The sequence below is a fragment of the Malaclemys terrapin genome, chromosome 15 (genome assembly GCF_027887155.1).
Source record: "Malaclemys terrapin pileata isolate rMalTer1 chromosome 15, rMalTer1.hap1, whole genome shotgun sequence".
NCBI lineage: Eukaryota > Metazoa > Chordata > Testudines > Emydidae > Malaclemys > Malaclemys terrapin.
The window spans coordinates 1,433,710-1,494,657 of NC_071519.1; the positions used below are offsets into that span (position 1 = coordinate 1,433,710).

Here is a 60,948-nt window from a genome sequence, read left to right on the forward strand (position 1 = left end):
GGCGATACTTCTGGGGTACCACCAGCTGCCTCCTGATCCCCCCTGACTCCATTTCCCCCGGGGGAGCCCATTCTCGGTACAGGAACCCCTTCTCCCACAGGAACCTTTTCCGGCCACCTCGTCCCATGGTCTGTACCGCATTGAGGTCGGCCAGGTCCCTTATCTTCCACAAGGAGGGGTCTCTCTGTAACTCGGCCTGGAACTTAGCAGCTGGGACAGGGATGGCCACCTGCTCTTCCTCGCCCGCTGGGCCTGAAGCTGCAGCCTCCCTGAGCCGTGTCCCTGGGCGTTCCCTCCCCACCAGGTTAGGGTCCTGCGCCTCAGGCAAGGCACCCCCCCCAAGGCCAGGGCGCAGTGCCCCTCGCCGGCTCTGACTGCGGGTCACAACCAGTGCCCTTTGGGGGTTGCTTGGCCAATTCTCCAGGTCCCCCCCCATCAATACCTCAGTGGGCAAATACGGGTGTACCCCCACATCCTTGGGGCCCTCCTTGGCCCCCCACTTCAGGTGTACCCTTGCCACGGGCACTTTGACTGGTGTTCCGCCCCCCCCCCCCCCGTCAGGGTCAGGTAGGTGTTGGGCACCACCTGATCTGGGGCCACCACCTCGGGCCGGGCCAGCGTCACCTCTGCGCCCGTATCCCAGTATCCATTGACCTTCCTCCCATCCACTTCCAGGGGAACAAGGTACTCTCTCCGGAGGGACAGCCCCGCGCCCACCGTATAAACCAAAAACCCTGAGTCTGGGGCATCCAGCCCCCTAGAGGAGCTGGCCTGGGGCCCTTCTCTCTCTTGAGCAGTTGATAAGCTGCCAGCCCCTCTTGCGTGAGAAGCCTGCCCCTCGTCCGTCTGGGCCTCTACCAAGTTAACCCTGTGCGGGTTCGGTCTGCTCAGTCTGTCCCTGAGCCTGGGGCACTGGGCCCGTATGTGGCCCTTTTGGCCACAGTGGTAGCAGCCCATGTCCCATGGGTCCCCCCGGGTGGGTCGGATGGTCCTGACGCCGGATGTTCCCCTCTGATGGGGTTTTTCTGTATTTTCCCACGGGGATGTCCCATGGTGACTCTCTCTCTGCGTTGTGGTGGGACTGTTCCTTTGGGACTCCTCCCTTCTATCTCCTGACCAGCTCTTTACAAACTCATCGGCCAGCCGGCCTGCCTGTCGCGGGTTCTCTGGCTTTCTGTCCACCAACCACAGCCTCAGGTCGGATGGGCACCGCTCATACAGTTGCTCCAGTACCAGCAGTTTGACCAGGTCCTCCTTCGTCTGGGCCCCATCAGCCCACTTGCTGGCGTATCCTTCCATGCGGGCGGCTAGTTGCAGATATGAGATCTCAGGGGTTTTATCCTGACTCCGGAACCTTTCCCGGTACATCTCAGGAGTCAGCCCAAACTCACGTAGCAGGGCCTTTTTGAATAGTTCGTAGTCCCCTTTCTCTGCCTCTTCCAGTTGGCGGTACAATGCCACGGCTTTGGGGTCCAGTAAGGGGGTAAGGACCCGGAGTCTGTCCGCGGGATCAACCCGGTGCAGCTCGCAGGCCGTCTCAAAAGCCTCCAGGAAGTCATCCATGTCCTCCCCCTCCTTGCGTGGGGCCAGGATGCACTTATCAAAGCTCCGTGCAGTCCTGGGTCCCCCCTCACTCACCGCAGCCGGGGGTTCGCTGCCCCTCAGTCTCGCCAGTTCCAGGTCATGCTGACGCTGTCTCTCATTCTCCTGTCTCTGTCTCTCATTCTCCTCCCGTTCACGCTGATGCTGTCTCTCTTTCTCCTCCCGTTCACGCTGATGCTGTCTCTCTTCATGCTGTCTCTGTTGTTCACGATCCTCCAGCTCTCTCAGTTTTAGCTATTTCTCCCATTCCAGCCAATTCCGCTCCACGGATGCCGAACGCCGCCGGGAGGATCCTCTGCTGGCCGGCGAGCTTCGCCGGGAAGATCCCCTGCTGGCCGGGGGGGCCACGGCGCCTTCGGTATTTGCTGGGCTCCTCCCCACCCTTCCCCTAGGCATAGGAAGGTGGGGTCTCGGGAAGCCCTCAGCAGCCGGCTGACCACTCCCAGCTGGGACAGACACTGGTGCCTGCGGTGCATTTGCCAGGCTGCTTCCCTGAGACACAGGGATCAGTTCATTCGCGCGATCTTCCGCCTCCAGCCGGGCAATGAGCTGTTCTTTGGTGAGCCTCCCAATGCACAGCCCCCTCTGCTTGCACAGCTCCACCAGGTCGCTCTTAAGCCGCTTGGCATACATCTTCCTGCTGGCCACTCACCGGCCTGTGTGCTCACAGCTCCCCACAGTTCCCAGGGAGACCCCTAGTGTGCCAGCCCTTCTCGAGGTCACCACCTCTCTGCCAGGGTCGAGCTGCAGACTCCTCCGCCCCTGGGACCACTCGCTGCGATGCCCCCGGGGGACCCTGTTACTGCAAAAGTCCTTCTCGCTGGTCACACACTCCCAGGGGTAATAACCGTCTTCTCTCACTCTCCCGCACGCCTGGTTCCCGTCAATCCCCCTTCGTTTTACTGCTCCCCAGTCACTTACTGCAGGAAGCACCGTCCACGGGGTGCAGTAGATCCCACCGCTGCCACCAGTTGTCACGGAGTATCGGGGGACTCTGGGCCCTGCATCCCCGACTTCCTGCGATTCACCATGACTCTCAGCCAGCCAGTAAAGCAGAAGGTTTATTTGGATGACAGGAATACAGTCCAAGATAGGTCTTGCAGGCACAGACAACAGGGCCCCCCTCAGTTAGGTCCATCTGGGGGTCCCAGGCATCCCAGCCCCCCTTGGGAGATCAGAGGAATCTCTGCCTCCCAGCCATCTCTCCAGCCCGCTTCCAGCACTCTGCCTTCAGCGACCCCTCCCACAGCCTTTGTTCAGTTTCCCGGGCTAAGGAGTCACCTGGCCTTCAACCCCTTCCTGGGTTCTCATGTTACAAGCTCAGGTATGCGCCCTCGGGCCGTCTCCCATCCTCCAATGCAGACTATCCCAGCACACTCCCCTGTCAGCATTCACAGACCACAGTGAGAACAGGCCCAGTGCGTCACAGTTTATAAGTCCCACTTCCCCTTCCCAGGCATAAGTATTGGTATTTTTTAAGGGTTTTAAGAGTTGGCTACTGTTTTTATCATACCGTTTTATGAGGATCACTGGATTACGGGTAGGAATCCATGACTGGCTGACAGGGAGTGAATTATTCCTTAAATATTGGCTGCATCTTCTCCCATGATCGCTCTAATCATCCGGGCACTGAAAGTTCCCAGAAGCAGGTAAAGCCAAACCTTACACTGGAGTAGGGTTACCATATTCAAACATTTAAAAAAGAGGACACTCCATGGGGCCCTGGTCCGGCCCCCGGCCCTGCCCCAACTCCGCCCCTTCCCCGCCCCGGCCCCGCCCCAACCCCAACCCTTCTCCACCCCCATTCCAACCCCTTCCCCAAAGTCCCTGCCCCAACTCTGCCCCCTCCTCTGAGCACCTCGCATTCCCCCCCCCTCCTGCTCTGATCTTGGTTGGGGGTTGCTAAGTGCTTCCCTGCTCCCCACTCGCCCTGCAGCCCCTGCACACCCCCGCCCCTGCAGCCTCTGCACCCCCTGCCTGCCCTGCTCCCCACTCGCCCTGCAGCCTCTGTGCCCCCTGCTCCCCACTCGCCCTGCAGCCTCTGCACCCCCCCGCCCCTGCAGCCTCTGCACCCCCTGCCTGCCCTGCTCCCCACTCGCCCTGCAGCCTCTGTGCCCCCTGCTCCCCACTCGCCCTGCAGCCTCTGCACCCCCCCGCCCCTGCAGCCTCTGCTCCCCACTCGCCCTGCAGCCTCTGCACCCCCCCGCCCCTGCAGCCTCTGTGCCCCCTGCTCCCCCCCACCCCTGCAGCTTCTGCACCCCCTGCCTGCCCTGCTCCCCCCCGCCCCTGCAGCCTCTACACACACACACACACCCCGCCGCCTGCCCTGCTCCCCCCCGCTCACCCGGCAGAGGAGAGCTGCGGGCTCCACGTGGAATCAAACACAGCCGCTGCTCTGTGGGGGGAGGAGGGAGCGGGGGAGGGGGAGGGACTCTGGCTGCTAGAGGCCCCAGTGGCTGCGAGCGGCTTTCAATCAGGCCAGGCGTCCATCAGCCGCGCCGCACTCCGCAGGAGGGGAAGGGGGAAATCCTGGACATTTCTACTTGATTAGAAATCCCCCCCGGAGGGCCATTTAACGCTGAAAAACCCGGACGTGTCCGGGGAAACCCGGACGGATGGTAACCCTACACTGGAGTTTCATTTTCTGTGGATGAAAATGGTGGTGGTGAAGCAGCGGGCTTCGTGCTCGGGTTCCGGGACGTCCTTTTCTGCAAAGAATCCAAACATTGTTATTTATGTAAACAATCTAATTTGTGAAACGTGGACCCATTTCAGTTTTCCATCTTTTTCAGTACGGTGTACCAACGGGCTAAGGCGGTCCGCTATGGAGTAAGGACCTATTCATTTGTGAGGGGCCCCTTTTTTCCATTTTAAGGTACATGACTTGGTCCCTGTTTCCCACCGGGCTGCCTTTGCGGGCCTTTGTTTCTGAATTTTGTTGTTCATGTGTCCGATGGCCGGATTAACACTACACTGGAGGGTGGTTTTATCTTCTTGTAACTGTTTGAGCCATTGAAAATAATCATGCTGGGTTATATGAGAGCTCTCTTCTTGCCCCTGTACCAGGTAACGAGGATCAATCATTAGGCGCATTGGATGTCCAAACAGAATGTGGTTAAATGTTTGTTCTTAGTCTGTTCCTGCTGCACATGGCAGTCGAAATCAGAGGCAGTTTATCTGGCCCCTTTTTCCCTGTGTGATTTCCTGCCTTCCGGATCGTGTCCTTAACCGTGCGGTTCATGCGCTCTCCTTGGCCTGAGGACCGAGGCCGGTGTGGTATTTTGTCTAATTTCCTTCCTTCCTTCCTCCATGGCAATTTATCAATAAAATCCATTCGAACCCCATGCCACAGCCCGAGGCCTCCTTGGCACATCGTGGGTTGCCGGTGCGGAGGACGCGCCTTGTCCCAAGCGCACCACACACAATTTCACACCCGTGTTTTAACATCGTTTTTTAGACACCTCCATTCTGCCGCTTGCTTTAGCCTTCTTGAAGTACCTTCCACGCCTCCCTGCACAAACTGATGGGCTACGTTAAGTCACTCCTGTCTTTCTCTTTTTCCTGGAACTGGTGAGGGCAATCCATAGGGCCAGTTGTCAGCATGGACATCCCTTTTCTGATGTCTGGTTACAACGGCTCTGTCATGCCATTGTATCTACCCAATTATTTCCGGTGCTCTCCATACCCGTCCCTTTACTGCGTGCCCTGACCTGTCGCACCTCTAACTGTTCAGGGTGCTTTGTTCCCCACGAGTACGTTTTTTAGCTGTGTTGGCGCAGACATTCTTTTCCATTGTATGTAAATAGGCAATATTTTTTTATTCGCTGCTTTTGACCCGTTCCGATACCAATCCTGTATTCAAAACTGTCTTTTTTTCTTTTTACACATAAATCACTATCGGCATAAATATACACAGGCCCTGGGAACGTTCACATTGCCTTAAAACCTGATAAATTGCGTGGCGCTCGGCATGCCGAGTCGATCCATGGTCTAAGTGTCCCTAAATGACTTCCTCTTCTAAGTTAACGGCAGCGTATTTTACGCATCTTTTCCCTTGTACTCCCGCCAGTAAACCAGACGTGCTTTTCCTGGCCCAAGGGATCCAATTCTTCCAGTGGGGGTGCATCTGCCAAGGCAATTCTTTGCTCCAGAGCGACCTCTGGACATTCATGTGGGCCCCGTTTTCAATATTTTGTAATCATGCGGCAGCCAAGGCCATGTCATTAGCCGCCAAAGGAATACCAAAAGGTTGTGATTCACCAGGGGAACGCCGGGCTGGGGCTGTGAGGGCAGGGTTAAAGCCGAGTCCTGCTCTCTTCCCCATTCCCAGCCTGTCTTTTTCTTTAGCAGTTTCCACAATGGGTGAGGGATTTCAGCATATTTATAAATGGGTGGGCTAAGAAAACCGAATCCTCCTAGCAGTACCCTTAAAGAGTGGGTGTCGGTAGGGGCCGGCATTTCTACTAGTGCCCTGATCTTCCTCTGATCTACCTGTCTCCCTGTCACGGAGTCCCCGGGCGATGCTCTGGAACTGCTCCCCACAAAGCCAGTCAGGACTCTGGGGAGCCTCCTCTCCCTCGGAGCAGACCGTCTTCAGGGCAAGAAGCTCACACGGCTTCACCTCCAGGGTCTCTCCTGGGAGCATTCAGCATATGCCCCTCCGTGCGCTTCCCACAGCGAGTCCACCCCAGCGGGGTCCTGGGGAAGCCAAAGGGTTCTGCACCCCCCACTTCATTCAGACGTGGCTCTCGGCCAGCCAGTAACACAGAGGTTTATTAGATGACAGGAACACGGTCTAAAACAGAGCTTGTAGGTCCAGCGAACGGGACCCCTCAGCCAGGTCCATTATGGGGCCCAGCGAGACAGACCCCCGTCTGCCCTCCCTTGCCATCGCCAGCTAGCTCCCAACTGAAACCCCCTCCAGCCCCTCCTCCTCCAGGCTATGTCTCTTTCCCGGGCCAGGAGGTCACCTGATCCCTTTGTTCACCTTTAGCTATTTCCTTGCAGGGGGGAAGGGCCCCGGCCATTTGTTGCCAGGAGACAGAGTGTCAGCCATGTATGCACACCGGAGACTTAAGAAATGCATAGGGGAAACTGAGGCACCCGCACAGTATTCAGAGGAAACATTAAGAACAGTCCCTTCTTGTTCCACGACTACGGCCAGGTGTGTAACCTGAGGTAGCACTGACTGACCCTTGTCTCAGGCTACTTTGAACCCCGGTTCCTGAATTAGCGTTAGTGTTTGAGCAGACCAAGTTTGTCATGTTTTCGCATTTCTTGTATCCCTTTTACAATATACACGGCATGTGTTCGGGGGAAAGGCACATTCCTGCCATAGTTTAATGTCGATAAGATTAGCCATATCGATTTTTACATAAGGTGTAACTGGTTCTTTTGTGCTCCGAGTTTGCATGTACCCTTAGCAACATGACAGTCTGATTACACAGAGCCACCTTAAGGGCACTGTCTTTTACTACAGCTCTTAGCTGCTGTTGTGTTACCGAAAAACCAACTCCAGAATCGTTTCCCCTTCTCCTGGTTTCGACTGCCCTGCTGCAGCTCCAACTTTGGTCTTTTTAAAAAGATATTCAACTTATAAAGCATTAACACACCTTATGGGCTAAACGTTAAATCCCAAAGCCAAACAACCCGCGTTACCTGTGTCTGGCAAAACATGTTTTTCAGTTTGGCAACTTTGAACAAAAGAGTCCGATGGTTTTTAGTGGTTATTTAAACACAAAACCAGTTCAGCTTAAACCTACAAAACAAGCGTTTTACAAACCAGGTTGTTGGCTTCGGTTCTAAACACTCCACATAGTTGCACAATCTATTTATACACTCATGTTCGGGGTTGTTGTTTTTAACATTCCTTACGTTGCATTAATTTTTACACGGCTGTGCACAGATTACGTTTGTATACATTTGGGGGCGGTTAAGGTCCAATAGAAACCCTTGATGTTCTTTTAGCAAATTTGACTAAATTTTTCATAGTCAAATGATTTCAATCAGCTTGTCTCTTTGCCTGGCTTATTTACAGACATTCCTTTGGAAAAGGACTCGTTTGCCCTTCAGAACAGCTGCAAAGAAACCAAGAATTCTCTTTCTCTAACACTTTTCCTTTTTAACTTTTTTACAACGTTCAACTGCTTCATTCCCTCCAGCCTCTGCAAAGTTAAACATCTCCCTCTCTTTCCTTAAATCACTTCCTTCTCTCCCCAAATGACACCTTCATCCACTCAGATTTCACCGTTCCCAGGACTGTCCCAGGGATCCGAATTCCCCAGGCCTGCACTTACCTTTTTTTTTCTTACTCTTGACACTCTGCCCTCAGGGCTTCCAACCTGTTTTCCAATTTTTGTATCTGTTGCCTGCCTGCTTGTCTGGGTCCGATCCTGCTTTCCTCATCAACCAGTTCCTTCCCATGGGCACAGGCTTTGTCCCACTACCAATTTAGAAGGGAGGGTGGGCTCCTTAACTAGCCCCCACCCCTCCTGGTCCCTTTCCTTAAACATTTCTTTCCAAATTGTGAATTCACCACCATGTCACTCACAGAAAATACTCCACTGCCCAAACTCCTCTATGCTTTAACTGAGCAAGATCTGTTTAAAAGGAGCAATCTCTTGAACAAAAGATGGTCTTTGCATTGCTTCCTTTTAAACATTTCTTACACTATTTGCCCACACTCCTATATCCTTCAGTGTTGGGTCTCCCATAGAAAATACCGCCTGGACATATTTCTTTATGAATCTCTTTATCTTTAGAACTCCCCCATGCCCAGGCTCGTGCTGGGACTGACAAAACACAAACGTCTCTCCCCACTAAAAACTGCTCTGCCTGACAGAGCAGGAGGGGGAAACGCAAAGCCCCCAACATTTGGGCTCAAACCCGCAGGAATATTCACCTGTGCAATTTCCCCCCGACAGACAGGTCGGAGCGAGAACTCGAACCCTCCCCCGGGGGTGCGTATACCTGGACAGTTTGTATATATTCCATTTTATCTGTATCCACCAATACGTTTCATACATGCTACATTATTATTTTTTATTTTTTTATTTTCAATGATATAAAACACAAACATAAAACTTTACAACTGTACCAGGCCCGGGGAACATGAGAGTTTCCTGTGCTGGAGTCAGACGCTCAATAAACCTCCTGTGTTATGCTGGCTGAGAGTCACTCCGGGCTAGAGAAAGGGGGGGAGTGGAGGCCCCGGGGGGTCCAGAGCGAGTGGACTCCCTGGGGGGGCCCACGGCAGAGACAGACATGCTAAGGCTCCGAGAGGTGCGGCTCCAGGAGGTGGAGGGGCCTGACCCCGAGAGAGAGTGGACCCCCGAGAAGGGCTGTCGCACTGAAAGGGGCACCCCCCACAGACCACATGGTGTGGGCACCTGTGAGTCCGTGTGTGACAAAGTGGGACTGTTCTTAATGTTTTCCTCAGTTTCCCCTATGCAGTTCTCAAGTATCTAGGGGGTGGGATCAGGGTGTACGATTGCTGCAGAGCAAAGGGCCAGGGTACATAAATGCCCGACACTCTGTCTCCTGGCAACTGATGGCCTGGGCCCCTCCTCTGCAAAGGTGCCAACTGAAGGTGTTGGAGACAAAGGGGTCAGGTGACCTCCTGGCCCGGGAAAGAGACAAAGCCCAGAGGAGGTGGGGCTGGATGGAGGTGGGAGTTTGGGGCTAGCTGGGGACGGGGAGTGAGGGCGGACGTGGGTTTGCCTTGCTGCGCCCCATAATGGACCCGGCGGAGGGGTCCCGTTCGCTGGACCTACAAGCTCTGTTTTAAACCATGTTCTTGTCATCTAATAAACCTCTGTGTTACTGGCTGGCTGAGAGTCACGTCTGACTGCGAAGTGGGGGTACAGGGCCCTCTGGCTTCCCCAGGACCCCGCCTGGGCGGACTCGCTGTGGGACGCGCACGGAGGGGCAGATGCTGAATGCTCCCAGGAGAGACCCAGGAGGTGAAGCCGTGTGAGCTTCTTGCCCTGAAGACGGTCTGCTCCGAGGGAGAGGAGGCTCCCCAAAGCATCGCCCAGGGACTCCGTGACACCGTGACACCCCGCGCCTCTGAATTTTTCTTCTATTCTTTATCTCCTGCTAAAAATGTCCCTGGTTTGGTCTAAGCCAGACCTGGAAATCGTGCAAGGCCGAGCGACTGATCCTCACGTTCCCCGTTTGCAGCCCGGAGAGCACCCTGGGTAAAGGATCACGAAGGAGACGCAGCAGATGGCAAATCAGTTGTGAGACGTTGGCGCGTGTTTGGTTCTGTTCGGGGTTGTTGATTAGTTTTTCTCTCTCTCTGTATTTTCTTCAAAAAATTCAGAGAAAGTTTGTGGGAAAGAAATCTCCACCCCGGTCTGGGTCTCTCAGTTTTGGTTCCCGCTGGGGAAGAGGGTGGCTAGTTCCCGGAGAGCTCGTTAGGAGCCACACCTGGGCTGGATCAGTTAATTCCCTAGCGAGGCCAGCGAGGGCGGGAGCTGAGGAGATTTCAGGGAACAAGGTAAGTCCTGACACGGTTGAGGAGCTGGGCCGGGGAGAGACCCTGACCCAGCCAGGGTGAACACGGGGCAAGCCGCTGCTTCGGGACCCCATGAAGCCAGGCCTGGGAAGATGTGGGGGTCGCGGGCAGGTTGGGGCCCAGAGGGAGGAGGAACCTGGGGGCTGGAGGAGTGGGGAGCACGGGGTGCCGGGGGACGAGATGTCATGGGGGGGGTTAAAGGCTGCGTTGGGGTGGGGTGGGGGGTTGTTCTAGATTATTTTGCCCTGTGGCTTGGTAACAAGCCGGCTCCGGGCACACACACACACACACACCCATGCCTGCCCTCTCAAGGAGGGGTCCTGTCAGACAAGGGAGCCATTCTGGGAAACTGAGGCAGGCTGCTCGGTTGAACCCCAGCTGGACACTGGCGGGACACCCTCTCTCTTCCCCGCCCCCCCAGGGAGCTGTGTTTGGGTCCGGGGCGCCAGCAGGAGCAGTAGGGGGTGGGGTGCTACAGTGCCCCCCAAAGGATGGGCTGAGAGACGGCCTGATGTGGGGGTTCCCCCACACTGGGCCGTTGACGGCAGAGGGTCTGGGGGCGCTGAGCGGGTTCCCCTGTCTGGCTCCCCCTCTACCAACCCCAAATCCTCCCCCCACATGACACAGGAACCCCAATGAACCCCGGATCCCCCCACTTCCCCAGGGTGCACTGGGCCTGCCCCCCCCAGGCCGGGCTCCCCCCCCCAATAAAGACACGTGGTGGCTGGGAAGAGGCCCTGGGCCAGGTTTAATGGGCGGGCGCCCCCGGGGGGGGCCCTAGGGTGGGCAGCAGAAGAAACGGGCATCGTTGAGGGCCGTGTTGTCCCCCCGCTTGCTCCCCGGCTCCTCCACCCGGGTTTGGAGGCCGCAGACGGACCCGGAGAGGCAGGGGTGGCTCCAGGACCCCTCCTGGTCCCCGGTGTCCCCAGCGTCGCCGGCCAGCAGCTCCCTGTCAGAGCAGGCCACGCGCAGGCCGGTGGCGGCCACGTCGTCCCCGGCGTCCTGCTGCGGATGCACCCCCAGCGAGACGGCGCGAAGGTAGCCCTGGGGGCAGTACCGGGCACCCTGCCACCTGCCCCACCTGAGCCAGGGGAGGAGAGGAGGGGTTAGACCCGTCTGTACATCCGTCCCTCCAACCACCTATTCACCCGTCCATCCGTCCCTCCACCCATCCGTCCATCCACCTACCCACCTGTCCATCCATCCGTCCACCCATCCGTCCATCTATCCACCCAGCTACCCACCCGTCCATCCGTCCCTCCACCCATCCATCCATCCACCTACCCACCTGTCCATCCATCCGTCCACCCATCCGTCCATCTATCCACCCAGCTACCCACCCGTCCATCCGTCCCTCCACCCATCCCCATCCACCTACCCACCTGTCCATCCATCCGTCCACCCATCCGTCCATCTATCCACCCAGCTACCCACCCGTCCATCCGTCCCTCCACCCATCCCCATCCACCTACCCACCTGTCCATCCATCCGTCCACCCATCCGTCCATCTATCCACCCAGCTACCCACCCATCCATCCGTCCCTCCACCCATCCGTCCATCCACCTACCCACCTGTCCATCCATCCGTCCACCCATCCGTCCATCTATCCACCCACCTACCCACCCATCCATCCGTCCCTCTACCCATCCGTCCATCCACCTACCCATCTGTCCACCCACCTACCCACCCGTCCATCCGTCCCTCCACCCATCCCCATCCACCTACCCACCTGTCCATCCATCCGTCCACCCATCCGTCCATCTATCCACCCAGCTACCCACCCGTCCATCCGTCCCTCCACCCATCCCCATCCACCTACCCACCTGTCCATCCATCCGTCCACCCATCCGTCCATCTATCCACCCAGCTACCCACCCATCCATCCATCCCTCCACCCATCCGTCCCATCCACCTACCCACCTGTCCATCCATCCGTCCACCCGTCCGTCCATCTATCCACCCAGCTACCCACCCATCCATCCGTCCCTCCACCCATCCATCCATCCACCTACCCATCTGTCCATCCGTCCACCTGTCCGTCCATCCACACACCTGTCTGCCCATCTATCTTCCCACCTACCCACCCACCTGTCCATCCATCCATCCATCCATCCATCCATCCATCCATCCACCTGTCCTTCCACACACCTACCCACCCATCCATCCGTCCCTCTACCCATCTGTCCATCCACCTACCCACCTGTCCATCCATCCATCCACCCGTCCGTCCATCTATCCACCCACCTACCCACCCATCCATCCATCCCTCCACCCATCCGTCCCATCCACCTACCCACCTGTCCATCCATCCGTTCACCTGTCCGTCCATCTATCCACCCACCTACCCACCCATCCATCCGTCCCTCTACCCATCTGTCCATCCAACTACCCACCTGTCCATCCATCCGTCCACCCATCCGTCCATCTATCCACCCAGCTACCCACCCATCCATCCGTCCCTCCACCCATCCATCCATCCACCTACCCACCTGTCCATCCATCTGTCCACCTGTCCATCCATCTATCCACCCAGCTACCCACCCATCCATCCGTCCCTCCACCCATCCATCCATCCACCTACCCATCTGTCCATCCATCCATCCACCTGTCCGTCCATCCACACACCCGTCTGCCCATCTATCTTCCCACCTACCCACCCACCTGTCCATCCATCCATCCACCTGTCCTTCCACACACCTACCCACCCGTCCATCTGTCCATCCTCCCGTCCATCCGTCCATACCTCCACCCGTCCCTCCACCTACCCATCTACTCACCCACCTACCCACCCATCCATCCATCCCTCCACCCGTCCACCCGTCCATCTCTCCATCCTCCCGTCCATCCGTCCATACCTCCACCCGTCCCTCCACCTACCCATATACTCACCCACCTACCCACCCATCCATCCATCCATCCCTCCACCCGTCCACCCATCCCTCCACTCACCTATCCACCCACCTACCCACCTGTCCACCCACCTGCCCACCCATCCGTCCATCCCTCCCTCCACCCATCAACCCACCTGTCCACCCATCCATCCACCTATCCACCCACCACTCTACCCAACTAACACTCCCTCCCTCCATCCTCCCACCCCCACTGCCCACCCAGTCCTCTACCCCCTCAACCCCCATCTGTCTATACATCCCTCCCCCATCCACCCATCCCTTCCTCCCCCCACGCCCCCATGTCCGTCCCCACACCCCCATCTGTTCCTCCCTCCCTCTCCAGATGGGGTTTCCTGGCGGGGGGCTCAGACAGGGCCCAGCCCTTGGGGCTGACACAAGGTGGGCTGGGCCCATGGCTGCCGTGAGGGACCCAGGCATCTGGTACTCACGCTCCCACACTGGACTGGACGGTGGCACCATTGGAGCAGTGCAAACGGATCCCATTCAACCCCGTGTCGTCCTCCCCTGGCGCGTCACCCTGGTAGGGGTGCACCTGGGGGGGACAGAGACAGAGTGAGGTGGGGGGGCTGAGGGTCAAAGAGAGAGCAGGGAGAGGGTGTTGGGGGGGAGGAGGAAAATGGGAGGAGGAGATAAGGGGGCTGTTGGGGGAGGGGAAAAGGGGCAGGGGGAAGGGGATGTAAAGGGGGCTGTTGGGGGGCAGAAAATAAGGGGGCTCTTGGGGGCAGGGGGAAAAGTGGAAAAGGGGGAAGAGGATATAAAGGGGGGTCTATAAGTGGGGAGGGGAAAAGGGGCAGAGGGGAAAGGGATATAAAGGTGGGTGTATAAGTGGGGAGGGGGAAAGGGGCAGAGGGAAAGGGATATAAAGGGGGGTGTATAAGGGGGAAGAGGAAAAGGGGCAGAGGGGGGAAGGGGATATTAAGGGGGGTGTATAAGTGGGAAGGGGAAAAGGGGCAGAGGGGGAAGGGATATAAAGGGGGGTGTATAAGGGGGAAGAGGAAAAGGGGCAGAGGGGGGAAGGGATATAAAGGGGGGTGTATAAGTGGGGAGGGGGAAAAGGGGCAGAGGGGAAGGGATATAAAGGGGGGTGTATAAGTGGGGAGGGGGAAAAGGGGCAGAGGGGAAGGGATATAAAGGGGGAGTGTATAAGTGGGAAGGGGGAAAAGGGGCAGAGGGGAAGGGATATAAAGGGGGAGTGTATAAGTGGGGAGGGGGAAAAGGGGCAGAGGGGGAAGGGATATAAAGGGGGAGTGTATAAGTGGGGAGGGGGAAAAGGGGCAGAGGGGGAAGGGATATAAAGGGGGAGTGTATAAGTGGGGAGGGGGAAAAGGGGCAGAGGGAGAAGGGATATAAAGGGGGAGTGTATAAGTGGGGAGGGGGAAAAGGGGCAGAGGGGGAAGGGATATAAAGGGGGGTCTATAAGTGGGAAGGGGGAAAAGGGGCAGAGGGGAAGGGATATAAAGGGGGGTGTATAAGTGGGGAGGAGAAAAGGGGCAGAGGGGGAAGGGATATAAAGGGGAGTGTATAAGTGGGGAGGGGGAAAAGGGGCAGAGGGGGGAAGGGATATAAAGGGGGGTGTATAAGTGGGGAGGGGGAAAGGGGGCAGAGGGGGAAGGGATATAAAGGGGGGTGTATAACTGGGGAGAGGGGAAAGGGGCAGAGGGGGGAAGGGATATAAAGGGGGGTGTATAAGTGGGGAGGGGGAAAAGGGGCAGAGGGGGAAGGGATATAAAGGGGGGTGTATAAGTGGGGAGGGGGAAAAGGGGCAGAGGGGGAAGGGATATAAAGGGGGGTGTATACGTGGGGAAGGGGAAAAGGGGCAGAGGGGGGAAGGGGATATAAAGAGGGGGTGTATAAGTGGGGAGGAGAAAAGGGGCAGAGGGGGAAGGGATATAAAGGGGGAGTGTATAAGTGGGGAGAGGGAAAGGGGCAGAGGGGGAAGGGATATAAAGGGGGAGTGTATAACTGGGGAGGGGGGAAGGGGCAGAGGGGGAAGGGATATAAAGGGGGAGTGTATAAGTGGGGAAGGGGAAAAGGGGCGGGGGGAAGGGATATAAGAGGAGTGTATAAATGGGGAAGGGGAAAAGGGGCAGAGGGGGGAAGGGATATAAAGGGGGGTGTATACGTGGGGAAGGGGAAAAGGGGCAGAGGGGGGAAGGGGATATTAAGGGGGGTGTATAAGTGGGGAAGGGGGAAAAGGGCAGAGGGGGAAGGGATATAAAGGGGTGTGTATAAGTGGGGAGAGGGAAAGGGGCAGAGGGGGGAAGGGAATATAAAGGGGGGTGTATAAGTGGGGAGGAGAAAAGGGGCAGAGGGGGGAAGGGGATATAAAGGGGGGTGTATAAGTGGGGAGGAGAAAAGGGGCAGAGGGGGAAGGGATATAAAGGGGGGTGTATAAGTGGGGAAGGGGAAAAGGGGCAGAGGTGAATGGGATATAAAGAGGGGGTGTATAAGTGGGGAAGGGGAAAAGGGGCAGAGGGGGAAGGGATATAAAGAGGGGGTGTATAAGTGGGGAGAGGGAAAGGGGCAGAGGGGGGAAGGGGATATAAAGGGGGGTGTATAAGTGGGGAGGTGAAAAGGGGCAGAGGGGGAAGGGATATAAAGGGGGGTGTATAAGTGGGGAAGGGGAAAAGGGGCAGAGGGGAAAGGGATATAAAGAGGGGGTGTATAAGTGGGGAAGAGGAAAAGGGGCAGAGGGGGAAGGGATATAAAGGGGGGTGTATAAGTGGGGAAGGGGAAAAGGGGCAGAGGGGAATGGGATATAAAGAGGGGGTGTATAAGTGGAGAAGGGGAAAAGGGGCAGAGGGGGAAGGGATATAAAGAGGGGGTGTATAAGTGGGGAGAGGGAAAGGGGCAGAGGGGGGAAGGGGATATAAAGGGGGGTGTATAAGTGGGGAGGTGAAAAGGGGCAGAGGGGGAAGGGATATAAAGGGGGGTGTATAAGTGGGGAAGGGGAAAAGGGGCAGAGGGGAAAGGGATATAAAGAGGGGGTGTATAAGTGGGGAAGGGGAAAAGGGGCAGAGGGGGAAGGGATATAAAGGGGGGTGTATAAGTGGGGAAGGGGAAAAGGGGCAGAGGGGGGAAGGGGATATAAAGAGGGGGTGTATAAGTGGGGAAGGGGAAAAGGGGCAGAGGGGGAAGGGATATAAAGGGGGGTGTATACGTGGGGAAGGGGAAAAGGGGCAGAGGGGGGAAGGGGATATAAAGAGGGGGTGTATAAGTGGGGAAGGGGAAAAGGGGCAGAGGGGGAAGGGATATAAAGGGGGTGTATAAGTGGGGAGGGGGGAAAGGGGTAGAGAGGGAAGAGGATATAAAGGGGGGTGTATACGTGGGGAGAGGGTCTGCTACCTTCAAGGCAAAGCCGTTGGCATAGCTGCCCTCGGGGCACATCTCCACAGGCCCCCACGTCCCCCACGGGGCCCCGTTGGGCACCACGATGACCTGGTTGTAGGGCCGGGAGGGGGGCACCTTGGCCTGGCCCCCCAGCATGGCCCCTGGGGCCAGCAGCAGGCAGAGCAGGGCGCCGAGCTGCATCGCGGCCGGACTCGGGGTCTGCGGCCTGGGCCCCGAGGGGGCATTTGTACCCGGCTTGTCCCTGGGCCGACGCCAATGCAAATGGGGCCTTATCTCCCCAAGGCGGGGTCACCGTGACCCGGGCCGGCCTGTCCCCCACGCCCCCTTTGCACTATGGACCCGATGTCCCCACTGCCCCTCACTCCCGACCTGCAGCCCCCTAGCCCTGCCGGTGCCCCTCACTCCCAACCCACAGCCCCCCCAGCCCAGCCCTGCACCCCCAGCCCTGCCGGTGCCCCTCACTCCCGACCCACAGCCCCTGCCAGCCCAGCCCTGCCCCCCCCAGCTCTGCCAGTGCCCCTCACTCCCGACCCGCAGCCCCTGCTAGCCCAGCCCTGCCCCCCCAGCTCTGCTGGTGCCCCTCACTCCCGACCCACAGCCCCCTGCCTCAATGGTTCTAGACAAGCCTGTCGCTCTGATCGGGGGATGGGGTCTGATATGAGCTGCACCGGCTGTTGTTACAATCCTGGGGGGCTGAGATGGGGTGATTGCCGGTTGAGGGACAGGGGGTAAAGGTGTCCATGTGAACCAGGTGCCCAGAGAGGAGACCTGTGTGGCTAACAGATATGAACAGCTGGGATCTCCACTCAAAGGGGGGCTGAGGTGTGGGGGGGTGAGGTGTGGGGGGGGTGAGGTGAATAAGGGTGGGGGGTATATAGGGAGAGAGGAGGGTGAATTGCCTTGGGGGAGTCAAAGGGCTGAGGGGCCCAGAGCGGGGAGTCGGGGTGCACAGTGTGGGGGGAGAGGGGCCTGGAGGGTGACACACAGCAACAGAGACGAGCGGGGCTGGGGGGGAGAGAGAGACATTTCGGCCTCCTTATCTCTGTTGATTCAGCGTTGCTCGTTTCCTGATAACGAGGCGCTTGTGATAAACCGGTCCCGGCCACCAACCACTTCCCTCCCCCCCACACGCCTCCCCCGGCCAGCTCCCCCCGTCCCCGCTGAGCAGAGAGCAAAGCCCCGACCAGGAGGAAACCACGGAGATGCAGCCAGGTGATAACTGGTGCATTAGTGCTGCTAAGACACTCACCCCCTCACAGACCGGCAGCTCCCCCCCCGTGTCCCCCCCAGGGCCGGGAATGCTCGGCCGGTTGGAAAAAGTCAGGAGCAGCCACTAGTCCAGACGGCAGCCGCTCGGCTCCGGGGTCGTCCCCCCATTTAACTGGTGCAAATGGTGCAGGACCTTTTCACGGTCGCCGTGAGCCCCACCGTGCTGCGTCTGTCCCCATCCTGGGGGAGGGGCACGGGCCAACCACGAGCCACTGGGCTCTGCCTGGGTGAAATCCTCCGGCAATGGGCTATGGGCCCCCTCTGGCTGGGGACCCCAGGACCCCATGAGCTGCCCCGAATCACGGGCGAGGAGGCTGCCGATCGGGTTAGCCTCAGCCCCGGCCCTTCTCCAGCGAGCCATGGGGTGGGGATCCCAGGGCGCCTCCGGCACATGGCTGGCAAAGGGCCACCAGAGAAGCCACTAGAGCAGTAGGGCGTGTGGGTCAGGGAGGGGATATTTGGGGCCCAGATCTGTCTGGGGGCTTTGCCTGGACTTCCCACTCCCCTCCGGATCGGCCCCATGGGCCCTGCCAGCCCGGTATTCTCCCCTCCCCCAGCTCAGACCCCCAACCCCAGCCACCTGGTCTCCCCCTCCCCAGATTGGACCCAGACAGCAGTGGGCTGGGGCCCCGGGGGGGGGTTACACACTCCCAGGCTGGTGGGGGGCAGGGAATTGGGTCTCTCTGATCACACCTGGGTCTCATCTTGCAAGCGTGATGGGTGCCAGGCAGTTTGAGGGGGGAGGGGGAGTCTGAGCGTGTGAGGTTCCGTGTGACGGGTGGCTCTGTGTGTGTGAATCTGCTTCCACTAGTGTGTGCACATGTGTCTGAATCTGCTTGCATGAGTCTGTGTTTGCACGAGTCTGTCAATCTGCTTGCACATGTATGTTTGCACCTGTGTTAATCTGCTTGCACGAGTGTTTGCACAAATTGGAATGTGCTTCTGTGAGTGTGTTTGCACGTGTTAATCTGCTTGCACAAGTGTGTGTTTGCACGTGTATGTGTGAAGGGACTTTGTCTCTTTTACACACTGACAACCTTTGCTGGCCCTGTCACCCCAATCCAGCTGTAGCCAATCGAACGGTGGGGTGTAGCCGTCTGAGTGTGCATCTGTGCCGTCCCTCTGCCCAGCTGTGATCTGCCTGTCAACAGCCTGGCCTGGTCCTGACACACCCAGGCTGGAGTGCAGGATGCCTGGGTCCTCTTCCCAGCTGACCCTGTGCCAATTCCAGCAGCACGCTGTGCCTCAGTTTCCCCTTCCTGGGGCCCCACTCGGGACTGCGTGGCCCAGAGCCCAGGGTGACAGATGCGGCAGAAGCACCCGGAAGGAGGTGAGTCTGCGTGTGAAATGGGTCCACCCCGCTGCCGCCTCTGACGTCACCCCCTACCCCGTCCCCGGGGGGTCAGGAAATGGGTCCACCCCATAGCGCCATCACAGAGGCAGAATCGCCCGGGGACTGTGGTGCCATGGAGCTTCCGATGGGGCTTTTCCTCCTCGTTCTCCACTTCGGGGGTGAGTCCACTGCTGGGGGGGCACGCAGGCTGGGGGGTGGGGAGCCCCAACCCGGGGAATTGGGGGTTGGAGATGAGATGCCCCAGGGACGGAGAGCACCTGAATGGGAGAAATGGAGTTGGGCCCCCCAGCAGGGAAATGGAGATCCATAGATGGATGGGTGCATTAAGGGGGTGGATGGATAGGGGGGTGCATGGGGATGGATGGGGGGACATAGGGCTGGATGGATGGATGGCTAGAGGGGACACAGGGACGGACGGATGGATGGATGGACGGACAGACGGACGGGGGTACATAGGGACAGATGGACGGATGGCTAGAGGGTACACATGGATGGATGGGGGGATATAGGGACGGATGGATGGACGGACGGATGGCTAGAGGGGACACAGGGACGGATGCTGGGTAACACAGTCGATATCTCCCCACTTCTGCCTGTGATCTGTGGAGGCTGCCGTGTCTTTGCCCCCCACGTTCCCCCGTGCAGTTGGCTGGACTCTAGTGGGGTTTGCGAGGGCGCTGGCTCAGCGGATGTAGGTTCACCGGGGGGGTGCGAAGCGGCAGGGGGGGATTTGGTGGCTGCGCAGTGAACTCGCTCGGCAGCCCGACCACGCGCCCCATGGAACGGCTCCTTGGGTCCCCGCCGGGACCGCGCTGGGGCAGAGCCGCTGCCAATGGCCCCGAAAGAAACACCCAGCAGCCGGATCCCCGGCCATGTGATGTGATGCCACTGGTGTCATGGCATTTCCCGCAGTCCTACCGGGGGCTGGGAGAGAACCCAGGAGTCTGGCTCCCAGCCCTGCCCCCCCCCGCTCTAACCCACCAGCCCCACTCCCCTCCCAGAGCCGGGGAGAGAACCCAGGAGTCCTGGCTCCCAGTCCCCCCTGCTCTAACCCACCAGGCCCCACTCCCCTCCCACAGCCAGGGAGAGAACCCAGGAGTCCTGGCTCCCAGCCCCCCCTGCTCTAACCCACCAGCCCCCACTCCCCTCCCAGAGCCAGGGAGAGAACCCAGGAGTCCTGGCTCCCAGCTCCCCCTGCTCTAACCCAACAGCCCCCACTCCCCTCCCAGAGCCAGGGAGAGAACCCAGGAGTCCTGGCTCCCAACCCCCACTCCCCCACTCATGTGTGGCTGTGTGCACCGGTGTCGGGGTCTGTGTGGGTGTGAGCTCCCCACTCCAGGGGCCCAGCCCAGCCCCTCACTCCTCTCCGCTCCCCGCAGGGGCCCTGGCGGGGCCACCCCGGCTGACCCAGCCGTCCCCGTCCCACGTGGTGGACGAGAAGATCCCGCGGCTCCGCTGCCTGATGTCAGGGAGCGACATCACCACCCATGTCCTGTCCTGGTACCACCAGCCTCCCGGGCAGGGCCCCGTCTTCCTGCTGAGTCACCGGGCCGGGGACAACAGGCCCACGTACGGGGTTGGCGTCTCGGAGCGCTTCATCGCCAGCCTGGAGCGTGACACCAACGCCTTCAGCCTCACCATCGGCAACGTGAAACCCGCTGACGCCGGCACCTACTTCTGCGCCGTCTGGTACGCCAACCAGTACCTCTTTGGAGAGGGCACCCGCCTCATCCTGGGAGGTGAGCCGCCAGGGACAGGGGGGATCCGGAACCGGCCCAGAGCATGACTAGAACCCAGCAGGGTGTTCTGGAGCGGGTTCTGGAGCGGCTCACATCAGGCTGGTGCCAGAGCTGGCCCAGAGCCGGCTGGGGCTGCGACCAAAAGAGAGAGACGCCAAACTGATCTAGAACCCACCCTGAATTGATCTAGAACGTGTCCCTAACCCTTCCAGGCCAGAGCTGCGGAAATGTTCTGGAGCTGGCATGTGATTAGCGGGGACCATGCAATTGATCTAGAACCCACAGCTGTGTGATCTAGAACCTGCAGTGACTCAATTTAGGATGTGCCCAGAACCTTTCTAGATTAGAGTCACAAAAATGTTCTGGATCTGGCCCATTAGTTGGGTGGGTTAGTTGGGGGCGTGCCTAGGAAAAGACCCGGGGCTGATCTAGAACCCCATCCCAAATTGATCTAAAGAACATGCTGAGCCATTCTGGGTCAGATCCACCGAATGGTTCCAGAGGGACCTGTGGGGCAGACCTAGAACCCACAGGGCGGCGATCTTGATTGCGAGGCGAAGCATTCTGGGTCAGACCCCCAGAAACGTGTGGGAAGCCAAGTGAAGCCAATTGGCACCGCATCCGGAACATGCAGAGAATCAAATCCAGAACCTATCTCTGACCCAGTTGAGGACTGGCCCAGAACCCACCTGGATCCTGTCTAGAAAGGACACCGAGCCGGCCCGGGAGACCCATCGACCCAGCCAAAGGCTGACACTGGGACCACCCCAGAACCCAATCTAGAACCCCCAGAAAACCAGTCCCTAAATGCCTTGAACAGAGACTGGACTGATCCGGTGCCCACCTCGATGGGATCTAGATCGAGGACCCTAGAACCGAGCCCCCTCTCCCCCACGATGCCACCCCCCGACCTGACCCCCTCCCCTCTCCGGTTCCAGGTGATCCCCGGGAGAAGCGCCTGCCGCAGGTGGCCCTGCTGGGTCCAGCTCCAGCAGCCGGCCCGGCCTTCCTGTGCCTGGCCTGGGGGTTCTCCCCAGAGCCGGTCCGGGTGCGCTGGCAGGTGGACGGGCGGGAGCCGGGGCCCGGGGAGGCGTCCCCGCCAGCGGAGGGCCGGGATGGGGCCGGGGCCGCCAGCCTGCTCAGCCTCCCGGCCCGGGCCTGGCTGGACGGCGCCCGCGTGACCTGCCGGGTGGAACACGAGACCCAGGCCCTGCAGAGCAGCGCCGAAGTGAAGGGAGCTGGGCGTGGAGGTGAGACCCCCCCCCGAACCGCCAACCTCTCCCTCTCCCCCCCCATGGTAACTCACCCAAGATTTGTCGCTCCCCCCACACACAGGTTGCTCGGTATCCGCCGGAGACCCCGTCCCACCGCCTGACCCTCTTGGCAACGGGACCACGGGGAGCACCACCCTCCAGAGCACCGGTACTGGACCCCCAACCTCCCCCGGGTCCCCTTTGGGGTCACAGCCACGGCCCCCGCTAACTGTCCCCTCTCCCCCGCAGGGGCCCCGAGCCTGGGCCGGATCGTGCTGACAGCCTGGCGCTGCTACCTGGGGTCACTGGCCGCCAGCTGCCTTTACGGCCTGGGGGTCTCCCTCCTCGTGGGGCTGCGGGGGCTGCAGGAACCCAGGCGTCCGGGGCCACTCCCACCCCCTCCGGGAGCCCCACGGAGAGCGCCCCGGAGGAGAGCTGGCGAGGAGCGTCGCTTCAAATGAGACTCCCCGGCCCCCGTTTGCTGCGTCCTGCTGGTCCCACCCCCAGTGCCCCCCTCCTGGGGACCGGGAACACCCCCGAACTGGCCCCCCACAGTCCCCGCCCTGGACCTCCAGCCCCCACCCCAGCTGTCCCGTGCTGGCTGCAGTGGTGACCCCCTCAGCCCCTGCTAATCCTGCCCCCCCGATCTCTGACCCCCCACCCCCACCCCCACCCCCCACGTGCACGGAGCTTGGCTATTGGACAATAAAGCCTTAAACAACTCCTGTGAGACTGACTCTGTGCACTGGGGAACCTCACCCCCACACACTGCCCCCCTGCTGCCCCCCTGCTGCCCCACCGCCGCTGAGTCTGTGCAACCGGGGACTCCTGGGTTCTCTCCCCGGCTCTGGGAGGGGAGTGGGGGCTGGTGGTTAGAGCGGGGGGTGCTGGGAGCCAGGACTCCTGGGTTCTCTCCCGGCTCTGGGAGGGGAGTGGGGGCTGGTGGTTAGAGCAGGGGGGGCTGGGAGCCAGGACTCCTGGGTTCTCTCCCGGCTCTGGGAGGGGAGTGGAGGCTGATGGGTTAGAGAAGGGGGGGCTGGGAGCCAGGACTCCTGGGTTCTCTCCCCGGCTCTGGGAGGGGAGTGGGGGCTGGTGGGTTAGAGCAGGTGGGGCCTGGGAGCCCCCAAACTCCAGCCTTCTTCTGCCCTCAGGTTCCCCCCCATTCCACTCTGTGGGGCAAAGTCCCTTCCGCTGTTAATTTTTAACCTGACCATCTCCCTGCCCCCAATCTGACCTCCAGCCACCCTGAGTTTGAACCATGGGGTGGCGGGGGGGGGGCAGCTACCCGCCCCCAGCGCAGCTTCTGCCAGGGAACAGGACACGGGGCATTTCCCCTGGGGGGAGGAATGGGGGGGATGGGAGCCCCGCCCCAGATAACAGGCCCTTATCTGCGGTGAATGGCTGGGCCGGGCGGGGGCAGGGGTCAGGGCCGTGGGGCTGGGCCGGGCGCCGTGGGGCCGGGGTTTGCGGGGATGGGCCCTAAGCGTGTCCTGCTCCCCGTGGTGGCCTTCCTCGGCCTCCTCTTCCTCGCCGGCCTCCGGCTCCGTGAGTGACACCCCGCCGCGTCCCCCACCCCTTCCCCCCACCAGCCACCGGCCCTGCCAATGACCCCCCCGGCCGACACACACAGCCCCAGCCCCCCTCACATGCCCCATACACCCCCCTACCCCCTCCCTCACTCCCCTGACCTCTGGGCCCCATGGCACTCCCCACCACTTGCCTCCAGCTCCCTCACCCCCCGCAGCGACCCCCGCTTGGCACCCACGCCAGCCTCTAACTCTGGGAGTGAGCGGGACAGCCCCACAGACCTGCTCTCCCCCGCCACCCCCCCCCGGTCCCCCCAGCTCCCCCCGGTCCCCCCCCCCGCTGCATGCCGGGCTCTGTATGAATGCCTGGAGGGGCGGATTGTGTCGGTCCCTGGGGCAGGGGGGGCTTTGCTCCGGCCTGCGTGAGCTGTCGCATGTACTTAGCATGTTCTTAGCATGTCGCCTGCGTGTAGCCTGCCCCTGTGCCTAGACTACTGGCCGGACGCTTGTATGTTGTTAGCATGTGCAAAGCCGGAGGCCGGCAGGGACGCTGCAAGTAGCTCCCCGGGTACATCATGTGTGTCGTTAGCGTGTGCACACACACCCCTGTGCAAACCAGGGAGACCATTGGGAATGTGGGGGGGACTGTCTGCCTGTCCGCGTGTCTGAGCTCTGTCCTTCCCCCCCCCCGGCCTGGAACAGCAGAGCTGCAGCTCTCGGCCTGCGTTCGGGGCGGGCGGCCCTGTGCCTGGCTCGGGGGCAGAGAGGAGATGGCCCCCCGTGAACAGGACGGGAAGGTGAGAACCCCCCTTGTGCTCCCCCCCAAACCCTGCCCCAAATCTGGCCCCCCTCCCATCCCTAACTCCTGCCCCCAACCCCACCCCAAAACCTCCCCAGCCCTCCCTTCCACCTGTCCCACTTCCTGATCCTGACACCCCCCCCCCCCCCCGCCGCCCCACAGAGAACCTGTCTGCTGTATTCCCTCTGCAGCCGCCCCTTCTCGGCTCCCGCCTGCCCCTTCCCAGGCATGGGACCCTCCCTCCGCCCCGGGCTCCCCGCTGCCCAGGCCAAGGCTTCCAGATCGGCCGCCTCCTGGCGGCCTTCAGGGGCTGCGTGACACCGGAGGGCGAAATCCTGCTGCAACAGTATCTGGCCGGCTGGAAAGAACTAATCAAGTGAGTCCATCCCTGTGTAACTGGCCGCCCCGCCCCAGAGGTGGCTGCATCTCAGCGCCGGGCGAGGGGTCTCCATGTAACTGGCCGCCCCGCCCCAGAGGTGGCTGCATCTCAGCGCCAGGCGAGGGGTCTCCATGTAACCGGCCGCCCCGCTCCAGAGGTGGCCGCATCTCAGCGCCGGGCGAGGGGTCCCCGTGTAACTAGCCACCCCGCCCCAGAGGTGGCCGCATCTCAGCGCCGGGCGAGGTGTCCATGGATAACCGGCCGCCCCGTCCCAGAGGTGGGCGCATCTCAGGGCCGGGCGAGGTGTCCCTGGGGAACTGGCCATCCCGCCCCAGAGGTGGGCGCATCTCAGCGCCGGGCGAGGGGTCCCTGTGTAACCGGCCATCCCGCCCCAGAGGTGGCTGCGTCTCAGCACCGGGCGAGGGGTACCTGGGTAACCAGCCATCCCACCCCAGAGGTGGCTGCATCTCAGCGCCGGGCGAGGGGTCTCCATGTAACTGGCCGCCCCGCCCCAGAGGTGGCTGCATCTCAGCGCCAGGCGAGGGGTCTCCATGTAACCGGCCGCCCCGCTCCAGAGGTGGCCGCATCTCAGCGCCGGGCGAGGGGTCCCCGTGTAACTAGCCACCCCGCCCCAGAGGTGGCCGCATCTCAGCGCCGGGCGAGGTGTCCATGGATAACCGGCCGCCCCGTCCCAGAGGTGGGCGCATCTCAGGGCCGGGCAAGGTGTCCCTGGGTAACCGGCCGCCCCACCCCAGAGGTCACCACATCTCAGCGCCAGGCGAGGGCTCAGCTGTCCCCTCTCTCTCTCTCTCTCCCCGCCTCACCCCAGACTGATTGATGCTCTGGGGGCCGCGTTCGGGCTCCTGGCCCGGGAGACGCAGACAAAGATGGCGATCCTGGAGGGACACCGCTCGGGGCCGCACGCCCCTCACTACCACACCCTGCAGGCCATGGTGGCCTTTGAGCTGCGGCGCGGCCGGGTGGGGCTCCGGGTGCTGCCCCCGGACCAGCCCCCCTCGGGGAGCCGGACCCTGCTGCGCCTCCACCGGGCCCTCAAGTGGCTGGAACTGTTCCTGGGCAAGCTGGGCCGCAGTGGGGTAGAGGAAGACCCCTCCCAGCTGTGTGCCGAGGCCTACCAGGCGGCCCTGGCCCGGTACCATGGCTGGTGGGTGCGGCAGGCGGCCGAGCTGGCCTTCCTGGCCCTGCCCTCGCGCCGGGAGCTGTACGGGCTCGTCTGTGCCGAGGGGGAGAAGGAGGCCCGGGCCATGCTCCTGGACGCCGTCGGCACCATCGCCAGGGTGTATAACATCACCCAGCAGCTCTACGCCACCCACGGCCTCTTGGAGCTGCCCTGAGCGGCCGCCGGGGGGCGCCAAAGAGGACAAGTTGGGGGGCACCGGGTCTGCTCAGCCTTAGGGCGGGGACTGGCTGGCTCAGGGGGGCGGGGAATGGGGCAGGGGCCTGTCCCCTCTAGGGGGCGCCGGCTCCCACCCGGCCCCAGGGCGGGGACTGGCTGGCTCAGGGGGGCGGGGAATGGGGCAGGGGCCTGTCCCCTCTAGGGGGCGCCGGCTCCCACCTGGCCCCAGGGCGGGGATTGGCTGGCTCAGGGGCAGGGAATGGGGCAGGGGCCTGTCCCCTCTAGGGCAGGGCGTTGGGCGCGGTTGTGAACCAGCGGCCCCAGAAACAGGGGCCAAGTAAAGAGACGCCCCGAGCTTGATGTGGTCACCGGAGTCTTTTGTCGCGAGACGCGTTTCACCGCCCGGCTGAGCTGGTCTCTGGGCCTCCTTGGGGGGAGGATCCCGTAGGGGTTGCACACCCCCCGGTAATGTGGGACAACCCCCCAGGACCAGCGCCTGGCCCCTGCCGGGGGTGCATGGGGTGGGTCTCAGTGCAGCCGTGTGACCCCTGTGGGCAGCTCCCCTCCGGGCGCGGGGCGCAGCGTGGGCAGGGCAAGGGTGGGGCGGGCCGTGGGGCTGGGGGTGGGGGACACACATGGCGGGGGCGGGGCTGGGGGTGGGGCCATGGGATAGGGGTGGGGGGGACACAGGGCTGCGGGGGGGTCGGCCAGGGCTGGCTGGATGCTAGGGAGGTGGGTGGTGACATCACACATGATGTGATGATGTCACACCCAGCCCTGCTGACATCACAGCCCCAGGCAGTGACATCACGGCCACGCCAGGCACAGGGGGGGATGTCACCCTGCTCCCCGGTGACATCACAGTGATCTCTCATGCGAGGTGTGACGTCATCATGGCACGTGGAGAGCTGCTTGGTGACGTGGTGCTGACCAAGTGACGTCAGAGATTCCATCGATGACGCCAGATCCATTGGCGACGTTGGGCGGGGCTCGCACGGTGGCCACTCTGCCGTAAAGCGGACCCGGCGGGCGTCGCAAAAGGGGTATTCGACCCGCTGCCGCAAAGCAAGGGCAGAGCACGTCGCCATAGGGATGGCGGCCGCGCCGCCGTAAAGCGACATCGCCTTGTGTGTCGTAAAGCCACTGGTCGCTGTAGAGCGAAGGGCCGGGGGTCGAGAGGGCGAGCGCGGAATCCGCCACACCGCCGTAAAGCGCGACGCGGGTGGCTGCCGTAAAACGGCCAGCCGCGAGGGCTGAGCGTAGCCGTAAAGCGTCGCCGTCCCGTCCCGTCCCCCCCAGCGCGCGCACACAAAGTGCCTTCTCCCTCGCCGTCAAGCGAGGTCGGGGGCCCAACGGGGTGTCGCAAAAACGCCTCGCCATCCCCCCGCGCGCGCGGCGGTCGGCTTTTGCGACAGTGTCGCGCGGTGCTGGGGGACGGATGGCGACGGCGACGGCGCTGGCGGGGTCCGGGGTCCGGGTCGGGCCCGCGGGGGGGTCCCCGGACTGGGCGGGGCGGCCGCTGAGCACCGGGGTGAGCGGGGGGGGGGCCCGGGGGGGGATTCAGGGGGGGAGGGGCCCGGGGGGGCTCGGGGGACTCAGGCCCCCCCGCAGTGTCGGACTCACCCCCCCCTCCCTCCCCTCCCCCCCCAGACAACCATCATCGCGGTGGAGTTCGACGGGGGGGTCGTGATCGGCGCCGACTCGCGGACAACGACCGGGTGAGCGGGGGGGGCACAGGGGGCGGGGGGGTTGGGGGGAGCAGGGGGCGGGGGGGTTGGGGGAAGCGGGGGGCGGGGGTTGGGGGAAGCGGGGGGCGGGGGGGTTGGGGAGCGGGGGGCGGGGGGCGGGGGGGTTGGGGGGAGCAGGGGGCGGGGGTTGGGGAGTGGGCGGAGGGGTTGGGGGGAGCAGGGGGCGGGGGTTGGGGAGTGGGCGGGGGGGTTGGGGAGCGGGGGGTTGGGGGGAGCGGGGGGCGGGGGGGTTGGGGGGAGCGGGGGGTTGGGGGGAGCAGGGGGCGGGGGTTGGGGGGCGAGCAGGGGGCGGGGGGGTTGGGGAGCGGGGGGCGGGGGGGTTGGGGGGAGCAGGGGGCGGGGGTTGGGGAGTGGGCGGAGGGGTTGGGGGGAGCAGGGGGCGGGGGTTGGGGAGTGGGCGGGGGGGTTGGGGAGCGGGGGGCGGGGGGGTTGGGGGGAGCAGGGGGTTGGGGGGAGCAGGGGGCGGGGGTTGGGGGGCGAGCAGGGGGCGGGGGGGTTGGGGAGCGGGGGGCGGGGGGGTTGGGGGTAGCAGGGGGCGGGGGTTGGGGAGCGGGGGGGCGGGGGGGTTGGGGGGAGCAGGGGGTTGGGGAGCTGGGGGCGGGGGGGTTGGGGGGAGCAGGGGGCGGGGGTTGGGGGAAGCAGGGGGCGGGGGGGTTGGGGAGCGGGGGGTTGGGGGAAGCAGGGGGCGGGGGGGTTGGGGAGCGGGGGGTTGGGGGCAGCAGGGGGCGGGGGTTGGGGAGCGAGCAGGGGGCGGGGGGGTTGGGGGGTTGGGGGGGGCGGGGGTTGGGGAGCGGGGGGCGGGGGGGTTGGGGGAAGCAGGGGGCGGGGGGGTTGGGGGGAGCGGGGGGCGGGGGGGTTGGGGAGCGGGGGGTTGGGGGGAGCAGGGGGCGGGGGTTGGGGAGTGGGCGGGGGGTTGGGGGGAGCAGGGGGTTGGGGGGAGCAGGGGGCGGGGGTTGGGGGGCGAGCAGGGGGCGGGGGGGTTGGGGAGCGGGGGGTTGGGGGGAGCGGGGGTTGGGGAGCGGGGGGCGGGGGGGTTGGGGGGAGCAGGGGGCGGGGGTTGGGGGAAGCAGGGGGCGGGGGGGTTGGGGGGAGCAGGGGGCGGGGGGGTTGGGGAGCGGGGGGTTGGGGGGAGCAGGGGGCGGGGGGGTTGGGGAGTGGGCGGGGGGGTTGGGGAGCGGGGGGTTGGGGGGAGCGGGGGGCGGGGGGGTTGGGGGGAGCAGGGGGTTGGGGGGAGCAGGGGGCGGGGGTTGGGGGGCGAGCAGGGGGCGGGGGGGTTGGGGGGAGCGGGGGGCGGGGGTTGGGGAGCGGGGGGGTTGGGGGGAGCGGGGGGCGGGGGTTGGGGGAAGCAGGGGGCGGGGGGGTTGGGGAGCGGGGGATTGGGGGGAGCGGGGGGCGGGGGTTGGGGAGTGGGCGGGGGGGTTGGGGAGCGGGGGGTTGGGGGGAGCGGGGGGCGGGGGGGTTGGGGGGAGCGGGGGGTTGGGGGGAGCGGGGGGCGGGGGGGTTGGGGGGAGCAGGGGGTTGGGGGGAGCGGGGGGCGGGGGTTGGGGGGAGCGGGGGGCGGGGGTTGGGGAGCGGGGGGCGGGGGGTTGGGGGGAGCAGGGGGCGGGGGTTGGGGAGCGGGGGGCGGGGGGGTTGGGGGGAGCAGGGGGCGGGGGTTGGGGGAAGCAGGGGGCGGGGGGGTTGGGGGGAGCAGGGGGCGGGGGGGTTGGGGAGCGGGGGGTTGGGGGCGAGCAGGGGGCGGGGGGGTTGGGGAGCGGGGGGTTGGGGGCGAGCAGGGGCCGGGGGGGTTGGGGAGTGGGCGGGGGGCAGGGGTTGAGGAGGGGGCGGGGGGGTTGGGGGCGAGCAGGGGGCGGGGGGGTTGGGGAGAGCAGGGGTTTGGGGGGAGCAGGGGGCGGGGGTTGGGGAGTGGGCGGGGGGGTTGGGGGGAGCAGGGGGCGGGGGGTTGGGGGGAGCGGGGGGCGGGGGGGGTTGGGGGGAGCAGGGGGCGGGGGTTGGGGGAAGCAGGGGGCGGGGGGGTTGGGGAGCGGGGGGTTGGGGGCGAGCAGGGGGCGGGGGGGTTGGGGGGAGCAGGGGGTTGGGGGGAGCAGGGGGCGGGGGTTGGGGAGTGGGCGGGGGGGTTGGGGAGAGCAGGGGGCGGGGGTTAGGGGGAGCGGGGGGCGGGGGGGTTGGGGAGCGGGGGGTTGGGGGCGAGCAGGGGGCGGGGGGGTTGGGGAGCAGGGGGCGGGGGTTGGGGAGTGGGCGGGGGGGTTGGGGAGTGGGGGGTTGGGGGGAGCGGGGGGCGGGGGGGTTGGGGAGTGGGGGGTTGGGGGGAGCGGGGAGCGGGGGGTTGGGGGGAGCAGGGGGCGGGGGTTGGGGGAAGCAGGGGGCGGGGGGGTTGGGGAGCGGGGGGTTGGGGGCGAGCAGGGGGCGGGGGGGTTGGGGAGCGGGGGGTTGGGGGGAGCAGGGGGCGGGGGTTGGGGAGTGGGCGGGAGCAGGGGGCGGGGGTTGGGGAGTGGGCGGGGGGCAGGGGTTGAGGAGGGGGCGGGGGGGTTGGGGAGAGCAGGGGGTTGGGGGGAGCAGGGGGCGGGGGTTGGGGAGTGGGCGGGGGGCAGGGGTTGAGGAGGGGGCGGGGGGGTTGGGGGCGAGCAGGGGGCGGGGGTTGGGGAGTGGGCGGAGGGGTTGGGGGAAGCAGGGGGCGGGGGGGTTGGGGAGTGGGCGGGGGGGTTGGGGAGCGGGGGGTTGGGGGCGAGCAGGGGGCGGGGGTTGGGGAGTGGGCGGAGGGGTTGGGGGCGAGCAGGGGGCGGGGGTTGGGGGTAGCAGGGGGCGGGGGTTGGGGAGTGGGCAGGGGGGTTGGGGGGAGCAGGGGGCGGGGGTTGGGGAGTGGGCGGAGGGGTTGGGGGGAGCAGGGGGCGGGGGTTGGGGAGTGGGCGGGGGGGTTGTGTGCCAGGGGGCGGGCCAGGGGGTTGGGGTGAGCTGGCAGGGTTTGGGGGCACATGCTGGTCCCTGTGGGCCCCCCCGTGGATGGATCAGTCTCATGCCCGGACTAGCCCCCGGCGGTCACAAGGGGACTCGGTGGGGGGGAATGTGCATGTGCCGCTGTGTTATTGTAGGGTCTCCCGGGCGCCCCGGGTTGTTATTGTAGGGCCAGCAGGTGAGGGGCGGGCGATCTCCCATCCGCGGCTGTATCTCCCTGTCTGGAGGGTAGGGGGCTGTGTTATGGTAGGGTCTCTGGGGGGGCTGTGTCTGGGTAGGGGCTTCGGGGGCGGGGCTCAGGGGGAAGCTGATGGTCCGCCTCCGCCCCCCGCAGCTCCTACGTGGCTAATCGAGTGACGGACAAACTGACGCCCATCCACGAGCGCATCTTCTGCTGCCGCTCCGGCTCCGCCGCCGACACCCAGGCCATCGCCGACGCCGTGGCCTATCAGCTGGGCTTCCACAGGTACCGCCCCCTGGGCCACTAGCCCCGCCCCCTGGGGGACCCGTTTCCCGCCCCTAAGGCCCATCACCGACGCCGTGGCCTATCAGCTGGGCTTCCACAGGTACCGCCCCCTGGGCCACTAGCCCCGCCCCCTGGGCCCTAGCCCCGCCCCTAAGGCCCATCACCGATGCCATGGCCTATCAGCTGGGCTTCCACAGGTACCGCCCCCTGGGCCACTAGCCCCGCCCCCTGGGGGACCCGTTCCCCGCCCCTAAGGCCCATCACCGACGCCGTGGCCTATCAGCTGGGCTTCCACAGGTACCGCCCCCTGGGCCACTAGCCCCGCCCCCTGGGCCCTAGCCCCGCCCCTAAGGCCCATCACCGATGCCATGGCCTATCAGCTGGGCTTCCACAGGTACCGCCCCCTGGGCCGCCAGACCCGTTCCCCCCTCCCCAGGCCCATCGCCAACACCGCGGCCTATCAGCTGGGCTTCAACAGGAACCGGCCCCGCCCCCCTGGTTTCCTGGGTCCATTCCCCACCCCCTGCCCCATTCTCTGCCCCCCTGAGCCAGCCAGCCCCTGCCCTGGGGCCGGGTGGGGGCGGGACGGCCCCTGACCCCGCTTCCCTGCCCCACAGCATGGAGCTGGATGGGCCGCCCCTGGTGCACACGGCCGCCAGCCTCTTCAAGGAGATGTGTTACCGCTACCGCGAGGACCTCATGGCCGGCATCATCGTCGCCGGCTGGGACAGGCGCAAGGGGGGGCAGGTGAGCGGGGTACTGGGGCAAAGTCACTGGGGGCGCTGCGGAGCCAGGGCTGGCCCCGGTGCCCCATAGTGCTTCCCTTCCACATCCTTCAATCTCTGCCCCCATAGCTTGACCCTGAGACGTGGGGTCTTTCAGTCCCTGTCCCTGTCCAGCGTCTGACACAGTCACCCCGTCCCAGAGGTGGCTGCATCTCAGCGCTGGGCGAGGGGTCCCTGGGTAACCGGCCGCCCCGCCCCAGAGGTGGCTGCGTCTCAGCGCCGGGCGAGGGGTCCCCGTGTAACTGGCCGTCCCGCCCCAGAGGTGGGCACGTCTCATGGCCGGGCGAAGGGTCCCCGTGTAACCAGCCGCCCCGCCCCAGAGGTGGCTGCGTCTCAGCGCCGGGCGAGGGGTCCCCGTGTAACCGGCCGTCCCGCCCCAGAGGTGGGCACGTCTCATGGCCGGGCGAAGGGTCCCCGTGTAACCAGCCGCCCCGCCCCAGAGGTTGGCGCATCTCAGCGCCGGGCGAGGGGTCCCTGGGTAACCGGCCGCCCCGCCCCAGAGGTGGCTGCGTCTCAGCGCCGGGCGAGGGGTCCCTGGGTAACCGGCCGCCCCGCCCCAGAGGTGGCTGCGTCTCAGCGCCGGGCGAGGGGTCCCTGGGGAACCGGCCACCCCGCCCCAGAGGTGGGCGCGTCTCAGCGCCGGGCGAGGGGTTCCCGTGTAACCGGCCGCCCCGCCCCAGAGGTGGCTGCGTCTCAGCGCCGGGCGAGGGATCCCTGGGGAACCGGCCGCCCCGCCCCAGAGGTGGCTGCGTCTCAGCGCCGGGCGAGGGGTCCCTGGGGAACCGGCCACCCCGCCCCAGAGGTGGGCGCGTCTTCGGGCGAGGGGTCCCCGCGTAACCGGCCGCCCTGCCCCAGAAGTGGGCGCGTCTCAGGGCCGGCCGTGCTCTCTGGCTCTCTGCCCCAGGTGTTCTCGGTGCCCATGGGCGGGATGATGGTTCGCCAGCCCTTCTCGGTGGGCGGCTCGGGCAGCTCCTACATCTACGGCTTCGTCGACGCCTCCTACAAGCCGGGCATGGGCCAGGAGGAGTGTCTGAGCTTCACGGCCAACGGTAACGTCCTGTCCCCCGGCTCCTCCCGCCCCCCGGCGCTGCTGGGTGGCCTCCCCGGTGGAGGGATGGGACCCAGGAGTCCGGGCTGCGCCCCTCCCCCCTGACAACGCTCTCCTCTCCCCTTGCAGCGCTGGCGCTGGCCATGGAGCGGGACGGCTCCAGCGGCGGGGTGATCCGGCTGGCCGCTATCACGGAGCAGGGCGTGGAGCGCCAGGTCGTCCTGGGCAACCAGCTGCCGCGGTTCTCCTCCGCCTGAGGGGGCCCCCACCCCGACATCCCCCCGCGCCACAGACGGATTAAACTATCAGAACCCACACCCGGCCTCTGTCATTTCAGCAGGACTCCTGGGTTCTCTCCCCAGCGCTGGGAGGGGAGTGGGGGCTGGTGGGTTAGAGCAGGGTGGCCGGGAGCCAGGACTCCTGGGTTCTCTCCCCGGCTCTGGGAGGGGAGTGGGGGCTGGTGGGTTAGAGCAGGGGGGCTGGAAGCCAGGACTCCTGGGTTCTCTTCCCGGCTCTGGGAGGGGAGTGGGGGCTGGTGGGTTAGAGCAGGGGGGCTGGGAGCCAGGACTCCTGGGTTCTCACCCCGGCTCTGGGAGGGGAGTGGGGGCTGGGGGATCGGAGCGGGCTGGGGATTGGGAGCCAGGACTCCTGGGTTCTCTCCCCGGCTCTGGGAGGGCGGAGGGCTGGGAGCCAGGACTCCTGGGTTCCTCTGGGGCAGGCCATTCCCTGTAACTGTGGGGCAGGGCTACAGGCTGGGGGGCCGAGGGGGAGGGGGGACTGGGGCTGCCCTGCTGGTTCCCCTGCAGCACTGGGCTGAGCAAACAGGGGCTGGGCTGGGTGGGGGGGGGGGGTTGGACCCGCCCAGGCCCTGCTGGGTGTAACGCAGGGAGCTGCTGCTGGTGCTGGCGTCACCCTTATCGCCTCTGGCTCTGTGTGCGGGCTGGGCCGGGTGCCAGGACGGGGGCTGTTCCCAGGGGACCTGTATCCTTCCCCCCCCCCCCCCCCCTCAGACACCAAACCCTACTGAGTTCTCAACCCTCCTTTATGGAAATGCTGCAATCCCCCCACACACACTCGCAACACCCCTGGCAGGAGCCACCCCACAACCCCCCCCCCAGAGTCCACCCCCATAGCGCCCCCAGGCGAGTGTTCTCAGTGGGGGGGAGGAATCCTACGCGCCAACTTGGGTGGGGTCCAGGCCGGCTGGTGCTGGGGGTCCCAGCCCCCCGTCAGCTAGTGGAGTCGATGCCGTGGGAAGCTGGCAGGCGCCGTGGGGCGGCCCCCCGTCAGCCAGTGGGGGCAAGGCCGTGAGGGGCGGGCGGGCGCTGTGGGGCGGCCCCCCCTCAGCCGGTGGAGTCGATGGCCGTGGGAAGCTGGCAGGCGCTGTGGGGCGGCCCCCCCTCAGCCGGTGGGAGCAAGGCCGTGAGGGACGGGCGGGCGCCGTGGGGCGGCCCCCCGTCAGCCGGTGGAGTCGATGGCCGTGGTGGTGGAGTCCAGCTGGTGGCGGAAGGAGACTCGTGCCTTCCCGCTGAAGAAGGCCCCGTCCGGCTCGCTGCTGGTGGAGGGCGTGGGGAACCGGGGGCCCCTCCATGGGGTGGGCGCGGGCAGCTGGGGGGCAGAGAAGGGGGGAGTGTGAGCTGAGAACAGGAGGGCTCAGGGAATGGGGCCCGAATGGGAAAGATGGTGCAGGGGTGGGGGATCAGGCAAGATGGCGGGGCTCTGGGGAGGGGAATGAGGAGAGCATGTGGGGGCAGGGCAGATCTGTTGGGGACACCCATGGAAAGGAAGGGGGGTGGATCTGGGGGGTTGCAGGGGTGGACAGGGAAGAGGAGATGGGGGGCAGAGTAGATTTTTGGGGGTGCCCATTGCAGGGGTATGGGGGGTGGATCTGGGGGGTAGGAGGGATGTAGGTGGGGACAGTGAGGGGAACGGGGGCAGGGAGGAGGAGGTGGGGGTAGGAGGGATCTGGGGGTGCTCTCACCTGGGGGGCTGGAGCCCCCTTTCCTGCGGCGTTTCCTGCGCCCGGCCCAGGAGAAGCACCGCAGAAACCTTGCCCCCATCCTGCCGGGGGCCTGTGGGGCAGAGCAGGGGATCAGGCAGGGCCCTGAGGGGGGGCCTGGGGTCTCCGCCCCCATGTCAGTGGGGTGGGAGCTGACACCCTCTCCCTGGCCGCATGGCCCCATAACAGCCAGGCTGGGAGACCAGAGCGTCCCCTAGTCAGTGGGGCACAGACCCACTGCACCCCCCAGACCTCCCCCCCAGCACCAGGATCCCCTGTTTTCCCCCCTCCTGAGATCTTTGCCCAGAGCCGCCCCCCCACTGCACCCCTCTTCCCTGAGGTTCCCCTACAACCTGTGCTGGATCCACCCCCCTGTGCCCCCCAAACCTCCCTGTCCTCCCCTCCCCTCCCCCAACGACCTGGGCATCCCCCCTGCTCTGGGACCCCTTACCTGGAGGTCTTGGGATGGGAGGGTCCCCTCTGGCCCCCCCTGCTCTCGGGTATGGGGCTGCCCCAGCGCGAGGTGTCCTGCAGCCCGGCTCCCCCCCTCACTGCAGCTGGCTCTGGGGCATGTCGGCCGGGCACGGACTGGGACTGGCTGGGACCCGCCCCCCCTGGTTGGCAAATACCGCCCTGCCCCCCCACCAGGGGCCAACCCGGGCGGGATGGGTGGGAGTGAGGGGCACCGGCAGGGCTTGGCTAGTGGGGGGTTGCGGGTCGGGAGTGAGGGGCACCGGCAGAGCTGGGGGGGGCAGGGCCGGGCTGGCAGGGGCTGCGGGTCGGGAGTGAGGGGCACCGGCAGAGCTGGGGGGGGCAGGGCCGGGCTGGCAGGGGCTGCGGGTCGGGAGTGAGGGGCACCGGCAGAGTGGGGGTTTTGTGGGTCGGGAGTGAGGGGCACCGGCAGCTGCCGGGATCTGGCCCCACGGGCCCCACAACTGGGGCTGGGCCGTGGGGTGCCCAGAGCAGCGCAGGAGGGTTTGTTATTGTAGGGTCTCCCTGGAGCCCCGTTCCGAGGGGGGGTCCCAGAGCCGGTCCCTGCTCCCCCGGTGGGGACCCCCCAGGCCGCGGGCCGCCCCCTCCCGTCTATGGGGCAGGGTGTGTCTGGCTGGCAGGGGGAGGAGGCTGGGCTGGGCTGTCCCGGGACACGCTCCAAGCTCCCCCCACAACTTCCCCTTCCCGGCCCAGCGCCGCGGGACCCACCCAGCCGCGCACCCCCAGGCCGTGGGGCCGGGCGGGGAGACCCCTGGGTAAGTGTCGGGGTTTCCCGCAAGGTGGGGGGAGATCCTAGACCCCCTCCTCGTGCCCCCCCCGGGACGCCCCTCGCCTTGGGGGTCGCTGCTGCTGCTGCCGGTCCCTCCCGGGAGGGTGGGGGGTTAGACCTGGTCCCCGCCCCATAACCAGGGGAGGGTCCAGCTCGTTCTTGGGGGGGGGGATCCCATTCTCCGCTCCCCGTTACCCAGAGCAACCCCCCCCCCCGGGGCGGAGCTCAGCCCCCTGCTCCTCCCTCGCGACGGGACCCTCCCCAGATGCAGCACATGAGGGGGGGCTGCGGGGACACAGCCGCTCTTTGCCCCTCCCCCGGCCACCAGACCCCCCCCCCCCCCCCGCCACCGCTCCCCCACGTGACTCGGAACTGACTCCAAATCTCTGTTTGCTAATTACAACCGCGGGCTGGGGGGGCTGGGGGGGCAGGGGCTGCGGGTCGGGAGTGAGGGGCACCGGCAGGGCTGGGGGGGGCAGGGCCGGCCTGGCAGGGGCTGCGGGTCGGGAGTGAGGGGCACCGGCAGAGCTGGGGGGGGCAGGGCTGGGCTGTCAGGGGCTGCGGGTCGGGAGTGAGGGGCACCGGCAGAGCTGGGGGGGGCAGGGCCGGGCTGGCAGGGGCTGCGGGTCGGGAGTGAGGGGCACCGGCAGAGCTGGGGGGGGCAGGGCCGGGCTGGCAGGGGCTGCGGGTCGGGAGTGAGGGGCACCGGCAGAGCTGGGGGGGGCAGGGCCGGGCTGGCAGGGGCTGCGGGTCGGGAGTGAGGGGCACCGGCAGAGCTGGGGGGGGGGCAGGGCTGGGCTGGGCTGGCAGGGGCTGCGGGTTGGGAGTGAGGGGCACCGGCAGAGCTGTGGGGCAGGATTGAGGGGCACTGGGCGGGATCGTCAAGGGCTGTGGGTTGAGGCTGGCGGGACTGGGGGGCACAGGTGGGTCAGGGGGATTGTAGGATGGGGTGGACTGGGGGGCTGGCAGGGGGCTGGGGGGCAGGATGATGAGTGCGGGAGGACTGGGGGCGGGGGGGCTGTGGGGCTCAGGAAAGGGATCTGGGAGCGCAGATGGCCTAGCTGGGGGGAGGAGGGGCTGCAGACAGAGGCTGTCCCCAGCCCCCTACTAGCGCAGCCCCCCCACCAGTGCCCCCTGAGCTCTGCTCTGTAACCCCCCCCCCCCGTCCCCATAGTGACTGTCTGGGCTGCAGGCCAGTGGCCGCTGTTACATAAACAGCCGGGGGGAGCCGCTCCCCCCAATTAACCCCACAATGCCCCCCGCGTCACCGACGGATCAACCTGGGTCAGCCCTTGCTTGCCCTGGCGGGGGGGGGGGGGAGCCTGGCCTGACACCCCCTCCAGGAATTTGTTCCAGGAAACCCAGCCAAAGCATCTCTCCGCCTGCCCCCCTCCCGCCCTTGGCACTGCCATCCCGGATGCCTGGGTCCTATCCCCCCAGCGATGCCCTGCTGGAGACCGGGCTGCATCCCCATTCTTACCTCTCGGACTCTTGGGTCCCCCCCTCAGCTGCATGAGGAAATGGCCCACCCCAGAGATTCCCTGTCGCCAGGGGGCTGGTGGGTTGGAGCAGGGGAGACTGGGAGCCAGGACTCCTGGGTTCTCTCCCCGGCTCTGGGAGGGGAGTGGGGGCTGGTGGGTTAGAGCAGGGGGGCTGGGAGCCAGGACTCCTGGGTTCTCTCCCCAGCTCTGGGAGGGGAGTGGGGCTGGTGGGTTAGAGCAGGGGGGGCTGGGAGCCAGGACTCCTGGGTTCTCTCCCCGGCTCTGGGAGGGGAGTGGGGGCTGGTGGGTTAGAGCGGGGTGGGGGGGGGGGCTGGGAGCCAGGACTCCTGGGTTCTCTCCTGGCTCTGGGAGGGGAGTGGGGACTGGTGGGTTAGAGCAGGGGGGGCTGGGAGCCAGGACTCCTGGGTTCTCTCCCCGTCCCCATCTCCGCTCCTCTCCAGGCAGAGGCTGGCACCATGCAGACCCTGGCTGGCCCCTTCGCGGGGGGCAGCTCGCTGGACGCCTCGGACCTGCAGGTGGACGGGGACGAAGTGGAGGGGCTGCGGGAGGGCGAGGAACCAGGTGAGTGGGGAGGCCCCAGGGGAAGGTGCGGGGGGGGGCTAAGACTTTAGTCTCTGGCTCCCTGGCACGGCGTGGGGGGTGGGCAGCCGACCCTTGCGGCCAAGGGCTGAGTGTCAGGACCCTCCCCAAGAACCCAGGCGTCCTGGTGCCTGGCCCACCCGAACTGGGGTTCAGTGTGTCCATGTCTGGCACTCAGCAGGGGGCTTTGCTGCCTCCGTGCATGTGGGGGAGGGAGACAGGGAGGGGTCCATGGGTTACCCCCACCCTGACCCGTCCGTCCATCCCGCAGGGGATCCGCTCTACCCCTTCCTGGTGGTCTATGACCTGAAGCCGCTCAAGTCGCAGGGGCCAGTGTTTGCCAAGGGGGTGCCAGTCACTGCCCGGGTGGAGGGCACCGAGCGCTACACCACCGGCTCCAAGGTGAGTGGGGATGGGGGGCTGGGAGCCAGGACTCCTGGGTTCTCTCCCCAGCTCTGGGAGGGGAGTGAGGGCTGGTGGGTCAGAGCAGGGGGGCTGGGAGCCAGGACTCCTGGGTTCTCTCCCCGGCTCTGAGAGAGGAGTGGGTGCTGGTGGGTCAGAGCAGGGGGGATGGGAGCCAGGACTGCTGGGTTCTCTCCCCGGCTCTGGGACGGGAGGGGGCTGAGGGGTTAGAGCTGGGGGGGCTGGCAGCCCGGACACCGGGGTTCTCTCCCCGGCTCTGGGATGGGAGGGGGCTGGGGGGTTAGAGCAGGGGGGCCTGGCAGCCCGGACACCGGGGTTCTCTCCCCGCAGATCCGGCCAAGCACACTGTACTCCCTGCGACTGACCCACGGGGATTTCACCTGGACCATGAAGAAGAAGTTCAAGCACTTCCAGGAGCTGCACCGTGACCTGATGAGACACAAAATCTTCATGAGCTTCCTGCCCCTCTCCAGGTCCGAACCCCCTCCCCCCCCGCAATGGGGCCTGTGCCACAGGAATCCCCCCCCCCCCCCCAAGCACTGTGAGGGCCCCGGTCCCTGCTGCTCCACATGCCTCCTCCTGAGCCCTAGATTGGTCTCCAAAGCCACGAGCAGCCCCAAACCGTCCTAGAATAACGCCCCCAGGGCGGGGAATGGGGCAGGGGCCTGTCCCCTCTAGGGGGCGCCGGCTCCCACCCGGCCCCAGGGCAGGGACTGGCTGGCTCATGGGGGTGGGGAATGGGGCAGGGGCCTGTCCCCTCTAGGGGGCGCTGGCTCCCCCCCGGCCCCAGGGCGGGCGCTGGCTGGCTCAGGGGGGTGGGGAATGGGGCAGGGGTCTGTCCCCGCTAATTCTCACCCCATCTCTGATTCCACCCCCCTCCCCAGGTTTGCTTTCCATGGGTCCCGTGCAGAGGCCACCTCTCTGGAGATGCCTGCCCTGCCGCATGGGGGTGATGGCACTTCCAGACGCCCCTCCAGCAAACAGGTAGGGGGCAGGGGGGTGGGATGCTGGAGGGTGGGGGGTTCTGGGGGTTCCAGGGCTAGGAAGGGCCGTGGGGGGCCCCATGGGGCGACTGTGGGTGCTGGGGAGCCCCCGTGTGAATTCTGGGGGGCGGGGAGGAGTCCGGGAGGCAGGCCGGACAGCATTACATCCCTGATTTACGCTGGTCACGCACACCCTCTGGCATGTCAGCTGCTCCTTGGCTTGTGCAACCGAACGACACCAGCCAATATCTCCGGTCCCAGACACAGCCCTGGGAACCTCCGTCTGGCAGTGCCCAGTTGTGCCCGCTAGACGCTGCCAGCTGATATGAGTTTGTCATTTTAACAAAGACATTGATATGCACCAGACTTGTTCTCCCCAGGGGAGCCTCTGACACGCTGCAAACCAGACGCACGGCTCCAGGTGGAATAAACAGATTTATTAACTATGAAGAACGATTTGAAGTGATTATAAGTAAAGCACAAGAAGTCAGATTTGGGCAAATGAAATAAAAGCAAAGCGCATTCTTAGCCGATCTTAATGCTTCCAACGTCCTTACAAACTTAGATGCTTCTCACCACAGGCTGGCTGGTTGCCCTTCAGCCAGGCTCTCCCCTTTGATCGGCGCTTCAGTCGCTGGGGGGTGATGTCTGTAGATGGAGGTGGAAGAGAGAGGAAGAGCCTGGCAAATGGGGGTTGGCCCTGCTTTGAGCAGGGAGTTGGACTAGATACCTCCTGAGTTCTCCTCCAACCCGGATATTCTGTGCTTCTCTCCCTTTGATCATGTCCTTTTTTCCTTCTTGGTTCCCGCCCCCCCTTCAGAGTCAGGTGAGCATTACCTCATCGCAGTCCCACACTGACCAAGGGAAGGGGGGTGACTCACTCAGAGTCTAACAAATCCTTTTGTTGCTGCCTAGGACAGCATCCTTTGTTCCTGTGAGGCTGGGCCAGGTTCATAGAATCATAGAAGATCAGGGTTGGAAGAGACCTCAGGAGGTATCTAGTCCAACCCCCTGCACAAAGCAGGACCAATCCCCAACTAAATCATCCCAGCCAGGGCTTTGTCAAGCCTGACCTTAAAAACCTCTAAGGAAGGAGATCCCACCACCTCCCTAGGTAACCCATTCCAGTGTTTCACAACCCTCCTAGTGAAATAGTGTTTCCTAATATCCAACCTGGACCTCCCCCACTGCAACTTGAGACCATTGCTCCTTGTTCTGTCATCTGCCACCACTGAGAACAGCCTAGATGCATCCTCTTTGGAACCCCCCTTCAGGTAGCTGAAAGCAGCTATCAAATCCCCACTCATTCTTCTCTTCTGGAGACTAAACAATCCCAGTTCCTCAGCCTCTCCTCATAAGTCATGTGCTCCAGCCCCTAATCATTTTTGTTGCCCTGCGCTGGACTCTCTCCAATTTTTCCACATCCTCCTTGTAGTGTGGGGCCCAAAACTGGACACAGTACTCCAGATGAGGCCTCACCAATGTCGAATAGAGGGGAATGATCACGTCCCTCGATCTGCTGGCAATGCCCCTACTTATACAGCCCAAAATGCCGTTAGCCTTCTTGGCAACAAGGGCACACTGTCAACTCATATCCAGCTTCTCCTCCACTGTGACCCCTAGGTCCTTTTCTGCAGAACTGCTACCTAGCCATTCGGTCCCTAGTCTGTAGCAGTGCATGGGATTCTTCCGTTCTAAGTGCAGGACTCTGCACTTGTCCTTGAACCTCATCAGGTTTCTTTTGGCCCAATCCTCTAATTTGTCTAGGTCCTGATGTGACGGAGCAGGGAGCAGGGCAGATTTGACCTGGGAATGTTGCAGGGGGGTTGCAGTGGGGATGTGGGACTTCCCTTGAAGGAAGCTACCTGAGCTGTAACCTGAGCCAGGAACGGGGGTGGGGAGAATTAACACCTTCTGCCCCGGAGACTGGACAAAGGAGAGGAGCAGCGGGAGGGGCTTGGAGTTGAGTTTCGGTTGGGGCTGGGTGGTGCAACGCAGGGAACCCCAAGCTGGGGTCTAAGCTCCCTGAACCTCCCAGAGGGACCTAATTGAGGGGGTCTGGTCGTACCTACATGCTCTGCTTGAGACGGTGTTCCTGTCCTTAAATAAACCTGCTTTACTGGCTGGTTGAGAGTCGCAGTGAATCTCGGGAAGAGGGGTGCAGGGCCCTAACTCCCCCACAATCCGCAACAACTGGTGGCAGCGGCGGGATCTACTGCACCCCGTGGACGGCGCTTCCTGCAGTAAGTGACTGGGGAGCAGTAAAACGAAGGGGGATTGACGGGGACCAGGCCTGCTGAAGAGTGGGAGAGAGACGGTTATTACCCCTGGGAGTGTGTGACCAGCGAGAAGGACTTTTGCAGTAACAGGGTCCCCCGGGGGGATCGCAGCGAGTGGTCCCAGGGGCGGAGGAGTCTGCAGCTCGACCCTGGCAGAGAGGCGGTGACCTCGAGAAGGGCTGGCACACTAGGGGTCCCCCTGGGAACTGTGGGGAGCTGTGAGCACACAGGCCGGTGAGTGGCCAGCAGGAAGATGTATGCCAAGCGGCTTAAGAGCGACCTGGTGGAGCTGTGCAAGGAGAGGCGGCTGCGCATTGGGAGGCTCACCAAAGAACAGCTCATTGCCCAGCTGGAGGCGGAAGATCGCGCGAATGAACTGATCCCTGTGTCTCAGGGAAGCAGCCTGGCAAATGCAGCGCAGGCACCAGTGTCTGTCCCAGCTGGGAGTGGTCAGCCGGCTGCTGAGGGCTTCCCGAGACCCCTCCTTCCTATGCCTAGGGGAAGGGTGGAGAGGAGCCCAGCAAATACCGAAGGCGCCGTGGCCCCCCCGGCCAGCAGGGGACCCTCCCGGCGAAGCTCGCCGGCCAGCAGAGGATCCTCCCGGCGACGTTCGGCATCCGTGGAGCGGAATTGGCTGGAATGGGAGAAAGAGCTAAAACTGAGAGAGCTGGAGGATCATGAACAACAGAGACAGCATGAACGGGAGGAGAAAGAGAGACAGAGACAGGAGAATGAGAGACAGCGTCAGCATGAAGAGAGACAGAGACAGGAGAATGAGAGACAGCGTCAGCATGACCTGGAACTGGCGAGATTGAAGGGCAGCGAACCCCCGGCTGCGGTGAGTGAGGGGGGACCCAGGACTGCACGGAGCTTTGATAAGTGCATCATGGCCCCATACAAGGAGGGGGAGGACATGGATGACTTCCTGGAGGCCTTTGAGACGGCCTGCGAGCTGCACCGGGTTGATCCCGCGGACAGACTCCGGGTCCTTACCCCCTTACTGGACCCCAAAGCCATGGCATTGTACCGCCAACTGGGAGAGGCAGAGAAAGGGGACTACGAACTATTCAAAAAGGCCCTGCTACGTGAGTTTGGGCTGACTCCTGAGATGTACCGGGAAAGGTTCCGGAGTCAAGATAAAACCCCTGAGATCTCATATCTGCAACTAGCCGTCCGCATGGAAAGATACGCCAGCAAGTGGGCTGGTGGGGCCCAGACGAAGGAGTACCTGATTAAACTGCTGGTACTGGAGCAACTGTATGAGCGGTGCCCATCCGACCTGAGGCTGTGGTTGGTGGACAGAAAGCCAGAGAACCCGCGACACGCCGGGCAGCTGGCTGATGAGTTTGTAAAGAGCCGGTCAGGGGGTGGCAGGGAGGAGCCCCAAAGGAACAGGCCCGCCGCGATGCAGAGAGAGAGTCACCCTGGGACCTCCCAAAGGGGGAATATGGGGAATCCCCTCCCACGGGGAATGCCCAGCATCAGGGACAACCGACCGGCTCGAGGGGACCCACGGGACATGAGCTGCTATTACTGCGGCCGAAGAGGCCACGTTCAGGCCCAGTGCCCCAAGCTCAAAGACAGACTGAGCAGACCGAACCCGCACCGGGTTAACTTGGTAGAGGCCCAGACGGACGAGGGGCAGGCTTCCCACGCAAGAGGGGCTGGCAGCTTATCAACTGCTCAAGAGAGAGAAGGGCCCCCGGCCAGCTTCTCTGGGGGGCCAGATGCTCCGGATTCAAAGTTCTCCGTTTACAGGGTTGGCGCGGGGCTGTCCCTGCGGAGCGAGTGCCTTGTTCCCCTGGAGGTGGATGGGAAGAAAGTTTATAAATACTGGGACACGGGCGCAGAGGTGACACTGGCCCGGCCCGAGGTGGTGGCCCCAGATCGGGTGGTGCCCAACACCTTCCTGACCCTGACCGGGGTGGGCGGGACCCCATTCAAGGTTCCCGTAGCGAGGGTACACCTGAAATGGGGGGCCAAGGAGGGCCCCAAGGACGTGGGAGTGCACCACCATTTGCCCACGGAGGTGTTGATGGGGGGGACCTAGAGGACTGGCCAAGCAGCCCCCAGACCGCCTTAGTCGTGACCCGTAGCCAGAGCCGGCGAGGGGCACTACGCCCTGACCTTGGGAAGGATGTCCCACCGGAGGCACCGAACCCTTCCCGGGTGGGGAGGGAACACCCAAGGACAGGCCACGGGGTGGCTGGGGCTTCCGACCCAGCCGACGAGAGGGAGCAGGTCCCCATCCCTTCCCCAGCCGCCGAGTTCCAGGCCGAGTTGCAGAAGGACCCCTCCCTGCGGAAGCTAAGGGGCCTGGCTGACCTCAGTGTGGTACAGACCATGAGGAGAGGATGCAAGGAGAGGTTCCTGTGGGAGAAGGGGTTCCTGTACCGAGAGTGGGCTCCCCCGGGGGAAGTGGAGTCGTGGGGGATCAGGAGGCAGCTGGTGGTTCCCCAGAAGTTTCGCCACAAGCTACTGTACCTGGCCCATGACATCCCTCTCGCAGGGCACCAGGGGATCCGGCGCACCAGGCAGAGGCTGCTACAGAACTTCTACTGGCCCAGGGTCTTCACCAACGTCCGGCAGTACTGCCGATCCTGTGACCCCTGCCAGAGGGTGGGGAAGGCCCGGGACAAGGGGAAGGCAGCATTGAGACCTTTGCCCATCATAGAGGAGCCTTTCCAGAAGGTGGCCATGGACATAGTGGGACCTCTCAGCAAGACGACCCGGTCTGGGAAGAAATACATCCTGGTGGTGGTAGATTTCGCCACCCGCTACCCCGAGGCAGTGCCCTTATCGTCCATCGAAGCAGACACTGTGGCGGATGCGCTGCTGACCATTTTCAGCCGAGTGGGGTTCCCCAAGGAAGTCTTGACGGACCAAGGGTCCAACTTCATGTCGGCCCTACTCCGGTGCTTGTGGGAGAGATGTGGGGTCCGGCACAACTGGGCCTCAGCATATCACCCCCAATCCAACGGGCTGGTGGAGAGGTTCAATGGGACGCTAAAAATGATGCTGAAAACATTTATGAATCAGCACCCGCAGGACTGGGACAAGTACTTACCTCACCTGCTGTTTGCGTACAGGGAGGTACCCCAGGAGTCTACCGGGTTTTCGCCTTTCGAACTGCTATATGGAAGGCGGGTAAGGGGGCCCCTGGACCTGATGAGAGACGAATGGGAGGGGAAGGCCACTCCTGACGGAGAGTCGGTGGTGGAGTATGTCCTGACCTTCCGGGAACGACTTGCCGAGCTCATGGGCCTGGCCAGGGAGAATCTGGCCAGAGCCCAGAGGAAGCAGAAGGTCTGGTATGACCGCACAGCACGGGCCCGCGCCTTCGCCACTGGGGATCAGGTGATGGTCCTCATCCCCGTGAGGAAAAACAAACTCCAGGCCGCCTGGGAAGGGCCCTTCAAGGTTGTCAAGCAACTAAACGAGGTAAACTATGTGGTGGAGCTGTCGAACCGGGCACACCACCACCGGGTGTACCATGTGAATATGATGAAGCCATATTATGACAGGGGGAATATGGTGTTGGCCGTGTGTGGACAGTGGGAGGGGCAGGGAAATGACCCTTTAGTAGATCTATTCCCTGGGACAAGAGCTGGCTTCCCCCTGGAAGCAATTCTCCTCTCTGATCGGCTAACCCCTGCCCAGCGAGCTGAGATCGGAGGGGTGCTGCATCTGTACCAGCAGCTGTTTTCCAACCAGCCTGGACGCACTAATCTGACTGTCCACCGGGTGCAGACAGGATCGCACCCGCCTATAAAATGCTCCCCCTTCCGAGCCACAGGGAAAACTGCTCAGGACCTGGAAAGAGAGGTCAATGACATGCTGGCTTTGGGGGTGATCCAGCCGTCTTCCAGCCCCTGGGCCTCGCCGGTGGTGCTGGTCCCCAAAAAGGACGAGTCGATCCGGTTCTGTGTGGACTATCGGAAGCTCAATGCCATCACTGTAGCCGATGCCTACCCCATGCCCAGGCCGGACGAGCTCCTAGACAAGCTGGGAGGTGCTCGGTACCTTACCACCATGGATCTTACAAAGGGCTATTGGCAAGTGCCGCTGGATGCAGATGCCAGGCTGAAATCGGCCTTTGTCACCCCTCTGGGGCTCTATGAGTTCCTGACCCTGCCCTTCGGCCTCAAGGGAGCGCCGGCCACCTTCCAGCGCCTGGTGGATCAGCTACTGAGGGGGATGGAGAGTTTTGCCGTGGCGTATATCGATGACATCTGTGTCTTTAGCCAGACCTGGGAGGACCACATATCCCAGGTTAGACAAGTGCTGGACCGACTCCAGAAGGCTGGGCTGACCGTAAAACCGGAGAAGTGCAAGGTGGGGATGGCTGAGGTATCCTACCTAGGCCACCGGGTGGGAAGCAGCTGCCTAAAGCCGGAACCAGCCAAAGTGGAGGTGATCAGAGACTGGCCCGCTCCTCAAACCAAAAAGCAGGTCCAAGCCTTTATTGGGATGGCAGGGTACTATCGGAGGTTCGTGCCCCACTTTAGCGCCATAGCCGCCCCCATCACTGAGCTGTGCAAGAAGGGGAAGCCAGACAAAGTGGTCTGGACCGAGGAGTGCCAGGAGGCTCTCCGGGCGCTGAAGGAGGCTCTGGTCAGTGGCCCAGTTCTGGCAAACCCAGACTTTGACAAGCCCTTTATGGTGTTCACCGACGCCTCAGACACAGGACTGGGGGCGGTGTTAATGCAGGAGGATGAAAAGGGGGAGAGACACCCCATCGTGTACCTGAGCAAGAAGTTGCTACCCCGGGAGCAGAACTACGCGGCCATCGAGAAGGAATGCCTGGCCATGGTGTGGGCCCTCAAGAAACTAGAGCCATATCTCTTTGGGCGTCACTTCACCGTGCACACCGACCACTCTCCCCTGACCTGGCTGCACCAGATGAAAGGAGCCAACGCCAAGCTCCTGAGATGGAGCCTGCTCCTGCAGGATTATGACATGGATATGGTCCATGTGAAGGGACGTGACAACCTGATAGCGGACGCATTGTCCCGGAGAGGGAGCCCTGAACTTCCCCAGGTCACTGGTCAGAGTGACCCCGCTCAGTTCAGTCTCGAAGGGGGGAGAGATGTGACAGAGCAGGGAGCAGGGCAGATTTGACCTGGGAATGTTGCAGGGGGGTTGCAGTGGGGATGTGGGACTTCCCTTGAAGGAAGCTACCTGAGCTGTAACCTGAGCCAGGAACGGGGGTGGGGAGAATTAACACCTTCTGCCCGGGAGACTGGACAAAGGAGAGGAGCAGCGGGAGGGGCTTGGAGTTTAGTTTCGGTTGGGGCTGGGTGGTGCAACGCAGGGAACCCCAAGCTGGGGTCTAAGCTCCCTGAACCTCCCAGAGGGACCTAATTGAGGGGGTCTGGTCGTACCTACACGCTCTGCTTGAGACGGTGTTCCTGTCCTTAAATAAACCTTCTGCTTTACTGGCTGGTTGAGAGTCGCAGTGAATCTCGGGAAGAGGGGTGCAGGGCCCTAACTCCCCCACAATCCGCAACACCTTCTGTATCCGATCCCTACCCTCCAGCGTATCTACCACTCCTCCCAGTTTAGTGTCATCTGCAAACTTGCTGAGGGTGCAGTCCATGCCATCCTCCAGATCATTAATGAAGATATCGAACAAAACCGGCCCCAAGACCGACCCTTGAGGCACTCCGCTTGAAACCGGCTGCCAACTACACATGGAGCCGTTGATCACTACCCGTTGAGCCCGACGATCTAGCCAGCTTTCTATCCACCTTACAGTCCATTCATCCAGCCCATACTTCTTTAACTTGGCAGCAAGAATACTGTGGGAGACTGTATCAAAAGCTTTGCTAAAGTCAAGGAATAACACATCCACTGCTTTCCCCTCATCCACAGAGCCAGTTATCTCATCATAGAAGGCAATTAGGTTAGTCAGGCATGACTTGCCCTTGGTGAATCCATGCTGACTGTTCCTGATCACTTTCCTCTCCTCTAAGTGCTTCGGAATTGATTCCTTGAGGACCTGCTCCATGATTTTTCTGGGGACTGAAGTGAGGCTGACTGTAAGCTGTCTGTAGTTCCCCGGATCCTCCTTCTTCCCTTTTTTAAATATGGGCACACCTGCCCTGATGAGGTGTGAACTGCCTCTCTGCTTCTGGAGAGTTTTTGCCTGGGTTTGCTTTAAGCCATGAGGACACATTTTCAGCCTCATAACTATACACATGAAATTATAACCTAGAACGTTACTGTAACAACAATGTTCAGTGAATCATGAGCCTTCCGAAGACACCCAACATACAAATTTTGCATTGGATACCACACAATAATTTTACAACAATGAACATGGGGGTGTAGGGTGTTCCCCCAAAGTACAGAGCGTCACAGTTCTCTCCCTGGCTCTGGGAGGGGAGTGGGGGCTGGTGGGTTAGACTGGGGGGGCTGGAAGCCAGGACTCCTGGGTTCTCTCCCCAGCTCTGGGAGGGAAGTGGGGGCTGGTGGTTAGAGCAGGGGGGGAAGGAGCCAGGACTCTGGGGTTCCATTCTCTGACCCACCTCAGGTGTCATACTGTACTCGGGTGGAAAGTTGAATTCATGTCAAGTGAAAGCATTTTAATTAGTCAGATGCACCTACTCTAAACACGCTGGCCGGGTAAGGCCCGGGTTTCTCGGCACGTCCGGCGTTGAAAAGGGACTCGTGGACCAAGGGAAGCAGGATCTGGTGCTAGGGAACTGAAGCAATTTTGTCCAGTCCCCGGGTCCTGGCAGATTTTAGAGCTAGTAGATCTCGGCCTGGTTCTGTACAAACCAGGGAGGTTTATCCCTCTGCCGGTGAGGGGAGCGGAGATTTAGGGAGGGAGGAACGGGGAGATGGGGAGCCCTTGAAGACAGTAGGGGATGTGTGTGTGGGGTGGGGGTCCAGGCCACTTGGTGGGGGACTCTCACTCCTCCCCTTGCTCCCCACAGAAGTACCTCGAGAGCTACCTGAACTCCCTGCTGGAAATGTCCTTCTACCGCAATTACCACGCCATGGTAATGTATTGGCCCCCCCACAGCTCCCCCTTCAACTTCCTGAACTCCTGGGTTCTTTCCCCTGCTCTGGGAGGGGAGTGGGGGCTGGTGGCCAGGACGCCTGGGTTCTCTCCCCAGCTCGGGGAGGGGAGTGGGAGCTGGTGGGTTAGAGCAGAGGGGGCTGGGAGCCAGGACTCCTGGGTTCTCTCCCCAGCTCAGGGAGGGGAGTGGGAGCTGGTGGGTTAGAGCAGAGGGGGCTGGGAGCCAGGACTCCTGGGTTCTCTCCCCAGCTCAGGGAGGGGAGTGGGAGCTGGTGGGTTAGAGCAGAGGGGGCTGGGAGCCAGGACTTCTGGGTTCTCTCCCCACCTCTGAGAGAGGAGTGGGGGCTGGTGGCTTAAAGGGGGGGGAGGAGCCAGGACTCCTGGGTTCCATTCTCTGCCCGGTCTTGCTCTGAGCAGCTCTTCCCTGCAGGCGGAGTTCCTGGATGTCAGCCAGCTCTCCTTCATCCCCGACCTGGGACCCAAGGGCCTGTGAGTCCAGTTCACTTTCTCTGCCCAGAGACCTGCCACCCTGCCAGCCACCAGGGCAATCACTTCGGGGAGGGGGGGCTGTACAGGGGGGCGAGGGCAGCCAGCCAGGGTAGCTTCCCACACACAGTAGGGGCGTGAGGTGGGGGGGGGAGCGAGGGCCACTTGGAGCCAGGATTCCTGGGTTCTCTCCCCGGCTCTGGGAGGGGAGTGGGGGCTGGTGGGTTAGAGCAGGGGGGGCTGGGAGCCAGGACTCCTGGGTTCTCTCCCCGGCTCTGGGAGGGGAGTGGGGGCTGGTGGGTTAGAGCAGGGGGGGCTGGGAGCCAGGACTCCTGGGTTCTCTCCCTGGCTCTGGGTGGGGAGTGGGGGCTGGTGGTTAGAGCAGGGGGGGCTGGGAGCCAGGACTCCTGGGTTCTCTCCCCGGCTCTGGGAGGGGAGTGGGGGCTGGTGGTTAGAGCAGGGGGGCTGGGAGCCAGGACTCCTGGGTTCTCTCCCCGGCTCTGGGAGGGGAGTGGGGAGTGGGGGTTAGAGCAGGGGGGGCTGGGAGCCAGGACTCCTGGGTTCTCTCCCCGGCTCTGGGAGGGCAGTGGGGGCTGGTGGGTTAGAGCAGCGGGGGCTGGGAGCCAGGACTCCTGGGTTCTCTCCCCGGCTCTGGGAGGGGAGTGGGGGCTGGTGGGTCAGAGCAGGGGGGGCTGGGAGCCAGGACTCCTGGGTTCTCTCCCCGGCTCTGGGAGGGCAGTGGAGGCTGGTGGGTTAGAGCAGGGGGGGCTGGGAGCCAGGACTCCTGGGTTCTCTCCCCGGCTCTGGGAGGGGAGCGGGGGCTGGTGGTTAGAGCAGGGGGGGCTGGGAGCCAGGACTCCTGGGTTCTCTCCCCAGTGACCTGGCTCCTGCTGCAGGGAGGGCATGATCCTGAAACGCTCTGGCGGGCACCGAATCCAGGGGCTCAACTGCTGTGGGCGCCACCAGATCTGCTACCGCTGGTCGAAGAGGTGAGCTTGGGGGGCCGGGGTGGGGCTGGGGTCTGTGTGGCCCCCTCCCTGCTCACGGGACCCTGTCTCCCCCCAGGTGGCTGGTGGTGAAGGATTCCTTCCTGCTGTACCTCAAGCCGGAGTCAGGGGTCGTCTCCTTTGTGCTGCTCTTCGACCCGGGATTCAGCGTCATGGTGGGGAAGAAATCCACCGACAGCAAGTACGGGGTCCGCATCGAGAACACCGCCAGGTCCGGACGCTGGGGTTCCACCCTGCCGGGGGGGGGTGGCAACAGTGGGAGTGGGCCGGGAGCCAGGACTCCTGGGTTCTCTCCCCGGCTCTGGGAGGGGAGTGGGGGCTGGTGGGTTAGAACAGGGGGGGCTGGGAGCCAGGACTCCTGGGTTCTCCCCCGGCTCTGGGAGGGGAGTGGGGGCTGGTGGGTCAGAGCAGGGGGGGCTGGGAGCCAGGACTCCTGGGTTCTCTCCCTGGCTCTGGGAGGGGAGTGGGGGCTGGTGGGTTAGAGCAGGGGGGCTGGGAGCCAGGACTCCTGGGTTCTCTCCCCGGCTCTGGGAGGGGAGTGGGGGCTGGTGGGTTAGAGCAGGGGGGCTGGGAGCCAGGACTCCTGGGTTCTCTCCCCAGCTCTGGGAAGGGAGTGGGGGCTGATGGGTCAGAGCAGGGGGTGCTGGGAGCCAGGACTCCTGGGTTCTCTCCCCGGCTCTGGGAGGGGAGTGGGGGCTGGTGGGTTAGAGCAGGGGGGGCTGGGAGCCAGGACTCCTGGGTTCTCTCCCCGGCTCTGGGAGGGGAGTGGGGGCTGGTGGTTAGAGCAGGGGGGCTGGGAGCCAGGACTCCTGGGTTCTCTCCCCGGCTCTGGGAGGGGAGTGGGGGCTGGTGGGTCAGAGCAGGGGGGTCTGGGAGCCAGGACTCCTGGGTTCTCTCCCCGGCTCTGGGAGGGGAGTGGGGCCTGGTTTGTGATTTCTCCCCCCCCACCCCCGCAGGACGCTGATTCTGAAGTGCAGCAGCTACCGGCAGGCGCGCTGGTGGGGGCAGGAGATCACAGAGCTTGCCCAGCAGCAAGGCGACGATTTCCTGCACCTGCACCGGCACCAGGCCTTCGCGCCCGTCCGCGAGGGCACCCCCACCCGCTGGTGAGGGGGGCGAGGATTGTGCAGGGGGAGGGGACAGGATCCTGTGTGGAGGGGGTTGGGGGAGGGAGATAGGGCAGGTTCCGGTGCCGGGGAATCGGGGGTTAGTGGGGGGCAGATGGGGGGGTTGTTCCTGGTAGTCACCATCCCCCCAAGATTCCAGTCTCTTCCCCACCCCCCGTGGCAGGTTCGTGAACGGCGCCGGGTACTTTGCAGCTGTGGGCGACGCACTGATGCAAGCGAAGGAGGAAATTTACATCACCGACTGGTGGTGAGCGACCCCTGCTGCCCCCCAGGACCCTGGCCCGACCCCTGGGCCCTGGCCTGAACCCCCCTGCTTCCCCCAGGGCCCTGGCCGACCCCCCCTGCTGCCCCCCAGGGCCCCGGCCTGCTCCCCTGCTGCCCCCCTGGGCCCCGGCCCACCCCCCAGGGCCCTGGCCTGACCCCTTGCTGCCCCCCAGGGCCCTGGGCCTCACATGCACCCTCTGCCCCCCCCCCGGGTTCTGACCCCCAGGGCTCTGCGCTGTTCACCCTCCCCACCCTTCCTGCCTGCCCCCCAACCTCGTCCCTGCCTCCCCTTCTAGGGCCCGGCCCCACACCCCTCCCGGGAGTGTGGGACCTTGAGGGGTCCAGCCCTGTGCACTGAGCCGGGACCAATAGCCCCAGCCCTGCCCTGCCGGGCGTTTGTCCCACCTGCTCTGGGATACTCCCCCCATGGCGCCGGCTCCGGAGCCGAGCTCCAACCCAAGTGAATGCAGTGCAGGGACCCGGGCGGGGCTCGGAGCAGGGGCCCTCAGAGAGCCGGGATCTCGACGGGTGGGGGGGCAGGGCTCCGGGGGGGCAGAAACCGCCACGATCCAGGCCCCTCTCTGCCCACAGGCTGAGCCCTGAGATGCACCTGAAGCGCCCGGCGCAGACGGACGACTGGCGCCTGGACATCCTCCTGAAGCACAAGGCGGTGAGTGCCCCGGCGGGGGGGGTCCCCAGGCCCCCCCGCTCCCTCCTAATGCCCTGCCTGCCCACCCCAGGAGGAGGGCGTGCGGGTCTGCGTGCTGCTCTTCAAGGAGGTGGAGCTGGCCCTTGGGATCAACAGCGGCTACAGTAAGCGGGCACTCATGCTGCTGCACCCCAACATTAAGGTAGGGGACCCAGGCGTCCGGGACGCAGAACAGGGGACTGGGAGATGGGACCCAGGCGTCCGGGAGGGCAGCGCAGGGCACTCGCCCCTGAGAATAGGACCCAGGTGTCCGGGAGGGCAGCGCAGGGCGCTCGCCCCTGAGAATGGGACCCAGTCGTCCGGGAGGGCAGCGCAGGGCGCTCGCCCCCAGCGGGCCCGGGGAGGGGAGACGGGACCCAGGCGAAGGGTCTCTGAGCTGTCTCCCCCCCGGCCCAGGTGATGCGCCACCCCGACCACGTCTCGTCCGTCGTGTTCCTGTGGGCTCACCACGAGAAGCTGGTGGTGGTGGACCAGAGCGTGGCCTTTCTTGGCGGCCTGGACCTGGCCTACGGGCGCTGGGATGACCACCACTACCGGCTCACCGACCTGCCCCCCGGCACCAAGGTCAGAGCCCCCCACTCGGCCCCCTCCTCTCCTGGGGAGCCGCCTGCCCCAGGGCCCCAAGCTTCTCTCCCCCCGATTGCCTCCCCCCATCTCTCTCTGGACCCCGCTCCCCACGCCGGGCTCTGGCTCCCTCCGAGCGGGGTGCTCCTTGGGGATGAGCCGCCCGTCAACCTGGCAGCCAACCAGCAACTCTGGCTGGGCAAGGACTACAGCAACCTCATCACCAAGGACTGGGTGCAGCTCGACCGGCCCTTCGAAGGTGATCGGGGGTTGGGGGGCTGGGCTTGGCAGCGTGCGTGGCAGCCAGTGGGTGCCTGGGGCTGACTAGGGACTACATCCCTTTAACTCTGCCACTGGCATGTGTATGAGAGCATTACACCCCCATAACTGTGTCCCTGAGAGCGTTACACCCTGGTAACTGAGCCCTTGAGAGCGTTACATCCCCTTAACTGTGCCCCTGAGAGTGTTACATCCCCTTAACTGTGCCCCGAGAGCATTACATCACCTTAAGTGTGCCCCTGAGAATGTTACACCTCCTTAACTGTGCTCATGAGAGTGTTACACCCCCTTAACGGTGCCCGTTAGAGCATCACATCCCCTTAACGGTACCCGTGAGAGCATTACACCCCGGTAACTGAGCCCTTGAGAACTTGACATCACCTTAACTGTACCCCTGAGAGTATTACATCCCCTTAACTGTTCCTGTGAAAGCGTTACATCTCCTTAACTGTGCCCTTCCATCGAGGGAGCTCAAGTGGACCTCCCCTTAGCAACAAAGCACCCTCTTCCCCCACTGGGTGGGGTCTGACCCCCAATTCCACCCTGCAGCCAAGGTGACCCAGGCCCAGCCAGTGCGTTGCCCAGAAAAGTCCCTTCGATTCAGGATGGCCAACAAGCAGGGCTGGGGATTGTTCCAGGGGCTCTTCGGACACAGGTTCTAGGGTCATCCGGGGCGGGGGGAGGTCAAGGGTCACCCGACCGGCCCCTGCCCTCCTGCTGACCGGCTCCCCCCGGGGGTCAGATTTCATTGACAGGTCCCGGATGCCCCGGATGCCCTGGCGGGACGTGGGGGTGGCCGTGCACGGCAGAGCCGCCCGCGACGTCGCCCGTCACTTCATCCAGCGCTGGAATTTCACCAAGGTCCGGGGCCGCCGGGAGCCTGGCAGTGGGCCCGAGTTGTGGGGGGCGCGGGGGGAACAGCGGGGCAGGCCGGGGCGGGTCCCTGTCCCCAGGGGGTGGGGTGGTACCTGCGATCTCCCCGCCCACCTCCCGTCCCGTTGCAGACAGTGAAGAACAAGTACCGGGGCCCGGAGTACCCCTGCCTGGTGCCCAAGTCGCTTGGTGCCACCCACCGCCTGCCCGGCCCCCTCGCCGGCGCCCAGCTCGCCAACGTGCAGGTCAGCGGGCGCCCCGGGGCAGGGAGCTTGGGCAGGTCACCCTAGGGGCCCAGGGAGTTAAAGGTCCCGTGGTCACCCTATGGGCCCAGGGAACGGGGGGCAGGTCACTCTGTGGGCCCGGGGAATGGAGGGCAGGTCACCCTAGGGGCCCAGGGAATGGGGGGGGATCACCCTAGGGGCCCAGGGAATGGGGGGGGATCACCCTAGGGGCCCGGGGAATGGAGGGCAGGTCACCCTAGGGGCCCAGGGAATGGGGGGGGATCACCCTACGGGCCCAGGGAACAGGGGGCAGGTCACCCTAGGGACCCAGGGAATAGGGGGCAGGTCACTCTATGGGCCCAGGGAATGGGGGGGGGATCACCCTAGGGGCCCAGGGAATGGGGGGGGGATCTCCCAGGGGTCCGGGGAATGGAGGGCAGGTCACCCTAGGGGCCCAGGGAATGGGGGGGGGATCACCCAATGGGCCCAGGGAGTTAAAGGTCCCGGGGGTCACCCTATGGGCCCAGGGCATTAGGGATCTCAGGGGGTCATGCGATGGGTTCAGGGGGTGGGGGACACGCAGTTCTGGGCAGGTAGCAGGGGGCCGGGGGTCACGGGGGACGAGGTCACGGGATGGCCGCAGAGGGTCCCCTCACCCTGCCCCCTGGCCCCCCAGGTGCTGCGCTCGGTGGATCGCTGGTCAGCCGGGACCCACGAGTGCTCCATCTACAACGCCTACCTGAGCCTGATCCAGACCAGCCAGCACTACATCTACATCGAGGTGGGGCTGGGCCGGGGGGGCCTGGGAGCCGGGGAGGCCTGGCTGGGGCTGGGCCGGGGGAGGTCTCTCTGCCGGGCTCTCACCCCCCATCTCCCCCCAGAACCAGTTCTTCATCAGCTGTGCGGACGGGCGGGCAGTGCTCAACACGGTGGGGGACGCCATCGTCAGCCGCATCCTGCGCGCCCACAGGTCACCCCACAGCGGGGGGGGAACCCGGCGTCTGTCGGGCCCCAGGGGAGGGGGGACCCTGTGTCTGTCACCCCACGGCGGGGGGGGGGGGAACCCGGCGTCTGTCGGGCCCCAGGGGAGGGGGGACCCTGTGTCTGTCACCCCATGGGGGGGGGGGTGGAACCCGGCGTCTGTCGGGCCCCAGGGGAGGGGGGACCCTGTGTCTGTCACCCCATGGGAGGGGGTGGAACCCGGGGTCTGTCGGGCCCCAGGGGAGGGGGGACCCTGTGTCTGTCACCCCATGGCGGGGGGGGGGGGAACCCGGGGTCTGTCGGGCCCCAGGGGAGGGGGGACCCTGTGTCTGTCACCCCATGGCGGGGGGGGGGGAACCCGGGGTCTGTCGGGCCCCAGGGGAGGGGGGACCCTGTGTCTGTCACCCCATGGCGGGGGGGGGGGGGGAACCCAGCGTCTGTCGGGCCCCAGGGGAGGGGGGACCCTGTGTCTGTCACCCCATGGTGGGGGGGGGGGTGGGAACCCGGGGTCTGTCGGGCCCCAGGGGAGGGGGGACCCTGTGTCTGTCACCCCATGGCGGGGGGGGGGGAAACCCGGCGTCTGTTGGGCCCCAGGGGAGGGGGGACCCGGTGTCTGTCAGGCCCCGGGGCGAGGGTGGGGGCAGGGTTCTATTGTGGTGGGCTGCGAGGGGGGGGCGGATTGGCACCGGGAGGGGATGGGGGGACCCCAGGACTGGCTCTGGGGAGGGGGACGCGGCTCATGTTGCGCAGGGGGGAAGGGGGCAGGACTAACGCTGGGACCCCAGCCCCCGCGGGGGAGGGGCTCTCCCTGTGGGTGGGTGGGGGTAACTTCTCCCTGTCCGTCCGTCCCCGCAGAGAGCAGACGCGGTTCCGGGTCTTCGTGCTGCTGCCCCTGCTGCCCGGGTTCGAGGGGGACATTGCCGAGGGGGGGGGGAACTCGATCCAGGCCATCCTGCACTTCACCTACCGGTACGGGGGGGTCACAAAGGGGGAGCAGGAGGAGGCGGCGGCTGGGGAAGCCACTGGGGAGGGGGAAGGGGAGCCCAGCACTAGTATTATGTGGGGAGGGGTCCCAGGGCAGGGTGAACTGTGGGGGGCACAGGGGCCCCACTCACCGGCTGCCTCATTCCTTCTCCCCCAGGACGCTCTGCCGGGGCGACTCCTCCATCCTGTGCCGCCTGAAAGCCGCCAGTGAGTGTCGGGGGGGGGCAGAGCCGAGCTCCTCTCTGACCCCCTCTCCCCCTCCCCTGCCAGAGCCGGGGAGAGAACCCAGGAGTCCTGGCTCCCAGTCCCCCCTGCTCTAACCACCAGCCCCCCCCTCCCCTGCCAGAGCCGGGGAGAGAACCCAGGAGTCCTGGCTCCCAGCCCCCCCTGCTCTAACCCACCAGCCCCCATTCCCCTCCCAGAGCCGGGGAGAGAACCCAGGAGTCCTGGCTCCCAGCCCCCCCTGCTCTAACCCACCAGCCCCCACTCCCCTCCCAGAGCCGGGGAGAGAACCCAGGAGTCCTGGCTCCCAGCCCCCCTGCTCTAACCCACCAGTCCCCACTCCCCTCCCAGAGCCGGGGAGAGAACCCAGGAGTCCTGGCTCCCAGCCCACCCTGCTCTAACCCACCAGTCCCCACTCCCCTCCCAGAGCCGGGAGAGAACCCAGGAGTCCTGGCTCCCAGCCCCCCCTGCTCTAACCCACCAGTCCCCACTCCCCTCCCAGAGCCGGGAGAGAACCCAGGAGTCCTGGCTCCCAGCCCACCCTGCTCTAACCCACCAGCCCCCACTCCCCTCCCAGAGCCGGGGAGAGAACCCAGGAGTCCTGGCTCCCAGCCCACCCTGCTCTAACCCACCAGCCCCCACTCCCCTCCCAGAGCCGGGGAGAGAACCCAGGAGTCCTGGCTCCCAGCCCCCCCTGCCCTAACCCACCAGCCCCCACTCCCCTCCCAGAGCCGGGGAGAGAACCCAGGAGTGAGGGCTATGTCGGAGGTCAGTACCCTGGCCAAGGAAGGACCCCAGCCCCCCATGAGCTCAGGACCCCCAGCCCTGGCACCCTGGGGGGCTGAGTAACCCGCATTCTCCCCCCACCCCCCTGGCAGTTGGGGACGAGTGGAAGAACTACATCTCCATCTGCGGGCTGCGCACCCACGGGGAGCTGAGCGGCACCCTCATCACCGAGCTGGTCTACATCCACAGCAAGATGCTCATCGCCGACGACCGCCGCGTCCTCATCGGTGAGTGCCGGCGCGAACCCAGGAGTCCTGGCCCGCCACCTCTCTCCGCCTGTAACCCATGAAAGGCCACTTGCTGCCAGAGCCGGGGAGAACCCAGGAGTCCTGGTTCCCAGCCCCCCCGGCTCTAACCCACTGGCCCCAGTCCCCTCCACTGGGGCACTGACAGGGCTGGTGGGGGGCAGGGCTGGGTTAGCAGGGGGCTGCGGGTCGGGAGTGAGGGGCACCGGTAGAGCTGGGGGAAGCTCAGGGTTGGTAGGGGGCTGCGGGTTGGGAGTGAGGGGCACCGGCAGGGCTCTGATCCGTCCTTTGCACCCCCAGGCTCTGCCAACATCAACGACCGCAGCCTGCTGGGGAAGAGGGACAGCGAGCTGGCCGTGCTGGTGGAGGACGCGGAGCTGGTCCCGTCGCTCATGGACGGGGAGCCGTACCAGGCGGGGAAATTCGCACTCAGCCTGCGCCTCGACTGCTTCAGGTGGGTGTGCGCCGCCCGCAGGCCTGCTGGCCACACCCCCAGCTCTGTGCGTGCCCCTCGCCCTGGAAACACGGGGCGCAATCCCACGCCCCCCCGCTGCGCTGGTACCTGGGCACGGGCACCTCATCTCAGCACTGGGCCCTTCTCCGCAGGTCGCTTCTGGGGGAGTCGGGCGCCTCCAGCCTCAACATCCAGGATCCAGTCAGCGACCACTTCTTCCACGGGGTCTGGAAAGCCACCGCCCTGAGCAACGCTAACATCTATGATCAGGTGTGTGGGGAGCCCGGGGGGCAGGGCTGGGCTAGCAGGGGCTGCGGGTCGGGAGTGAGGGGCACCGGCAGAGCTGGGGGGGGCAGGGCTGGGCTGGCAGGGGCTGCGGGTCGGGAGTGAGGGGCTGTCACGGAGTATTGGGGGACTCAGGGCCCTGCACCCCCGGCTTCCTGCGATTCACCATGACTCTCAGCCAGCCAGTAAAGCAGAAGGTTTATTTGGATGACAGGAATACAGTCCAAGACAGGTCTTGCAGGCACAGACAACAGGGACCCCCTCAGTTAGGTCCATCTTGGGGTCCCTGGGCATTCCAGCCCAGCCCCCCTTGGGAGGTCAGAGCCATTTCTGCCCCCCAGCCCTCTCTCCCTGCCTGCTTCCAGCACTTCCCCTTCAGCGACCCCTCCCACAGCCTTTGTTCAGTTTCCTGGGCTAAGGAGTCGCCTCCCCTTCAACCCCTTCCTGGGTTCTCATGTTACACACTCAGGTATGCGCCCTCGGGCGCCCTCGGGCAGATCCCATCCTGCAATGCAGACTATCCCAGAACACTCCCCTGTCAGCATTCACAGACCACCGTGAGAACAGGCCCAGTTCGTCACAGGGGCACCGGCAGGGCTGGCAGGGGCTGCGGGTCGGGAGTGAGGGGCACCGGTAGGGCTGGGGGGGGCAGGGCGGGGCTGGCAGGGGCTGCGGGTCGGGAGTGAGGGGCACTGGTAGGGCTGGGGGGGGCTGCGGGTCGGGAGTGAGGGGCACCGGCGGGGCTGAGGGGGGCAGGGCTGGGCTGGCAGGGGCTGCGGGTCGGGAGTGAGGGGCACCGGCGGGGCTGGGGGGGGCAGGGCTGGGCTGGCAGGGGCTGCGGGTCGGGAGTGCGGGGCACCGGCGGGGCTGGGGGGGGCAGGGCTGGGCTGGCAGGGGCTGCGGGTCGGGAGTGAGGGGCACCGGCAGAGCTGGTGGGGGCAGAGCTGCGGGGGGCAGGTGCTGCGGGTGGGGAGTGAGGGGCACTGTGGGTGTGGATTCCAGCCCCACCCGGCTCTGACCCACGGCTCCCCCCCCACACACAGGTGTTCCGCTGCCTCCCCACCAACGCGGTGCCGTCGCTCCGGGCCCTGCGGGGGTACGCAGGGGTGCAGAACCTGGCCGGCGTCAGCCCGGAGCTGGCCCGCCAACACCTGGCCCAGGTGCGGGGCCACGTGGTGCAGTTCCCCCTCCGGTTCCTGGCCGAGGAGTCTCTCCTGCCCCCGCTCAACAGCAAGGAGGGCATGATCCCCGTGGAGGTGTGGACGTAGGCGCCCGCGGGGCCGGAGCTGCGTGCCCTCTCCCTGTCCGGGGGGCGTGCCCGCTCCACCCCACCCCGGGCGGTGACCAGAGACCCCCCCCTCCGTCCGGTGAGGGGGGCTGGGACCAATTCTCTGCCCGCCCAGGGGCAGCCCCTCTCCCTGCCCGTTGGCACAGCCCCCTGAACCCCGCGGGCAGGGCCGCCCGGCAGCGCAGCATGCCGGAGGCTCACCCCTGGCGGACGGCCCGCACCCACCGCCCCGCTCCCCACCTCCCCCCGTCACTACATTCCAGAGGCCGACTTCCCACGGGGGAGGGGGGGCGCATCACACCCCCTCCTTGCCACTACTAACCGCTGAGTGTCACCCCGGCCTCGCCCACTGGGCACCCCCCGGCCAGCGGGAGCCCTCGCCGCCCGGCCCCACACAACACTACTGCTGCCTGGGTTCCTCCCGCTCACCGTGGGGAGGCTGGAGGCAGGCACGGGAGGGACGCGCCCACGCCCCGGGATCTACCCCGCAGGCTGCTAGGTCAAAGGGGTCACCCGCAGGGTGGCCCACAGAGGGCTGGGCGGGCAAGGGGGGGGTCCCTGGGGGTTTGCTCCCTGGCAGCACCCATCCCCCTGTCACGGGACCAGCTCCTAACCTGCTTCTCTGAGATGGTTTGTTACATAAACGCGCTGCAACCGTGGCCCGTCTCTCTGGTTATTCCGCGCCGGGGTCCCGGGGGACGGCCCCTGCGGGTGCCGGGGGGCGCTGGCCTGGCGGAGATGGGGGAGACCAGTGGGAAGTGCACAGGGACTGGCTACACTGGGAAGTCTGGTGTGACTGTCCTGTGCCCGCAGGGGGGGCATGCCACACACTATGGGGGGTGTACACACACTGTGGGTGTGGGTTTGTATCTACACACCCTAGGGTGTGTATGTACACTCCTGCTGGGTGGGTACGCACCCTAGGGTATGTGTGTGTAGGTGTGTACACACCCTAGGGTGTGTGTGTGTGTGTACACACTCTGGGGTGTGTGTGTATGTACACATTCTAGTGTGTGTATGTGTGTACATCCCTGCTGAGTGGGTGTGTACACACTCGG

General features: G+C 64.5%; 6 protein-coding genes across 12 annotated transcripts; 4 read left to right on the forward strand and 2 right to left on the reverse strand.

The window, feature by feature from the left end:
• Nucleotides 1–10,841: 10,841 nt before the first annotated feature.
• On the reverse strand, nt 10,842–16,593 carry LOC128823496 (vitelline membrane outer layer protein 1-like). Its single transcript, XM_054005812.1, has 3 exons — nt 16,379–16,593; nt 13,462–13,565; nt 10,842–11,201 (listed from the first exon to the last, which is right to left on the reverse strand). The coding sequence occupies exons 1-3, from the start codon at nt 16,562–16,564 to the stop codon at nt 10,898–10,900; spliced, it is 594 nt and encodes a 197-aa protein (XP_053861787.1). The 5' UTR covers nt 16,565–16,593; the 3' UTR covers nt 10,842–10,897.
• Nucleotides 16,594–17,687: 1,094 nt separating this feature from the next.
• LOC128823491 (immunoglobulin alpha-2 heavy chain-like) lies at nt 17,688–22,652 on the forward strand. Of its 3 annotated transcripts, XM_054005803.1 has the most exons (6): nt 17,688–17,777; nt 18,719–19,165; nt 20,387–20,746; nt 21,685–21,996; nt 22,082–22,168; nt 22,249–22,652. In XM_054005803.1, exons 2-6 carry the CDS (start codon nt 19,063–19,065, stop codon nt 22,458–22,460), a joined length of 1,074 nt encoding a protein of 357 aa, XP_053861778.1. In that variant the 5' UTR covers nt 17,688–17,777; nt 18,719–19,062; the 3' UTR covers nt 22,461–22,652. The 3 variants fall into 3 exon arrangements, with proteins under 3 accessions (XP_053861778.1, XP_053861777.1, XP_053861779.1); XM_054005802.1 differs by lacking the exon at nt 17,688–17,777 and having other exon boundaries at nt 18,235–19,165; XM_054005804.1 differs by lacking the exon at nt 17,688–17,777 and having other exon boundaries at nt 18,235–18,983.
• Nucleotides 22,653–23,343: 691 nt separating this feature from the next.
• On the forward strand, nt 23,344–26,160 carry GLTPD2 (glycolipid transfer protein domain containing 2). 3 transcript variants are annotated; one of them, XM_054005808.1, is made up of 4 exons: nt 23,344–23,392; nt 24,228–24,322; nt 24,516–24,700; nt 25,533–26,159. In XM_054005808.1, exons 2-4 carry the CDS (start codon nt 24,296–24,298, stop codon nt 26,056–26,058), a joined length of 738 nt encoding a protein of 245 aa, XP_053861783.1. In that variant the 5' UTR covers nt 23,344–23,392; nt 24,228–24,295; the 3' UTR covers nt 26,059–26,159. The 3 variants fall into 3 exon arrangements, with proteins under 3 accessions (XP_053861783.1, XP_053861781.1, XP_053861782.1); XM_054005806.1 differs by lacking the exon at nt 23,344–23,392 and adding an exon at nt 23,457–23,544 and having other exon boundaries at nt 25,533–26,160; XM_054005807.1 differs by lacking the exon at nt 23,344–23,392 and adding an exon at nt 23,457–23,544 and having other exon boundaries at nt 24,231–24,322.
• Nucleotides 26,161–27,416: 1,256 nt separating this feature from the next.
• On the forward strand, nt 27,417–33,376 carry PSMB6 (proteasome 20S subunit beta 6). The gene is made up of 6 exons (XM_054005810.1): nt 27,417–27,591; nt 27,711–27,778; nt 31,095–31,226; nt 31,844–31,973; nt 32,916–33,060; nt 33,189–33,376. Exons 1-6 carry the CDS (start codon nt 27,499–27,501, stop codon nt 33,314–33,316), a joined length of 696 nt encoding a protein of 231 aa, XP_053861785.1. The 5' UTR covers nt 27,417–27,498; the 3' UTR covers nt 33,317–33,376.
• Nucleotides 33,377–34,188: 812 nt separating this feature from the next.
• Nucleotides 34,189–35,796, reverse strand: C15H17orf114 (chromosome 15 C17orf114 homolog). Its single transcript, XM_054005814.1, is given in 4 exon segments — nt 34,189–34,626; nt 34,628–34,667; nt 35,041–35,131; nt 35,510–35,796. Coding segments are annotated over 3 exon segments (228 nt in total). The 5' UTR covers nt 35,120–35,131; nt 35,510–35,796; the 3' UTR covers nt 34,189–34,517.
• A 260-nt stretch (nt 35,797–36,056) lies between these two features.
• On the forward strand, nt 36,057–60,549 carry PLD2 (phospholipase D2). Of its 3 annotated transcripts, none has more exons than XM_054005798.1 (24): nt 36,057–36,305; nt 38,262–38,382; nt 38,672–38,802; nt 39,154–39,296; nt 39,708–39,807; nt 49,027–49,092; nt 49,543–49,601; nt 50,495–50,587; nt 50,664–50,816; nt 51,562–51,711; nt 51,896–51,979; nt 52,588–52,666; nt 52,737–52,847; nt 53,102–53,528; nt 54,291–54,409; nt 54,553–54,666; nt 55,322–55,426; nt 55,527–55,615; nt 56,482–56,595; nt 56,768–56,817; nt 57,711–57,845; nt 58,164–58,317; nt 58,470–58,587; nt 59,646–60,549. In XM_054005798.1, the coding sequence occupies exons 1-24, from the start codon at nt 36,144–36,146 to the stop codon at nt 59,868–59,870; spliced, it is 3,102 nt and encodes a 1,033-aa protein (XP_053861773.1). In that variant the 5' UTR covers nt 36,057–36,143; the 3' UTR covers nt 59,871–60,549. The 3 variants fall into 3 exon arrangements, with proteins under 3 accessions (XP_053861773.1, XP_053861774.1, XP_053861776.1); XM_054005799.1 differs by having other exon boundaries at nt 50,664–50,786; XM_054005801.1 differs by lacking the exon at nt 54,553–54,666.
• Nucleotides 60,550–60,948: the final 399 nt, after the last annotated feature.

Bases quoted from the DNA above. Each gene is read 5' to 3' on its own strand.
- LOC128823496 (XM_054005812.1), bottom strand. From the start codon at position 16,564: ATGCAGCTCGGCGCCCTGCTCTGCCTGCTGCTGGCCCCAGGGGCCATG. The intron at 13,566-16,378 runs GTAGCAGACCCT...TGTCCCCCCCAG, and splicing joins CCAACGGCTTTGCCTTGAAG to GTGCACCCCTACCAGGGTGA. The intron at 11,202-13,461 runs GTGAGTACCAGA...CCCCTGGCTCAG, and splicing joins GTCCAGTCCAGTGTGGGAGC to GTGGGGCAGGTGGCAGGGTG.
- LOC128823491 (XM_054005803.1), top strand. From the start codon at position 19,063: ATGGGTCCACCCCATAGCGCCATCACAGAGGCAGAATCGCCCGGGGAC. The intron at 19,166-20,386 runs GTGAGTCCACTG...CGCTCCCCGCAG, and splicing joins CCTCGTTCTCCACTTCGGGG to GGGCCCTGGCGGGGCCACCC. The intron at 21,997-22,081 runs GTGAGACCCCCC...CCCCACACACAG, and splicing joins GAAGGGAGCTGGGCGTGGAG to GTTGCTCGGTATCCGCCGGA.
- GLTPD2 (XM_054005806.1), top strand. From the start codon at position 23,472: ATGGGCCCTAAGCGTGTCCTGCTCCCCGTGGTGGCCTTCCTCGGCCTC. The intron at 23,545-24,227 runs GTGAGTGACACC...GGCCTGGAACAG, and splicing joins CCTCGCCGGCCTCCGGCTCC to CAGAGCTGCAGCTCTCGGCC. The intron at 24,701-25,532 runs GTGAGTCCATCC...GCCTCACCCCAG, and splicing joins GGCTGGAAAGAACTAATCAA to ACTGATTGATGCTCTGGGGG.
- PSMB6 (XM_054005810.1), top strand. From the start codon at position 27,499: ATGGCGACGGCGACGGCGCTGGCGGGGTCCGGGGTCCGGGTCGGGCCC. The intron at 27,779-31,094 runs GTGAGCGGGGGG...CGCCCCCCGCAG, and splicing joins GACTCGCGGACAACGACCGG to CTCCTACGTGGCTAATCGAG. The intron at 31,974-32,915 runs GTGAGCGGGGTA...TCTCTGCCCCAG, and splicing joins ACAGGCGCAAGGGGGGGCAG to GTGTTCTCGGTGCCCATGGG.
- PLD2 (XM_054005798.1), top strand. From the start codon at position 36,144: ATGGGGCAGGGTGTGTCTGGCTGGCAGGGGGAGGAGGCTGGGCTGGGC. The intron at 50,817-51,561 runs GTCCGGACGCTG...CCACCCCCGCAG, and splicing joins CGCATCGAGAACACCGCCAG to GACGCTGATTCTGAAGTGCA. The intron at 51,980-52,587 runs GTGAGCGACCCC...CTCTGCCCACAG, and splicing joins ATTTACATCACCGACTGGTG to GCTGAGCCCTGAGATGCACC.